General features: G+C 33.7%; 2 non-coding genes across 2 annotated transcripts; one reads left to right on the forward strand and one right to left on the reverse strand.

Moving 5' to 3' along the window:
- Window positions 1-13,617: 13,617 nt before the first annotated feature.
- LOC128295003 (small nucleolar RNA R71) lies at window positions 13,618-13,724 on the reverse strand. The gene has a single exon (XR_008285310.1). It is a non-coding gene; the product is annotated as a small nucleolar RNA R71 (small nucleolar RNA).
- A 15,661-nt stretch (window positions 13,725-29,385) lies between these two features.
- LOC128294318 (small nucleolar RNA R71) lies at window positions 29,386-29,492 on the forward strand. The gene has a single exon (XR_008284631.1). It is a non-coding gene; the product is annotated as a small nucleolar RNA R71 (small nucleolar RNA).
- The last annotated feature ends 42,597 nt before the right edge of the window (window positions 29,493-72,089 follow it).

Raw genomic sequence — 72,089 nt, forward strand, 5'->3', positions numbered from 1 at the left:
CCCTACAAAACATTGAAAGAAAAACAATAAGGAACACCAGAATTATAACAAGGTTCAGCAAATTACGTCTACATACACGGACACTACCAAATATATTTCACTGAAAAAGATACAAGTGAAAACTTACAAAAGGAAAAAATTGCCTTAGGAAGAAAATCACAAATTTTGGAGTGATCTAAAGGTGGAGATACTACCATTTTTTGGTGAAAAAAGACAATCAAACTATATTAAATAGTCATAATCGGAAAATTTGAAACTCTAGCAATCTTAACAAATGCTGCAATCTCTTTTGGAATTTTTGCAAATATTTGTAAAGCTGAATTTCTCTCTGAAGCCATTTTGGTTAGTCTATCTGCAACTTGATTTCTCTCTCTAGGAATATGCTTGATCTCCCATTGTTCCACAGTTTGTAAGATTGTATGAATCCTTCTAACCAAGGTCGAAGTTAATTCAATCATGGGAATGTCTTGAAGAGCTTTAACCACCTCCAAATTTTCTGTATGATTGAAAACTTTCTTGCATCCCTCTCTTTGAACTAAGATTAGGCCATCTAGAATTCCCCACAATTCAGCATCGAAAATTGAACAAAATCACAAACACCGATTGTATCCAACAATCCATTGCCCATCTTGCTTATACATTACCCTTCCGGCAACAGCCCACCCTACATTCAATTTAACAGTACCATCAATAAATAATGAATCCAATTACTTGTCAGACCAGGATTGCACTCCACAACCTTATAGTTTTAAATGTGGGATTGTGCTATTTCAATAAAATATAACCTATAAAAATTATTAAAATATTATTTAAATTATAATATATTGATATTAATATTCATAACATGATGATTATTTATTATTTAATATTAAATATTTTTAAATATATTTTGTAATTACATTTCCTTTTCAAGTTATGTTTTTTAAATAATCATTCAAAAAGTGTAAACAAAACTAACATCGTAAAAGAATATTACAAAAATAATATACACAATTGATTTTTCCTTCACACGGAATACAAACTAATATATAGTACAAATTAACTCCTTCAAAATACAAACTAATATATAGTACAAATACTCTTTCAAAACAATAAAAATTTAAACCAAGATTAATTGAGGTGTCTAAATTTAATGACCTGATTTTCTTAACTAGATATGTGTTTTTTTAACTAGATTTGTGAGAGTTAGATCAAATTAAAATTTGATGTATAAAATTGCACAAAATTAAAGTTTATGTATATAATTACATACTAAAACCAAAGTTAATATATAGTTTTGAGATTTATCCCAAAAAATTATAAGAAGAAATTTATTTTCCCCTAAATAAAAGTCTTAGCAAATTTTATGAATATTTATTCGATTTTGATTTATAGGATCAGATTGAAAATTGGCATTCACTAAGGAATATTTAATTAATTTTTTATTTATTTTACATTAATTTTTATTTTTATTCAATTAAAAATATTATTTTATGAAGACTTAATATATCATTTGGTATCCGGGTTTGACATTTGTTTTCTAATGTGGCACCTATGTTATTTTTGGTCCAATTTAGTACTTATATTTGACAAAAGTGTTATATATATATTGGTACTAAAAGTAACAATGTTAGCTTTTAGAATATTATTTTGATTTTAAAATTGATTTGATGAAAGTTAATTGCTAATATTATTAAGTGTGAATTTTTTATCATTTGTTTAATTGTGAATTTGTTTAATTTTGTGTTTAATTAATTTGTTAAATACATTTTGATGGATGTTGTTTAATTTAGGTTTTAGGATTAATTTGCTGAAAGTCAACTGCACATATTATTAACTAAATTATTATATTTCATCAAATCAACTCTAAAACTGAATTAAACACTAAAACTTAACATTGTTACCTTTAGGTACCAAAATGTTTAACTTTGGACAAATATAAGTACCATATTGGAAAAAAAAACATAGATATCAAATTTAAAAAAAAGTGTCAAGCTTAGGTACTAAATTATGCATTAGACCTTTAATGAATTTTACACGTAATCCTACGAACTACAATAATAATTAATTTATATTTGAACACTATAAATTATATAAATTTTGCAATTGGTTTGCACGAACACGTGTAATTTTAAGAACTACGAATGCATGATGTCAATAATTTCTATTTGAATCCTATAAATTAAATAAACTATAAGATTGATATTCACAAAAAAATGTAATATTAAGAACTGTAGAAGAATAAATGAAGATGATGGTTTGTATTTGAACTCTAAAAATCAAATCAATTATACGATCGATCTTCACAAACACGTGTAATATTGAGAACTACATATGAATAAATGATGACAATAATTTATATTTGAATTTTGTAGATTAAATAAATTATAATATTCATCTTTGCAAAGCACGTGTAATATTAATAACTGTACAAGAACAAATGAAGACTATGGCATGTATTCTAACACTAGAAATCAAATAAATTATAGGAACAATCTTAACAAATATGTGTAACATTAAAACACGTATGTGAATGAATGAATACGATAATTTATATATGAATCCCAAAATTAAATAAATTATAAAATTGTTCTTTCCAAAACATGTGCAATATTAAGAACAACATAAGATTTAATGAAGATTGGTTTTGATTTGGAAATCTAGGGTGATATTTATCATCTAATTCATATAAAAACATGTAATATTAAAACCGTAGACAAATAAATGAAGACTAGGGTTTGTAGTTTAACACTAAAACTCAAATCAATTGTCCGATCAATCTTCACTACTACGTGTAACGCAAAGAATTTCATATGATTGAATGAATATAATAATTTATATTTGAATCCCATAAATTAAATAAATTATAAGATTGTTCTTTTTAAACACATGCAATATCAAGAACAGCATAATAAATGTTTAATGAAGATCGAATTTTTATTTGAAAATCTAAGGTGACGTGTATCACTTAAGCCATTCGCACTATATATAATTAATATAACCAGTACTTATATAACCAATAAATATTACATGCAATAATAAAACACATTGTACTCCCAAGAAGATAACTCAAATTTCAAACAATGGAAACAATACTATTAAAAGAGGCATTAGACATAGGTTTATACTATAATCTTATCAGTTATCCAAATACTTAAAAAGAATGAAAAATTGAGTGGACCCAAGCAAAATTTGAACATGGGTAGATAAAATGTGAAACTTGCCATACATAGCAAACACTTAACAAGGCCTCATGTTCTATTTCTTCTATAAAAGCAAGGGATTTGCTCCTAATATTCTTCACTCCACTACTCACATGTGCCTAAGCCTCTCACTCTTCTCTTGTTTTTCATCCATGGATGCATTACCAGCTGTTAGAATTAAATGACCCGAATCCTTATTTAAATAAAATACAGTGGTAAAATAAAATAGAAGTAAAATCCATATAGAACTACACTTCTTTTATTTTATTTTAGAATAAGGTTTTTTAAACCTTATTAAACTCCATCTATTTTATATTGATTAGAATAAGGTGTTTCAATCTTACTAGAATATGACTTTACAAGCCTATAAATAGACATAGTCTATTCCTCTTGTAATTAAATTCGAATTCGACATAATGAATTTTCTTCTCCTCTGTTTGTGGTTTTTTCCCGAAAGGGTTTCCACGTAAAATCTGTTTTCTTTGTTTTATTTTATTTTTTACAAATTAGTATCAGAGCTTTCGGGTTATTCATCTCGATCACGGTAATGACGTCTTTGAAGTATGAAATTTCGCTGTTGGATTGCAACACCATATTTGCGTTGTGGCAGATTAAGATGCAAGCAGTTCTTGCGCAGATGGATTTGGAGGATGCCCTGCTAGGGATAGATAAGATGTCTTCAGCATTAACAGATGAAGAGAAGAAGTAGAAGGATCAAAAGGCATTAACACAATTACATCTGCATTTGTCCAACGAAATTTTACAGGATGTGATGAAGGAGAAGACCGCCGCTGCATTATGGAAGAGGCTGGAACAAATATGTATGTCGAAAACTCTAGCAAGCAAGTTGCATATGAAGCAGCGTCTTTATGCTCATTATTTGGAGGAAGGTGCGTCTATACACGAACACTTAACAGTTTTTAAAGATTCTCTCAAACTTAGAGGCCATGGAGGTTCAGTATGATAAGGAAGATCTAGGGTTGATTCTACTTTGTTCATTGCCCCTGTCTTATTTAACCTTTAGAGACACGATTTTATATAGCCGCGAGTCTTTCACAATTGATGAGGTTTATGATTCTTTGACTTCGTATGATAAGATGAAGCATCTTGTGATTAAACCCAACTATCAGGGAAAGGGTCTCATTGTTCGTGGGAGACAAGATCAGAATATTGATGATGATCATGAGAGGACACAGGAACAGAATCCTCGCGGTAAATATAAGGGTAGATCGAAGTCTTCAAACATAGGTAAAATTTATAACTTCTGCAAGAAGAAAGGGTACATTAAAGCTGAGTGCTATAAGCGTGAACTTCTAGTCGTTTCTGTCAACAATTCTAAAGTGAGCGAGGAGTGGATACTTGATTCAGGCTACACCTTCCACATGAGTCCTAATCAGGATTGGTTTACAACTTAGGAGACAGTGTCTGAAGGTGTTGTTTTGATGAATAATAATGCTTCATGTAAAATTGCAGGTGTTGGAACAATTAAAGTTAAGATGTTTGATGGAGTTGTCAGAACACTTAGTGACATACGACATGTTCCAAAATTGAAGAGAAATTTAATTTCGTTAAGTACTCTTGATTCAAAAGGGTACAGATACATAGCTGAAAGTGGAGTTTTAAAGATTTCCAAAGGTTCCCTTGTTATGATGAAAGGGCAAAGAAAGACTACCAAGTTATATGTTTTGCAGGGTTCTACTATTACTGGTGATGCAGCTGTCGCTTCCTCTTCCTTGTCAGATGATAGTATTACTAAACTTTGGCATATGCGTCTAGGACATATGAGTGAGAGTGGCATGGCAGAATTGAGCAAAAGAAGACTTTTTGATGGGCAAGGAATTTGCAAACTGAAGTCCAGTGAGCACTGTATTTTTGGGAAGCAAAAGAGAGTTCGATTCACCAGAGGAATCCATAACACAAAGGGAACGTTGGAGTATATTCATTCTGATCTGTGGGGGCCATCTAGAGTGCCTTCAAGAGGTGGAGCTAATTATATGCTAACTTTTATTGATGATTTTCCAAAAAAGTTTGGGCGTTCTTTTTGAAGAAGAAAAGATATGTGTTTTCGGCATTTAAGTCTTGGAAAATTATGATTGAAAAATAGACGAGAAAACAAATAAAATACCTCCGCACAGACAATGGCTTAGAGTTTTATTCTGATGAGTTTAATAGATTGTGCAAGTCAGAAGGGATCGAGAGACACTTGATAGTTTGTCATACTGTACAGCAAAACAGTGTTGCAGAACGAATGAATAGAACGATCATGGAGAAGGTTCGATGTATGTTGTCAAATGCCAACTTACCGAAGTCATTTTAGGCTGAAGTAGCCTCTACTGTATTTTTTTGATCAACCGGTCTCCATCCGTTGCCATTGAGAAAAAGACTCCACAAGAGGTATGGTCTGGTAATCCTGCTAATTATTCTGACTTAAAGATCTTTGAGTGTCCTGTGTATACTCATGTTGATAATGGAAAATTGGAACCGAGATCCATTAAATGTGTTTTTCTTGGTTATAAAGCTGGTGTAAAAGGGTAAAAGTTATGGTGTCTTGAAAATAGAAAAGTTGTGATTAGCAGAGATGTTGTTTTTGATGAAACTACTATGCTACCTAACTTATCTCTTAAAGACTCTTCCAATAAAGAAAATCAAAAGTAGGTGGAGCATCAAATTAATACAGAGTCGACTCCTCAAGGCAGTACAAAAATTGAGAATAGAGTTGCTTCTTCACCGCAATACTCTATCGCCAAAAACAGAACTAAAAGAGAAATTAAACCTCCAAAGAAGTATGCTGAAGCTGATCTAGTTGCTTATGTTTTAAATGTAGCTGAAGATATAGATGCGAATCAAGAGCCATCTAATTATTCTGAGGTGGTTAGCTGTGAAGACTCAGAAAAAGTGGATGTTTGCTATGCAAGAGGAGATGAAATCACTCCATAAAAACAGAACATGGAATCTTGTGAAACTTCCTAAAGGTAAAAGGTCTGTTCATTGTGAAACTTCCTATGGTTTGTTCACATCCAGATTTATCATATACAGTCAGTGCAGTTAGTAGATACATGGCAAATCCTGGTAAAGAACACTGGAAAGCAGTTCAGTGGATTTTAAGATACTTACGAGGTACTACTGATGTCTGCTTACAGTTTGGAAGAACTAGAGATGGAGTCATTGGATATATTGATGCTGATTTTGCTGAAGACCTTGATAGAAGAAGATCTCTTACAGGTTATGTCTTTACAATCGGAGGTTGTGCAATCAGTTGGAAAGCAACTTTGCAAACTACAGTCACTTTGCCTACCACTAAAGCTGAGTACATGGCGATTACTGAGGCTTGTAAAGAAGCTATTTGGTTGAAGGGACTCTTTAATGAACTCAATGAAAACCTTCAAATCAGTACAGTATTTTGTGACAGTCAGAGTGCAATCTTCCTTGCAAAAGATCAAATGTTTCATGAAAGAACAAAACACATTGATATTTGATATCATTTTGTTCGTGATATTATTGCTTGTGGTGATATTGTTGTGAGCAAAATTAGTACTCATGAAAATCCTGCAAATATGATGACTAAGTCACTTCCTATATATAAGTTTGAGTATTGCTTAGACTTGGTTGGTGTTCATTGTTGAAGTTAAACCCTTAAGAGGTTTTATGAAAGAGGTGGAGAACTTGTTCGTTGAGAGTTCGCGATGAAGAACTTGTTCATTGAGAATTCGTGTCAAGATGGAGATTGTTAGAATTAAATGACCTGAATCCTTATTTAAATAAAATACAATGGTAAAATAAAATAGAAGTAATTATATATAGAACTACACTTCTTTTATTTTATTTTAGAATAAGGTTTTTTAAACCTTATTAAACTCCATCTATTTTATATTGATTAGAATAATGTGTTTCAATCTTACTAGAATATAGCTTAACAAGTCTATAAATAGATATAGTCTATTCTTCTTACAATTAAATTTGAATTCGACATAGTGAATTTTTTTCTCCTCTGCCCTTGATTTTTTTCCTGAAAGGGTTTTCACGTAAAATCTGTGTTCTTTATTTTATTTTATTTTCACACCAGCCAATAGAAGGGAGGAGAATTCTCCTCATGAGCAGTAACAACGCTCAAACGCAAACCACATGCCTAGGCCTAACCTTAATGTGCTCTTTCCACAACCCCGACTCCCCATCAATAGGTATATCATAGACATATACATCCTGTTTTCTTCATATAACATTGTATTTGTAAATTCAAAAACATTAATATAATGTCGTGTAACCTAATAGTTGTAGGCCTGATGAAATTATTCTGGTCCCTAATAATTTTTTAGATCCATACTTAAACAGGTAGTACTGAATTCATACATATATATATGCTTTTATTTTTAAAGAAGCCCATTTTAGTTCTACTTTAATTTTTTTCTTTTACTGTGGTGGTTCAATGATGACAACATCAGTGATGATAGTGATAGTGAATATGAGAGTGATGAATATTTTGGGGATGAAGATTCTGAAGACAATGAACAAGAAGAGGTGGTGGATTATTAGTTTAATAATAACTCTATCAATTCAATAATCATCTTTTTCCTATTTTTTTTCAAATAGATATTATTTTAACTATGGTTTTACATGGTGCCATTTAGGTGAAATAGGAGATCAAGCTACTACAACTTCTGCTCTTTTTAAATTAGGAATTAACCAATATAATGATGCGGTTTATCTTGCAAATAGAGGTGATCATGGGTTAGGTTACCTGGCCCAGCCTGAAGGCCCGTCCGAAAAATGGGAGGGTTCGGGTAAAAATATAGGCCCGAAATATGGGTTTGGGCAAAAAAAGAGCCTGTTTAGAAAACGGGTTAGGCCTCGGGTAAAACTTTTTTGGACCGGGACCTAGCCCGACCTGGCCCAAATTATATACAAAATAAATTTTTTTAATCATATTTATTTTTTTATTTTCAATTTTAATATAATCACTTTTTATTATATTTTCAATTTGTGTATTGTTTTAAGAATTATTTTAGTCTCATTATTTATTTGTTTCTTGTTTTAATATTTGTTTTTATGTTTTTAAATGTATGTGATTTATTATATTTTTAATTTTTTTATTATTTAATGAAATAAGCTTAAAAAAATTAATATGGGCCTGGCCGAGCCAGGCTTGAGCTTAGCAATTTTAATTTGGGCCGAGCTTAGACAAATTTTTAGGCCCATATTTCGGGCAGGGCCAGGGCCGGGTCTAGAAAATAGGCCTAAAATTTTGTCTGGGCCCCTGTCTATGATCACCTTTACTTGCAACCCAACCAAATCTACTATTTATCCTTTATATAAATATTAATATTTGATAATCGATGACGTAGAATTGTTACACCTCTCAATAGTAGGGTGCAGGTAATATATTTGTACCCAAATATTTTGTTGGCAAAAGAAAAAAAAAACAATGTTTTAACTGAAGATTCTTTTTGTTTATCTCATAAGCTACAACTTGAAATCTCTCAAATTGGTCAAGAGATCAAAAATTTGTAGAGGAGAATGGGTCAATCAGTCCTTTAATCCTAGCCCTCTCTATATTACTTGTACTCTCTATACCAGTGAGATCCAACCACTACCTTTTGTTTTTCATCTATCTTTTCTTTCATTTGATACTGTAATTGACTGATATTAACTAGTGATGCATGTTTGCCAATTATTGAAATAGGTTAAACCCTTAAGAAAAAATAACTTGTGGAGCATGATGGGCGATTTGGAAGATGATCTTGAAGAGCACATTCATGTTCTGCTATAGTTGTTTTAGTAATGGAATAAGGCAAAACAAGTTCCTTTTCAATCCTTTTGTTTGGTTGGGTGTTTCTAATTATTTTGTCTTTGTCTTGCTTTATTCTTGGGTCTAAAGTCTTTTGTACGTCGGCTTTGATCGATTTTCATCATTTTGTCTTTGTTTTGATTTGTTTCTGGGTCTTAAAGTCTTTTGTAAGAGACTAATATTAATGAATAAAAGGTCGTTCATCAAGACAATATTTTAGATGTTTTTTTAAGCTACAGTTCAAAAACATGGTATGAATCTAAGAAGAAAATAAAATCTTTTTCTTTTTTTTGCTCAATCGAGGTAAAATAATGTAAACCGAGAAAGACGTTGGAGCCACCAACCTCTTTCAAGGAGAACTGGATTACTATATACCAAAGACAAACATCTCAAACTCTTATAAGATATTAAGCAATACTAATTCATCTATCTTAAATGGTATCATAATTACTAAGCAATAAAGGAAACCCATAATTTTAGAATCTCAAACTCCTATAAGATATCACATTACTAAACAAAAATTTGAAAATAATCCTTAAAATGAAGAACTAGAAGTTTGAAATAATATAATCCTCACTTTTCTAATAGAGTAAAAAATGTTTGGTAGAAAACAAGAAGGATGCCTTCAATAATATAATTATTCGTAAAGTTATGTGTTGTAACGTGTGCTGTAACTTTTCACCCATGTTTGGGTTTTAGGTTCTTTCTATTGATTGCTTCTTTTTCAGTTTTAGAATTGCTATTAGGAAGATTAATGGGTTGATGATTACAAAATAGAAGACTGAGGGTGAGTTTTGCAAGGTTTGGAGAAAGAAAACTAGGAATCAAGGATATGTTTGGGGTCAAGCAAGGACTAAAGCAGGCATGAACTAGATGACTCATAAAACATATGGAGATGTCCGGATTCAGGGTGCCAAAATGGAAGTCGTTAGTGTGATACTTTGGTTACCAATGGTTCAAAAGAGTTAAACATAAAGACATGTGTTTTGGAGTTGGGTAAAAATAGATACATTTGGTTCCATAATTGCTATGTTTGCAAGATGGAAGGCTCATTCATGAGGATTAGCTTATGCCTTGCGAAGGTTGGTATGGAACTTCTAAATTGTTGTTGAGGTAAGTTTTGGACAGATAAATGGAACACTGAATATTTGCTTATTTATAACCTTTCATTTGTAGCTATACATTGAGATTTAATATACCATTTAGTATCTAAGTTTGACACTTTTTTAGTGTGATACTAATGTTAGTTTTTTTTTTGTCCAATTTGGAACTTATATTTGACAAAGTTATATATTTTTTGGTATTGAAAAGTAACGACGTTAACTTTTTAGTGTTTATTCGAATTTTAGGGTTAATTTGATGAAAGTTAATTGCTAATATTATAAGGTTTGATTTTTTATTTGTTTAATTTTATGCTTAATTTGTCAAATACAATCTAATGGATGTTGTTTAACTTAGGTTTCACAATTTATTTAATTAAAGTCAATTGATACTATTATTAACTAAATTATTATTTTTATCAAATCAATTCTAAAACCCAAATAAAACACTAAAAGTTAACACAACTTTTAGGTACCAAAACGTATAACTTTGGTCAAATATATGTATCACATTGAATAAAAAAATAACATAGGTTCCAAATTTTAAATAATAGTTGTCAATGTAACGCCTCAAAGTTTTAGTTTTTCATTTAGTGTATGTGTGACTCATAAGTGTGTATTTGCTTTAGTGGTTAAGTGTTCTGAGTGTATGTGATGATCGTCAAATCGTGATAAGTTTTAAATTTACAATTGACTGTACCTGAAAACTAACTATTATCACGATGAAGGCAAGTGCACCTATCAAACAGTAGTATAGTTTATAGCAAAACCGAGATGTCGAACCCACAGGAACTAAAAGTACTAGTATTAACTTTCTTTTTATTATCTAGCCTAAAATTAAGGGGATTTGTTTTAACTAAACTAATTAACTAAACTAAGAATGCACAGAAAGTAAATTGGGGAAATACTCTTAGGAAAAACTGATTGATTTGGACAATATCCAAGGGAAAATCCACCTAGACTTCACTTGTTATTTGACTCTGAATTAGACGATTTATTCACTTGACTTGATCCGTAGAAATCCCTAAGTTATATTATTATCTCTCTCGAGACTAACAACGTCTAACCCTAAGTTGATTAATTGAAATCTCTTTCTAATTACAACCCCTAGTGTTGCATTAACTCGATCTATGGATTCCCTTATTAGGTTTCACCCTAATCCGGCAAAATTATGTCGCCCTATGTCTCGGGGTGCAATCAACTCCACTTAATTATGCTAGATCTACTCTTAGATAGGGACTTTTGCTCATCTGAATAAGCACATCAATACTGGAATCAATATCTTGGAATATTAAAGCAAGAATTAAGAATTCATAATTAATAACAAGTCAAATATTTATCATATAATTCAGAAATAATAACAAGATCCGTCTTAGGTTTCTGCTAAACTGTAATTTATACATATTTTTATCCCATGCTTAGCACATTTATGGATGATTTCTCCTTAGATTTGGTGAATTCGATGCTCCTAATCCTTTAATTTCATGTTTTATACTTAGGTGAGAATAGGAGAGTAAAAAGAGCAAGAAACGGGCTGAAAATGGAGAAAATAGACCAACATGTGAAATCAACACGGCCTTGACTTCCGTACACGGGCAAACCACATGCCCGTGTAGTTCTAGCAGGCTCTAACACGGCTTGGACTTCCTTACACGGGTAGAACACACGCCCGTGTCCTTTTAGTAGAATCGAGCACGACTTACACGGGTAGATCACACTCCTGTGTCTATTTAACAGCCTTGAACACATATTGAACAAATCGAACACGGGTGTGTCACACGGGTGTGTCCCTATCGAGCCCAAGTTTAGTCCTATTCAGAAAAGGCCACTCTTGAGGGCTTTTAGGCATTCTAAAGCCTATTTAAACACACTAAAGGAGGATTAGAGGGGAAACATAGTGTGGGAGGCAAGGAATTACTCGAAGAAAGTTGATTGATCCATCTCAGAAGCCGGATTCACCTTCAAGACTGAAGATCTCCCTTCAATTCCTTTCAAGAGTTCTTGGGTTTTCTTTATGTTTTTTTTATCATTATTCTTTTGAGATGTTTTCTTTCATAAATATGAACTAAATCCCCTAAATACCTAAGGGGAATGAAACCTAAGACGGATCTTGTTATTATGTTCTGAATTGTATGATTAATATTTAACTTGTTCTTAATTATGTATTCTTAATTCTTACTTTAATATTCCAGGATATTGATTCAAGTATTGATGTGCTTATTCAGAGGAGAAAAAGTCCCTGTCTAAAAGTAGATCTAGCATAATTGAGCGGAGTTGATTGCACGCCTAGAGATAGGGTGACAAGATTTTGTCAGATTAGGGTGAAACCTAATAAGGGAATCCGTAGATCGAGTTAATGCAACATTAGGAAGTTAATTAGAAAGAGATTTCAATTAATCAACCTAGGGTTAGAAGTTGTTAGTCTCGAGAGAGATAATAATATAAATTAGGGATTTCTACGGATCAAGTCAAATGAATAAATCGTTTGATTTAGAGTCAAATAATAAATGAAGTCTAGGTGGATTTTTCCTTGGGTATTGTCTTAGTCAATCAGTTTTCTCAAAAGCTTTTTCAAATTTTCTTTCTGTGCGTTCTTAGTTTAGTTAATTAGTTTAGATAAACAAAACCCTTAATTTTCAGGTTAGATAATAAAAAGAAAGTTAATACTAGTACTTTTAGTTCCTTTGGGTTCGACAATTCGGTCTTGCTAAAGCTATACTACTGTTCGACAGGTGCACTTACCTTCGTCGTGATTGTTAGTTGGTTTTCAAGGAGCGATCCATTATAAAAATTATAGAACTTATCACGTATCACATTACACGATCAAGTTTTTGGCATCGTTGCTGGGGAACTAAGATATTAGGAACACTCGATTTTTATTACTTTAGCCATTTTACTTTTATTGCAATTTAAATTTTTATTTTCTTTTCTAATTTTTCGTTTATTCACTTCTGGCAGGTTTTTATAGTGTAAGACTAGAAGAAACCAGTCGGGACCATTACTTTTTGATAGTGAGATCGATCGCACAGCTCGCAGAAACTGAAGAGAAATAAGGTGAAGCCTAAGATACACAGAGGAAGAGCAAGATGACGACATTCACACCACAACCGAGGAGATGGCTGAAAATCAGGAAAATTCGTTACCTCCTGCGATTGCTGCTGATCCAATAAATCAGAATCCTGCTCCACGCACCATGTATGATTATGCTAAACCTAATTTAACAGGAACTGAGTTAAGTATAGTTAGACCTACTATTGCTGTAAATAATTTGGAACTGAAACCTAACACAATTCAAATGATACAACAGTTTGTTCAGTTTGATGGTTTGCAGGATGAGGATCCAAACAATCACTTGGCAAATTTTCTGGAGTTTTGCGACACTTTTAAAATCAATGGCGTTTCTGATGATGCCATTTGCCTTCAATTGTTTCCCTTTTCATTGAGGAACAAAGCTAAACAGTGGTTGAACTCGTTACTACGAGGGTCGATCACTACTTAGGAACAACTGACCGAAAACTTTTTACTTAAATATTTTCCGCCAGCTAAAATAGCCAAATTAAGGAATGATATCTCTTCTTTTGTACAGATGGATCTAGAAACACTCTATGATGCATGGGAGAGATACAAGGACCTCTTGAGAAGGTGCCCTCACCATGAGCTGCCCTTATGGTTGTAGGTTCAAACATTTAACAATGGCCTAAATCATTCGACTAGATAGATGATTGACGCAGCTGCTGGTGGGACTATCAATAATAAGACACCTGAGGAGGCTTATGAATTTATAGAAGAGATGTCACTGAATAATTATTAGTGGCAAGTCATGAGGACAAATCCAACGAAAGCAGCTGGTGTTTTTAACGCCGATTCGGTCACCATGCTCTCTAATCAGGTAAAACTTGTGAATAAAAAAATTGATGGTTTACTTAGCTCTTCAAAGGTTCACCCAATAATGCAATGCAATAATGGAGGTGGAACGAGCAATTCAGAATACCTACCTTATGGCCATAACATGGAACACAAGCAACTAAATTTTATGGGTAATAATCTTTGACCTCAAAATAATCTTTATAATAACACTTACAATGCAGGTTGGAGGAACCAACCAAATTTCTCATGGGGAGGCCAAGGAAATTAGAGACCACAACATCCTCCAGGCTTCCAACAACAACTTTACCAACAAGAGAAAAAGCTGAACCTTGAGGAGATGATGTCAAAATTTATTTCAGTGGGGAAACTAGTTTTCAGAACACTGAAACTACACTTAAAAATCAGCAAGCGTCGATCCAAGGACTCGAGAATCAAATTGGACAGTTGGCTAAGATGATTTCAGAAAGACCACCAAGAAGTTTACCTAGTAACACCAAACCCAATCCAAAACAGCATGTGAAAGCAGTTACACTAAGAAGTGGGAAGGTGTTAGCTGAATCCGAAAAGAAGCCACCACAAGAAGCTGAAAGAGATAATAGAGAGGAGGAAAAACTCGAAAACAATGACAATCCAATGCCAAAGGAATATAAACCACCAATCCCATATCCAGAAAAGTTGATGAAAGACCGCATGGATGCACAATTCAGTAAATTTCTTGAACTTTTTAAACAACTGCATATTAACTTACCTTTTGTTGAAGCTATATCGCAGATGCCTACATATGCAAAATTTTTAAAGGAGCTTCTAACAAACAAAAGGAAGTTTGAAGACTTATCTACAGTGGAACTTAATGAGGAGTGCTCGGCTATACTCCAAAATAAACTGCCAACCAAATTGAAAGACCTAGGAAGGTTTACTATTCCCTGCTTTAATTGGTAGTCTGAATGTTGATAAGGCACTAGCTGATTTAGGCGCTAGCATTAATTTGATGCAATAAAAAATGTTTAAATAACTTGGTCTTGGGGAACCTAAACCTACTAGGATGAGTATTTAATTAGCTGATAGATCTGTTAAATATCCTAGGGGAATTATAGAGGATGTAATTGTAAAAGTAGATAAATTTATATTCCCTGTTGATCTCGTTGTGCTTGACATGGATGAGGATATTGAAGTGCCTTTAATCTTAAGTCGTCCATTTTTAGCCACTGCTAGAGCTTTTATTGATGTAGGTGATGGTAAATTGGTACTTAAAGTAGGTGACGAAGAGATTATCTTTAAAATTTATGATGCCATGAGATTTTCTAGGGAACAAGATGGCTCATGTTATTTTATTGACTATATTGATCATGCTACTCGAGATTCTTTTCAGGAAATCATACATAAGGACACATTGGAACTGTGTCTTGCCTAAGGAGAGGAGGGGGATGATAATTCTGAAATAGGAACTGAACCGAATTCTAATGAAACCTCCCCAAGGCCAGCAGAATATGAGGGTATTAAGGTAAACGATGAACTTAAGCAAAAACCCTCTATTAAAGAACCTCCCAAACTGGAACTTAAACAATTGCCGAATCACTTGGAATATGCATTCCTTGGAAATAAATCTACATTACCGGTAATTATTGCGTTTAACTTGCAACCCAAAGAGAAAGATGAATTACTCCAAGTCTTAAGAGAGCATAAAAAGGCCATAGCTTGGAAAATTTTTCACATTAAAGGATCAGCCCTTCTTTTTGCACCCACAAAATTTTAATGGAAGATGAATATAAGACATGCGTGTAAGCCCAAAGACGACTGAACCCCAACATGAAGAAAGTTATTAAAGCTGAGGTAATTAAACTACTAGATGCTGGAATTATTTATCCTATTTCTTACAGTTCTTGGGCAAGTCCAGTGCAGGTTGTTCCTAAGAAATGAGCCATGACTGTTGTAGCCAATAAGAAGAATAAATTAATCCCAACAAGGACAGTCACAGGTTGGAGAGTTTGCATTGATTATAGGAAGCTAAATGATGCCACGAGAAAAGATCACTTCCCCCTTCTATTCATTGACCAAATGTTGGAAAGATTATCAAGGCACATGTACTACTGCTTTTTAGACGAACTCTCTGGCTATTTTCAAATTCCAATAGCTCCTGAAAATCAAGAAAAGTCGACATTTACATGTCCATACGGTACGTTTTCTTATCGTAGAATGCCTTTTGGATTATGTAATGCTCTTGCTACTTTTCAGCGCTGCACGATGACCATTTTTGACGAACTTGTAGAAGACGTCATAGAGGTATTTATGGATGATTTCTCAATTTTTGGTAACTCTTTCCATCTTTGCCTTAAAAATTTAAAACAAATGTTAATAAGATGTGAGGAAACAAGCATTATGCTTAACAGGGAAAAATGTCACTTCATGGTTCAAGAAGGTATTGTGTTAGGACATAAAATTTCTAGTAAAGGGATTGAGGTTGATAAATCTAAAATTGAAACCATTGAAAAACTACCTTCCCCTAATTCGGTTAAGGCTATTAGAAGCTTTTTAGGACATGCAGGGTTTTATAGAAAATTTATTAAAGACTTTTCTAAAATAGCTAAGCCTTTGACTAAATTACTAGAAAATAGATGTGCCTTTTAATTTCTATCAGGAATGTTTAGAAGCATTTAATATTTTAAATGATAAACTGACTAAAGCTCCAATTATAATGGCACCTGATTGGAATTCACCTTTTGAACTAATGTGCGATGCGAGTGATTTTGCAGTAGGTGCAATTTTGGGACAGTGAAGAGATAAACATTTTCAACCTATCTATTATGCTAGCAAAACTTTGACAGACACATAAGAAAACTACACCACCACGGAGAAAGAGCTGCTAGCTGTGGTTTTTGCATTCGATAAATTTAGGTTATATCTAATATTGTCTAAAGTTGTCATTTATACTGACTATTCTGCTCTTCTCTACCTTTTGACTAAAACTGTTGCAAAACCTCGACTCATTCGATGGATTTTATTATTGCAAGAATTTGACTTGGAGATTAAAGATAAGAAATGAGCTGAAAATATTGCGGCTGACCATCTCTCCAGGCTTGAAAATTCAAGTACCAAAGAGCTGGATGACGTTGAAATAAATGATTCATTCCCTGAAGAACAATTTTTTGCTATATCTGATTTTGAGGTACCTTGGTTTGTAGACATTGCAAATTTTTTAGCAGCTAACATTATCCCAAAAGGGTTGACACATCAGCAAAAGAAGTGATTCTTTAGTGATGTGAAAAACTACTTTTGGGAAGACCCTTTTCTTTTCTGTATATGTGCAGATCAAGTCATTAGGAGATGTGTTACAAGGACAGAAGCATTGAAGATCTTGGAACAGTGCCACTCAGGACTGACTAGGAGACATTACAGTGGAAATAAGACCGTACATAAAATCCTCGAATCAGGTTTTTATTGGTCCACTTTATTCAAAGACGCCAACAGGTATGTTACTTCTTGTGACAAATGCCAACGGACAGGTAATATCTCCAAACGTGATAAAATGCCTTAGACATATATGCTCTCATGTGAAATATTTGACGTTTGGGGCATCGACTTCATGGGTCCATTCCCTAGTTCATTTGGGAATAAGTACATCTTAGTAGCTGTTGATTACATGTCGAAATGGGTTGAAGCCCAAGCTTTACCTACTAATGATGCTAGAGTAGTAGTACGATTCCTTAAGAAACTTTTCTCTTGATTTGGAACACCTAGAGCAATTATCAGTGATAGGGGTAGTCATTTTTGTAACGCCCAATTTGACAAGTCCCTTAAGAAATACGGTGTTCACCACAGAACAGCCACCCCTTACCACCCTCAAACTAGTGGCCAAGACGAAATAGCAAACCGAGAGCTTAAACATATCCTAGAAAAGATAGCAGAGTTAAACAGGAAGGATTGGGCGATGAAAGTAGATAATGCTTTATGGGCTTATAGAACTGCTTTTAAGACCCCCATAGGAACATCACCTACAGACTTGTTTATGGAAAATTTTGTCATCTACCATTTGAGTTAGAACACAAGGCATTCTAGGTTATAAAATTTCTAAACTTCGATCCCAAACTTACAGGTAAAAACAGGTTGATGCAGTTGAACGAGTTACATGAGTGGCGAACCAATACATATGAGAATTCACGCCTATACAAGGAAGCAATGAAGCGCCACCACGACGCTCGTTTAAAACAACGCAAGCAATTTGAAGTGGGAGATCTTGTCCTGTTGTATAACTCGAGGCTCAAACTATTCCTGGGGAAGCTTAAATCACGATGGCCAGGCCCTTTCATAGTCCAAAATGTCTTTCCATATGGCATAATAGAGGTAAGTCACCCATCACAAGGCACTTTCAAGGTAAATGGATATCGCCTAAAATTTTAAAACTGTGAGAATTTCAAAGACGATAGAGAGGAGCTACAGCTCCATGAAGTCCCCTAAATATACCCACAAGGTAGAGTCGAGCTTAGACTCTAAATAAGCGCTTCTTGGGAGGCAACCCAAGCACTAACCTCACTAAATAGGGTATAATTTTTTTTTAACTATTCATAGTCTAACTGCAGGAAATGTTGACATTTGATAAGGGCAAACACGGCCTAACCCACGAGTGTACCTTAGGCCGTGCTCATACCATGGGCAGAGACACGGCCGTGCGATACGACTGTGTGAAAGAAGAGCAAAATTTTTTTCAAAACACGAGATTCTATACATTGCCATGACCGTGCGACATGGCCGTGGGCAATCCTGCCAAATCAACATGGGCGTACAACACGCCCGTGTCTATCAATCGTGGTTGAAACTGAGAAATTAGCATGGGCGTGGGCACATAAACACGGGCGTGGGAGAAGCGAACGAATTAACACAGGCATTTAGCACGCCCATACCCACCTCCCGTGGATAAAACTGAAAAATTAACACGGGCGTGCAACACGCCTGTGCCCATCACCCATGGTTGAAACTGCCAAAATACACAGCCATGTGCACTAACACGCCCTAGGAACATGGACGTGCGTGTTTTACTATTATTTTTATTTTTATCTTTGTTCCTATTTTTATTTCATTGTCGCTTATTTACTTTTGAAGACCTTCGTCTTATATTCTACCTACCTTTATGGTTATCATCGAATTATTCCCTTAATTCTCCTTCACAGTGGTGTCTTCTCATTTATCCCTCAGAATCATGCATTCCTTTCAGCTTTTTCTTCAATTCTCGCTCTCGCTAATCCAAGGATATCGTCCATAATTTCAGGGCAGTTTCACTTCTCTCCCTCTCTTTTGATATTATCTTTATATTACTATTATACATCTTTGTACATCGAGGACAATGTACATCTTAAGTGTAGGGGGTCATTTATATCATTATCAGAAAAATCCCTAAATTTTATCTTGTTCTCATGTGATCTTCTCATATCATTATTAGAATGAATTTTGATTAATTTATGATTTTTATTGATATGTCTTGAATTAAAACATAGGCATTCATGCATTGATTGTTTAAACTTTAAAGAATTAGAGAATCAAGCATGATAAGTTGATTTTTGAGATTTAAAAATTTTTAGGTTGTTTCCCCAAGTTTAGGTATTATCTTGGGTTGAAATTCACAGCTTAAACATCAAAAAGCCATAATTTTTGTGAGATCTTGAGCCTTTAGAGCATATATTATTTCTTTCATGCTCACTTTTATTGTTGCTTTGAGTGCGTCAATATTGATCTATTATTTTAGAACTTGCTTGATTATGCATGTCAAGACCACACCATTTGATTTGATATGTCAAGATGATAAAGGCACTTAGGTTTAACCCACTCACTCCATGAAAGCCTACCTTCATAATTAACCCTTAGTGAACCCCCTTGAGCCTAACAACCCATTCATTGATTTACCCTCAATATTAACCCATAACTCATTATTGTTGAAATCCTCTAAATTAATTTGATCCCTATTTTTGTCGAGATTTGATTTGAATAAATTGCTTAGCTATATTTTATCTTTGATATTTAGCCTATGTTATTTGATTTATTCTTAAAAAGAAAATAAAAAAAATTACAATACATACATTTATATTAGTAGTATTCTTTGTTTTTGAGCTTGAATGTTTAAATCCATATTTTGAGAAGAAGCTCACTTGTGTTCAATTGATGATTAGTTATTTTTTTAGTTAGTTAATTTTTCAATTCAATATCTATTCTAACCTTTTCTTTCAGCTTGTGACCACACCCCCTAACCAAAGCCACGTTACAACCCTTTAAAGACCTTTTGATTGATGTTTCATCTTAATATATAGTGGTGGAGATTTGATTTTCATGCAAGCCTATGGTAATAACTTTTCATATTGACTATTGAGTGGCTAACTTATTGTCCTTAAACACCTCAAGTGATTTGAGTGAATCCTTAGTGAGGATGTTAAAACTGTGATATTTTGGATCAAAAGTAATCACTTAGATGAGGGGAGACACCTATGTTTTCGTGATAAAATGCTCAACTTAGAATGTTTAAAACTTTGATGTTCTTCTAGTTGAACTCTCAATGTATGATTACTTATGGATTATTTTGAGATATTATTGATAGGAATTATAAGTTGAGAAAAATGAATTCTTAATTGTGAGTTGAGGATTTTTCTTGAGGACAAGCAAACGCTTAAGTGTGGGGGTATTTGATAAACCGTAATTTATACATATTTTTATCCCATGCTTCACACATTTATGGATGATTTCTCCTTAGATTTGGTGAATTTGATGCTCCTAAACCTTTAATTTCATGTTTTATACTTAGGTGAGCATAGGAAAGTAAAAAGAGTGAGAAACGGGCTGAAAATAAAGAAAATGGACCAGCATGTGAAATCAACACGGCCTGGACTTCCGTACACGGGCAAACCACACGCCCGTGTAGTTCTAGCAGGCTTTAACATGGCTTGGACTTCCTTACACGGGTAGACCACACACCCGTGTCCTTTTAGCAGAATCGAGCACAACTTACACAGGTAGACCACACGCTCGTGTCTATTTAACAACCTTGAACACAGATTGAAAAAATCGAACACGGGCGTGTCCCTGTCGAGCCCAAGTTTAGTCCTATTCAGAAAAGGCCACTCTTGAGGGCTTTTAGTCATTCTAAAGCCTATTGAAACACACTAGAGGAGGATTAGAGGGGACACACAGTGTAGGAGGCAAGGAATTACTCGAAGAAAGCTGATTGATCCATCTCAGAAGCCGGATTCACCTTCAAGACTAAAGATCTCCCTTCAATTCCCTTCAAGAGTTCTTAGGTTTTCTTTATGTTTTGTTATCATTATTCTTTTGAGATGTTTTCTTTCATAAATATGAACTAAATCCCCTAAATACCTAAGGGGAATGAAACCTAAGCTGGATCTTGTTATTATGTTCTGAATTGTATGATAAATATTTGACTTGTTCTTAATTATGTGTTCTTAATTCTTGCTTTAATATTCCAGGATATTGATTCAAGTATTGATTTTCTTATTCAGAGGAGCAAAAGTCCCTGTCTAAGAGTAGATCTAGCATAATTGAGCGGAGTTGATTGCACGCCTAGAGGTAGGGTGACAAGATTTTGTCGAATTAAGGTGAAACCTAATAAGGGAATCCATAGATCGAGTTAATGCAACACTAGGGAGTTAATTAGAAAGAGATTTCAATTAATCAACCTAGGGTTAGAAGTTGTTAGTCTCGAGAGAGATAATAATATAAATTAGGGATTTCTACAGATCAAGTCAAATGAATAAATCGTCTAATTCAGAATCAAATAACAAGTGAAGTCTAGGTAGATTTTTCCTTGGGTATTGTCTTAATCAATCAGTTTTCTCATAAGTTTTTTCAAATTTTCTTTCTGTGCGTTCTTAGTTTAGTTAATTAGTTTAAATAAACAAAACCCTTAAATTTTAGGCTAGATAATAAAAAGAAAGTTAATACTAGTACTTTTAGTTCCTTTGGGTGTGACAGTCCGGTCTTGCTAAAGCTATACTACTGTTCGACAGGTGCGCTTGCCTTCGTCGTGATAGTTAGTTGGTTTTCAAGGAGCGAACCATTATAAAAATTATAAAAATTATCACGTATCACATCACATGATCAGTTTCATTCCCCTTAGGTATTTGGGGAATTTAGTTCATAAGTGTAAAAGAAAATATCTCAGAAGAATAATAATAACAAAACATAAATAAACCCAAAAATCCCGAAGGAAATTAAAGGGAGATCTTCAGTCTTGAAGGAGAATCTGGCTTCTGATATAGATCAATCGGCTTTCTTCGAGAAATTCCTTGCCTCCCACTCCGTGTGTCTCATTTTTTCCTCCTCTAGTGTGTTTAAATAGTCTTTAGAATGCCTCAAAGCCCTCCAAAGTGCCCTTTTCCAATTAGAACTAGACATAAGCCCAACAGGGACATGCCCGTGTGACAAACCCGGGTGAGAGTGCTTCAAACCGTGGTAGTGTCTGTTGAATAGACACGGTCGTGTGGTCTACCCGTGTAAGGAAGTCCAGGCCGTGTTAGAGTCTGCTAACACTACACGGGCGTGTGGTGTACCCGTGTAGGGAAGTCCAGGCCGTGTTGATTTCCTACATTAGCTTATTTTCTCTGTTTTCGGCCCGTTTCTTGATCTTTTTACTCTCCTATGCTCACCTAAGTATAAAACATGAAATTAAAGGTTTAGGAGCATCAAATTCACCAAATCTAAGGAGAAATTATCCATAAATGGGCTAAGCATGGGATAAAAATATGTATAAATTACAGTTTATCAAATACCCCCACACTTAAGCGTTTGCTTGTCCTCAAGCAAAATCCTCAACTCACAATTAAGATTTCATTTTTCTCAACTTATAATTCCTATCAATAATATCTCAAAATAATCCATAAGTAATCATACATTGAGAGTTCAACTAGAAGAACATCAAAGTTTCAAACATTCCAAGTTGAGCATTTTATCATGAAAACATATGTGTCTCCCCTCATCTAAGTAAGCACCTTTGATTCAAAATATCACAGAGTTTAACATCCTCACTAAGGCTTCACTCAAATCACTCGAGGTGTTTAAGGACAACAAGTTAAGCACTCAACAGTCAATATGAAAGGTTCTTACCATAGGCTTGCGTGAAAATCAAATCTCTACCACTATAAATTAAGATGAAACATCAATCAAAAGGTCTTTAGAAGGTTGTAACGTGGCTTTGGTTAGGGAGTATGGTCACGATCTGAAAGAAAAGGTTAGAATCGAGATTGAACTGAAAAATTACCTAACTAGAAAAATACTAAAACTGGCAAATTACATTCCTAGAATTGAACTTTTCTTCATGGGATATGGAATTAAATACTTAAGCTCAGAAAAAAAAGAATTACTACTAATATGTAAGTATGTATATATATATATTTTGTAAGAACAAATCAAGTAACATAGGCTAGCTATCAAAAATAAAACATAGCTAAGCAATTTATTCAAATCAAATCTCGATAAAAATAGGGATCAAATTAATTTAGGGGATTTCAACAATAATGGGTTATGGGTTAATATTGAGGGTAGATCAATGAATGGTTTGTTAGGCTCAAGGGGGTTCACTAAGGGTTAATTATGAAGGTAGGCTTTTATGGAATGATTGGGTTAAACCTAAGTGCCTTTATCATCTCAACATATCAAATCAATGGTGTGGTCTTCACATGCATAATCGAAGCAAGTTCTAGAATAACAAGTCAATATTGATGCACTCATAGTAATAATAAAAATGAGCATGAAAGAAATAATAGATGCTCTAAAGGCTCAAGATCTCACAAAAAATATGGTTTTTCTTTATGTTAAACATGTGAATTTCAACTCAAGATAATACCTAAACTTGGGGAAACAACCTAAAAATTTTTAATTCTCAATTTTTAATTCTCAAAAATCAACTTATCATGCTTGATTCTCTAATTCCTTAAAGTTTAAACAATCAATGTATGAATGCCTTTGTTTTAATCCAAGGCATATCAATAAAAATCATAAGTTAATCAAAATTCATTCTAATAGTGATATGAGTTAGTCACGTGAGAATAAGACAAAATTCAGAGATTTTTCTGATAAAGATATACATAACCCCCCTCCCAGACTTAAGATGTACATTTTCCTCAATGTACAAAGATATATAATAGCGACATAAATATAATATCGAAAGAGAGGAAGAGAAGTGAAACTGCCTTGAGATTGTGGATGAAATCCGTGGATTAGCTAGAGCGTGAATTGAAGATAAAGCTGAAGGAAAGGCATGATTCTGAGGGATAAATGAGAAGATACTACTGTGAAGGAGAATTAAGGGAAGAATTCGATGATTACCATAAAGATAGGTAGAGTTTAAAAACATAAAACATGAGTCTTCAAAAAATAAATAGAAATAAAAATAAAAAAATAAAACGAGTTTAAAAAGAGGCACGGCTGTGTTGCCCAACACTAGTCTTACACGACCGTGTCACATATCCGTGTGGCTCGTGTCCAGCCCGTGTTTATCGCGAAATAAGAAATCACCACACGGTCTGAGGACACGCCCGTGTGTCTAGGCCGTGTGCGATATAGTTCGCGTCTCCAACGCCCGTGTTCTTTTGACAGTCTTGACCACGGGTGGTGACACGGGCATGTCGCACGCCCGTGTTAATTTCTCAGTTTCTTCCACGGGTGTGGCACACGCCCATGTTATTTTGACAGGATTGCCCACGGCCATGGCGCACTACCGTGGCAATATATCAAATCTCGCGTTTTGGAAAAAAATTTACTCTATTTTCACATGGCCATATTGCACGATCGTATCGCCGCCCATGGTATGAGCACAGCCTAAAGCACGCTCGTGGACTAAGCTGTGTTTGCCCTTGTCAAATGGCAAAATTTCCTGCAGTTAAACTATGAACAGTTAAAGAAAAATTAAAACCTATTTAGTGAGGTTAATGCTTGGGTTGCCTCCCAAGAAGCTCTTATTTAGAATCTGAGCTTGACTCTACCTTGTGGGTATATTAGGGGAAGTTCGTGGAGCGATTGCTCCTCTCTATCATCTTTGAAATTCTCACCATTGTAGAGTTTGAGGCGATGTCCATTTACCTTGAAAATGTCTTGTGATGGGTGACTTACCTCTATTGTGCCTTATAGAAAGACAGTTTGGACTATGAAAGGACTTGACCATCGTGATTTAAGCTTCTCAGGGAACAATTTGAGCATCAAGTTATACAACAGGACAAGATCTCCAACTTTAAATTGCTTGTGTTGTCTTAAACGAGCGTCGTAGTGGTGCTTCATTGCTTCCTTGTATAGGTGTGAATTTTCATATGTATTTGTTTAGCACTCATCTAACTCATTCAACTGCACCAACCTGTTTTCACCTGCAAGTTTCAGATCAAGGTTTAGAAATTTTATAGCCTAGAATGCCTTGTGTTCTAACTCAAATGGTAGATGACAACTTTTTCCATAAACAAGTCTGTAAGGTGATGTTCCTATGGGGGTCTTAAAAGCAGTTCTATAAGCCCATAAAGCGTCATCTACTTTCATTGCCCAATCCTTCCTGTTCGATTCTATTGTCTTTTAAAGGATACGTTTAAGTTCTCTGTTTGCCACTTCAACTTGGCCACTAGTTTGAGGGTGGTAAGGGGTAGTTGTTCTGTGGTGAATTCCATATTTCTTACGGATGTTTTCAGATTGGGCGTTACAAAAATGAATACCCTTATCACTAATGATTTCTCTAGGTGTTCCAAATTGATAGAAAAGTTTCTTAAGGAAACATACTACTACTCTAGCATCATTAGTAGGTGAAGTTGGGCTTCAACCCATTTGGACATATAATCGACAGCTACTAAGATGCATTTATTCCTAAATGAACTAGGGAATGGACCCATGAAGTCGATACCCTAAACATTAAATATTTCACATGAAAGCATATATGTCTGAGGCATTTCATCACGTTTGGAGATATTACTTGTCCTTTGGCATTTGTCACAAGAAGTAACATACCTGTTGGCATATTTGAATAGAGTGGGCCAATAAAATCCTGATTCGAGTATTTTATGTATGGTCTTATTCCCACTGTAATGTCCTTTAGTCGGTCCTGAGTGGCAATGTTCCAAGATCTTCAATGCTTCTGTTCTTGTAACGCATCTTCTAATGACTTGGTCTTCACATATACTGAAAAGGAAAGGGTCTTTCCAAAAGTAGTTTTTCACATCAGTAAAGAATCGCTTCTTTTGCTGATGTGTCAACCCTTTTAGGATAATGTTAGCGGCTAAAAAATTTGCAATGTCTGCAAACCAAGGTACCTCAGAATCAGATATAGCAAAAAATTGTTCTTCAAGGAATGAATCATTTATTTCAACTTCATCTAGCTCTTTGGTACTTGAATTTTCAAGCCTAGAAAGATGATCAGCCGCGAGATTTTTAGTTCCTGTCTTATCCTTAATCTTCAAGTCAAATTCCTTCAATAACAAAATCCATCGAATAAGCCGAGGTTTTGCATTAGTCTTAGTTAAAAGGTAGCGAAGAGAAGAATGATCATTTAAACGATAACTCTAGACAATATTAGATATGGCCTAAATTTATCAAATGTAAAAACCACAGCTAGTAGCTCTTTCTCTGTGGTGGTGTAGTTTTCTTGTGCAGCTGTCAAAGTTTTGCTAGCATAATAGACAGGTTGAAAAGGCTTATCTCTTCGCTGTCCCAAAATTGCACCTACTGCAAAATCACTCGCATCGCACATTAGTTCGAAAGGTGAATTCCAATCAGGTGCAATTATAATTGGAGCTTTAGTCAATTTATCCTCTAAAGTATTAAATGCTTCTAAACATTCCTGATAGAAATTGAAAGGCACATCTTTTTCTAGTAATTTAGTCAAAGGCTTACCTATTTTAGAAAAATCTTTAATAAATCTTCTATAAAACCCAGCATGTCCTAAAAAGCTTCTAATAGCCTTAACCGATTTAGGGGGAGGTAGTTTCTCAACGGCTTTAATTTTAGATTTATCAACATCAATCCCTTTACTAGAAATTTTATGTCCTAACACAATACCTTCTTAAACCATAAAGTGACATTTTTCCCAGTTAAGCACAAGATTTGTTTCCTCGCATCTTATTAAGACTCGTTTTAAATTTTTAAGGTAAAGATGGAATGAGTTACCGAAAACAGAGAAATCATCCATAAAAACCTCCATGATGTCTTCTACGAGTTTGTCAAAAATGGCCATCATGAAACGATAAAAAATAGCAAGAGCATTACATTATCCAAGAGGTATTCTACGATAAGCAAACATACCGTATGGACATGTAAACATTGTCTTTTCTTGATCTTCAAGAGCTATTGGAATTTGAAAATAGCCAGAGAGTCCATCTAAGAAGTAGTAGTACATGTGCCCTAATAATCTTTCCAACATTTGGTCAATGAATAGAAGGGAGAAGTGATTTTTCTCGTGGCATCATTCAGCTTTCTATAGTCAATGTAAACTCTCCAACCTGTGACTGTCCTTGTTGGGATTAATTCATTCTTTTCATTGGCTACAACAGTCATGCCTCCTTTCTTAGGAACAACTTGTATTTGACGTACCCAAGAACTGTCAGAAATAGGATAAACAATTCCAGCATCTAGGAGTTTAATTACCTTAGCTTTAACAACTTCCTTCATGTTGGGGTTCAGTCGTCTTTGGGCTTGCACACATGGCTTATATTCATCTTCTATTAAAATTTTGTGGGTGCAAAAAGAAGAGCTGATTCCTTTAATGTTAGAAATTTTCCAAGTTATGGCCCTTTTATACTCTCTTAATACTTGGAGTAATTCCTCTTTCTCTTTAGGTTGCAAGTTAGATGCAATAATTACCTGTAATATAGAATTATTTCTAAGGAATGCATATTCCAAGTGATTCGGCAATTGTTTAAGTTCCAGTTTGGAAGGTTCTTCAATAGAGGGTTTTTGCTTAAGTTCATCGTTTACCTTAATACCCTCATATTCTACTGGTCTTGGGGAGGGTTCATTGGAATTTAGTCACCTACTTTAAGTACCAATTTATCATCACCCACATTAATAACAGCCCTAGCAGTGGCTAAAAATGGACGACCTAAGATTAAAGGCACTTCAACATCCTCATCCATGTCAAGCACAACGAAATCAACAGGGAATATAAATTTATCTACTTTTACAAGTACGTTCTCTATAATTCCCCTAGGATATTTAACAGATCTATCAGCTAATTGAATACTCATCCTAGTGGGTTTAAGTTCCCCAAGACCAAGTTGTTTAAACATTTTATATGGCATCAAATTAATGCTAGCGCCTAAATCAGCTAGTGCCTTATCAACATTTAGACTACCAATTAAAGTAGGGAATAGTAAAAATTTCTGGATCTTTCAGTTTGGTTGGTAGTTTATTTTGGAGTATGGCTGAGCACTCCTCATTATGTGCCACTGTAGATAGGTCTTCAAACTTCTTTTTGTTTGTTAGAAAGCTCCTTTAAAAATTTTGCATATGTAAGCATCTACAATATAGCTTCAACAAAAGGTAAGTTAATATGCAGTTGTTTAAAGAGTTCAAGAAATTTACCGAATTATGCATCCATGCGGTCTTTCTTCAACTTTGCTGGGTATGAGATTTGTGGTTTATATTTCTTTGGCATTGGATTGTCATTGTTTTCGGGTTTTACCTCTTCTTCTTTGTTTCTGTCAGCTTCTTGTTGTGGCTTCTTTTCAGATTCAGCTAACACTTTTACACTCCTTAATGTAACTACTTTTACATGATCTTTTGGATTAGGTTCGGCGTTACTAGGTAGACTTCCTGGTGGTCTTTCTGAAATCATCTTAGCCAGCTGCCTAATTTGATTCTCGAGTCCTTGGATCGATGCTTGCTGATTTTTAAGTGTAGTTTCAGTGTTCTGAAAATGGGTTTCCGCTACTAAAATAAATTTTGACATCATCTCTTCAAGGTTCGGCTTCTCTTACTGGTAAGGTTGTTGTTGGAAGCCTGGAGGAGGTGGTGGTCTTTGATTCCCTTGGCCTCCCCATGAGAAATTTGGGTGGTTCCTCCATCCTATATTGTAAGTGTTACTATAAGGATTATTTTGAGGTTGAGGATTATTACCCATATAATTTAATTGCTCGTTTTTCATGTTGTGGCCATAAGGTGGGTATTCTGAATTGCTCATTCCTCCTCCACTTGCATTGCATTGCATTACTGGGTGAACCTGTGAATAACCAAGTAAACCATCAATTTTTCTATTCAAAAGTTCTACTGATTAGAGAGCATGGTGACCGAATCGATGTTAAAAGCGCCGGCTGCTTTCGTTGGCTTTGTCCTCATTAGTTGCCACTGATAATTATTCAGTGACATCTCTTCTATAAATTCATAAACCTCCTCAGGTGCCTTATTATTGATAGTCCCACCAGTAGCTGTGTCAATCATCTGTCTAGTCGAAGGATTCAGGCCATTGTGAAAAGTTTGAACCTGTAGCCAAAGTGGTAACCTATGGTGAGGGCACTTTTTCAATAGATCCTTGTATCTCTCCCATGCATCATAAAGTGTTTCTAGATCCATCTGCACAAAAGAAGAGATATCATTCCTCAACTTAGCCATTTTAGTAGACGAAAAATATTTAAGTAAGAATTTCTCGGTCATTTGTTCCCAAGTAGTAATTGACCCTCATGGTAACGAGTTCAACCACTTTTTAGCTTTGTTTCTCAAAGAAACGGGAAACAACCGAAGGCGAATGGCATCGTCAGAAACTCCATTGATCTTAAATGTGTCAGAAAACTCCAGAAAATTCACCAAATGAGTATTTGGATCCTCATCCTGCAAACCATCAAACTAAACAAACTGTTGTATCATTTGAATCGTGTTAGTTTTCAGTTCAAAATTATTTGCAGCAATAGCAGGTCTAACTATACTCGATTCGGCTCCTGTTAAAGTAGGTTTAGCATAATTATACATAGTATGGGGAACAGGATTCTGATTTGTTATATCTGCAGCAACCATAGGAGGAAGTTGATTATTCTGATTTTCAGCCATCTCCTGGGTTGTGGTTTAAATATCGTCCTCTTATCCTTCCTCTATGTCACGTATTCTTGGCCTAGTTTCTCTTCGGTTTCTGCGAGCTGTGTGTTCTATCTCACTATGAAAATTTAATGGTCCTGACGAGTTTCTTCTAGTCATAAACTATAAAAACCTGTCAGAAGGAAATAAAAGAAATTTTAGTAATATAAACAAAATTTAAATTGCAATAAAATAAATGGCTAAAGTAATAAAAATTAAGTGTTCGTAATATCTTAGTTACCCGGCAACGGTGCCAAAAACTTGATGATCGTCAAATCGTGATAAGTTTTAAATTTATAATTGATCGTACTGGAAAACTAACTATTATCACGATGAAGGCAAGCGCACCTACCGAACAGTAGTATAGTTTATAGCAAGACCGGGATGTCAAACCCACAGGAACTAAAAGTACTAGTATTAAATTTCTTTTTATTATCTAGCCTAAAATTATAGGGATTTGTTTTAACTAAACTAATTAACTAAACTAAGAATGCACAGAAAGTAAATTAGGGAAATACTCTTAGGAAAAACTAATTGATTTGGACAATACCCAAGGGAAAATCCACCTAGACTTCACTTGTTATTTGACTTTGAATCAGACGATTTATTTACTTGACTTGATCTGTAGAAATCCCTAAGTTATATTATTATCTCTCTCGAGACTAACAACGTCTAACCCTAGGTTGATTAATTGAAATCTCTTTCTAATTAAAACCCCTAGTGTTGTATTAACTCGATCTATGGATTCCCTTATTAGGTTTCACCCTAATCCGGCAAAATTATGTCACCCTATGCCTAGGGGTGCAATCAACTCCACTTAATTATGCTAAATCTACTTTTAGACAGGGACTTTTACTCCTCTGAATAAGCACATCAATACTTGAATCAATATCCTAGAATATTAAAGTAAGAATTAAGAACTCATAATTAAGAACAAGTCAAATATTTATCATATAATTCAGAAAATAATAACAAGATCGGTTTTAGGTTTCACTCCCCTTAGGTATTTGGGGAATTTAGTTCATAAGTGTAAAAGAAAACATCACAGAAGAATAATAATAACAAAACATAAAGAAACCCAAAAATCCCGAAGGAAATTGAAGGGGGATCTTCAGTCTTAAAGGAGAATCTGGCTTCTGAGATGGATCAATCGGCTTTCTTCGAGAAATTTCTTGCCTCCTACTCCGCGTGTCTCCTTTTGTTCTCCTCTAGTGTGTTTAAATAGGCTTTAGAATGCCTCAAAGCCCTCTAAAGTGCCCTTTTCCGATTAGAACTAGACTTGGGCCCGACAGGGACACGCCCGTGTGCGAGTGCTTCAAACCGTGTTAGAGTCTGTTGAATAGACACGGCCATGTGGTCTACCCGTGTAAGGAAGTCTAGGCCGTGTTAGAGTCTGCTAACACTACACGAGTGTGTGGTGTACCCGTGTAGGAAAGTCTAGGCCGTGTTGATTTCCCACGTTTGCCCATTTTCTCCGTTTACGGCCCGTTCCTCACTCTTTTTACTCTCCTATGCTCACTTAAGTATAAAACATGAAATTAAAGGTTTAGGAGCATCGAATTCACCAAATCTAAGGAGAAATCATCCATAAATGTGCTAAGCATGAGATAAAAATATGTATAAATTACGGTTTATCAGTATGTGAGAGGTCCCATGTTTAAGCCTTACTTGGGCAAATTTTGGTATTTTTATAAATAAAACCTTAAACTTGTGCAAATGGCTTAAGTTTAATTATTGGTAAGTTTATATTAGATTGGGCCTGGTGGTTAAGTGGAGTGTTGGACTGTTCGAGGTCTTGTGTTCAATTCTTTGTGATGGCGTGGAGATAGTATTTTTGCTCAAATTTCAGTTGTGTTGGGGAAAATTCTGAGTAGTTGTGTTTTAGTGGGTTAACAGGGAGTAATTTTAGGAGATAATTAGGGAGAGGTTATCAGAAAATAATCTGATTATCTTTTTATTGTAAAAAATAATAATAATAGAGTTTCAATTTTCTCTCCAATTCCCCAAACTTTTTCTGACGTTTTCTTCTTCTTTTGTTTTTCTCTTCTCTGCCGATTCTTTCCCTTAGTTGCTGCCAAAATTTCTATTATTTTTCCCCTTCCATTTCTTTCTTTTTTTTTCAATTGATTCGGTTGTTCATCATTGGTTGCGCATGTTCGGTAAGTAAGGGTTTTGTCTATTGTTAATCGTTCTTGGTTAATCTCTAAAAGGGAGATTCCTTTTTGGTGTTTAGGAGTTAATCAAGGGGCTGATGGTTTTGAATCGAGGCTGTGATTGTGCAAAGTCGTGGTTACTCAAGCAAGGTAAGGGTTTTGTTATGTTTTTAGTCGAGTTCCTTCTGAAATTGGTTGATTAAAAATGAATTAAGTGATTAATCTGGAGATATGTTGGTTGATTTTTAGGTTCTGAAGGCTTAGGAGTGCTTACGTATCATAAATGATACTAGGGGTGTGCCCAAAATTCAGAAAATGAGATTCGACGAAATAAGAGAAATAAGAGAAAATGATGCAAAAAAAATTGTAGAAAAAGGAAATAAGGGTGTTACAAACTTGGAAATCAACATTTTACATTAAAATAGTTTTGGACAGCAGTAGTAGTCTAAATTTGAAAAATCATCAAAAATAGTGGAAATTGATTTAAAGGTTGAATAAAATATGAAATTAAATTTTATTGAGTCTAGTTTTTCATAGAAGAAACATTGTAAGCAATGGAATTGTAAATTATGAGATATAATAAATTTTGTGAGACAAGGTTAGAATGATTTTGAATTCTCCTATTCGACTTTGAAAATTCATCAAAATTATAAAAAATAATTATAGGCTTAAAATTTATATGTTTAAATCCTTAATGAGTCTATTTTCAAGAGAAACAAACAGAAAAATCATCCAAATTCCGTACTAAGAGATAAATAATTTTTAGTAAGGAAAGGTTGAAGCTGTCAAATAGTAGAATAGGGATAAAATTGAAGATTTTACTGTACTTATTTGATAAACTATAAATTCTAAAAATTTTATGGTAGAAAGGTATTTGAGTCTAGTTTTAAAAACATCAAGCGGATCTTAATTTGAAATTTTTTAGCTCAAGATATAAATAATTTAGTGATAATGGCTCAAGTAGACAGCTTTGAATGAACATATAAGTAAATAGAGAAAACATATATGAATATTTAGCTAGCATGGGTTACATTAAAAATGGATCACACGGCCAAGGCCAATTTGGGCCGAGTGGGCCATACGGGTGTGTGGGCCTACACGGGCAGATCACATGGGCGTGTAAGCCCATTTTTATTGAAATGCTTCTAAGGTTCACGGGTCGCCCAAGTCAACTATGAACCTACTGTAAGGTTGGTAAGCGCTATTTAGACACCTAAATGTGTGAAATTGACTAAATGGTATCTGTACTAAGCATATTAATACCTGAACTGAATATATGTACTGAAATTGCATAATAGCATATCATTTATTGTATGTTGCATTGTATTGGGTTGGGGGTTGTTATTCAGAGGAAGTGTACTGAAAGGCTTTAAGCCTAACTTACTGGTAGCCCAACTGCAAACTACTGTTTTGTACCGCATTTGGTACTACTTGGAGTGTAGGGATCGGTGGGTTGATTATATCCCCACATGGAGTGTAGGGTTGGACGGAGATGGTGTGTAGAGGCTGGTTGGGTAGGATTTTGATATCGCATAATCATATCGCTATTGATCTTGTGATGGGCTAAGGCCCTCATCGCATTTTTGACATCAGATTGAGATGGGCTAAGGCCCAAAGCATCATCGATCTTGAAAAGGGCTTAGGCCCAAGACTGTTCAACTGTGCACTGTAAATACTGATTGTTTGTTTGTTTCTGCGGGATTACACATTGAGTTTACGTAACCTCACCTTTTTTTGTCTAATGTGCACTGGTAATCCCCAGACTTAGACAGATTGGTGCGACGGAGGACTCAGTGATGACCATAGTAATTTTTGGACTTAATGGTTTTCAATTTACGATTTATAATTTAATTATTATTGATTATTTGGGTTGTAATTTAAGGATCCTCTAGGACTTTGGTTTTAAATTTGGGTATTTATTTATTTATTTTACTTTATGGATTTATACTTGCTGGTCGTAGGAAATTTAGTTTTCAAAAAGTTAAAGTATTTTCTAAACGCATGATCACTTAGACTGTTTTATTAAAGCTTCTGCAATGAGGGATGTTTCAAAATAAATGTTTTAAATGAATAAAGACGACTTCCTAAGTTCTAACAAAGGTTTACTAAAGATAATAACATGGAATGTTTCGTCGTAACAACGAGGTTTCAAAAACACTATCGTATGACATTGCCAGATACAGCCATAATGTCTAGGCTGAGTTTGGGGTGTTACATTCAAACTTAGGTACAAAATTATATATTAAACTTTTTTATGAATTTTACACGTAATTCTGCAAACCACAATAATAATTAATTTGTATATGAACCCAATAAATTATATAAATTTTGAAATTTGTTTGCACGAACATGTGGAATTTAAAGAATTACATATGAATGAGTGACGGCATTAATTTCTATTTCAATCCTATAAATTAAATAAACTGTATGATTTGTAACACCCCAAACCCGGCCTAGACGTTATGGCTGAATCCGGAGATGTCACAAGGAATGGGTTTTGAAAATAGAATTGTTACTTTAAATCATCCCATCTATTATCTTAAAATCTTTTATAATCATAGTTGAAAATATTAATTAAATGCTAAAACTTATTTTGCAGCAGAATTCTAACAAAACTGACACATTTTTTAAATCCAATTCGTGTTTTTAGGAAAGCATCTTTTTGCGTAAAAATCATCAGTTCATAAGATAATTTAATCAAACATGCAAAATAGCAACAAACCAAAAATCAACAATTTAAAACCATAACGTCCAGATAGTCCCAGAAACTACAACTCTTAAATAAAAACTAAAAATCATAAATAGCTAAGTTTAAACAGTTTACAGACGAGTGGTCACCGTTGAGTCTCTGCTACACCGACCCACCTAAGTCTATAGATTACCTAACAAAATAGACAACAGGTGTGAGTTTACGAAAACTCTGTGTGTAATCCAATAGAATTAAGTATGAAAACATACAGAATTATATGCATAGTCGACATGAATCTGAATCTTGTCTGATTCAGGTTTGAGATTCAGATTCAGGTAACAGTTTCAATTTCAGATATGTAGAGTCCTACCCCCTCCTCTACACACTAACACCAACCATCCTATCACACCATGTGGGGTTAAAAACACCTACCTATCTTTACACACCACATTGTGCCCTTAGGACACATATTAGATAATATGCAGCCAAGCTGCCAAAATAAAGACGATGAATGATGAACAAAAATACTTCCTCCTCATATACAAACCCCACCCCAATAATAGATACAGAGATTCAGATATAGATATAAAAAATTAAACATGCTCAACATGCTTTATACAAATAAAAAATTCACATACATCAGTATAGCCAGGCATACATTTAGTATCATATTCAGATTAGTCTATGAGAATATCATGTCATACAAATCAGGGTTTAATTAGTCCTTACTAACCCTACATTAGGCCCACGGTTGATTGGAACGCCTCGTACGACTCTAGGGAAATTTTTAGAATTATGGGCCCACATGCCTGTATGGGCCCACAAACCCAATTGGCCTTAGCCGTGTGGCCTACATGGCCTGGCCCAAAATTTACATGCCCGTATGGGTCTACACACCCAACTTGGCCTAGCCCATGTGGCCCACATGCCCACACTCAAGCCACCATATTGCCATGTGCTGTGCACAACCATACCTGTAACGCCCTAAATTTCTGTAATTTTGACTTTTGTGATAGTTGAGTATGGAAATATCGAAACTCTTGTTTTGTTTCTTCTTGGCATAAAATAAATGTTGGTTTAAGTGTTTATGTACTCTGGGGTGTGTTTGGGAAGTCCCAAGTTCAAGCTTTAACTTGGGCTAAATTTTGGTTTTATTTGAATTAAGCCTGACTTTAGGTCAGTGGGCCTTTAAGGAATTGTTGGTAAAAACTTGACAGAATGGGCCTGCTGGTTTAATGGTTAAGAGGAGTGTCAGGTTGCTCAAGGTCCTAAGTTCGAATCCTTACAGTGGCTTTGGAATTATTTTGTTACAAGTTTTGGCTAAGAGTCGGGTTTTATCAGAATTCTGAGTTGGGGATTTTTAGGGGAAATTAGGGCTTATTTCTTTTTTTTCCCTAAATCCCCCTTGCTACCAAAACTTCTCTTCACATTTTTCCATTCTCCTTCGTTTTTCTTTTTTTTCGATAAGCTTAGGTGTATTGCTAGCGGTTCTATCGATTCGGTAAGTATCACTTTATTAAGTTGCGTAATTTTCTTTAGAGATCATTTAAGAGGGTTTTTGTTTGATGTTTAGGGGATATTCAAGGTTCTTTGGGTCATTAATCAGGGTTCTAAACAGCGAGGAATCACCGTATTCATTGAAGGTCTCTCTTTCGTGATTTGGAAATTCTTAAGGAAGTCGATTTAAGTGATCGATATTGGGCTCGGTATTGTCAATTTTAGGCTTTGCAGTGCTCGTGGTTGGATTAGCAGTCAAAATGAACCAGGTGTGTACTCCGATTACCCAAAAAATGAGTTTTTTCGAAAGCCAAAAAGTGGCCTGTCGATGCTAGACGAGTGCATGGTCTGCCCGTGTGGTACCCTGCATCGCGAGACATGAGCATGTCACTGACAAGCCAGGCCGTGCGCTCGCCACACAAGCAAGACAGACACGGGCGTGTGGTTCACAATGGTAAACTACACAGGTGTATGGAAGTTTGGGCCAGACCGTCAGATCCACATGGGCAAGGCCAACTTGGTCAGTGTAAGCCACACAGGCGTGTGGGCCCACACGAGTAGGGCACACTGGTGTGTGAGCCAAATTTGTTTGAAATGTTCTATAAGGTTGCACAGGCCGTCTAAGTCGACTGTGACCTGACTGTAGAGGCGGTAAGAGTTACTTAGACCCTATACTTTATTTGATTACTACATTGTATGCGGAAGTATGATAATACCAGTATGTATATCTGCCTAATTTTGTATATCTATTCTGACATGACGTATGACCTGATATCTGCATATAAGCATGCCATGATAATTGTGTTGCACTGCGTTGAGTTAGGATTGTTGTGAAGAGAAAGAAGTCTGAGAGGAGATTAGCCTATTATCTGGCAGCCATACTGCGTATATTTGTTATGTACTATTTTTACGGTACCAGTTGGTGTGTAGGGTTGAATGGGTCGATTATATCCCCATACTTGGTGTGTAGGTCTTGGTGGATCGATTTTATCCCCACATGGTGTGATGGGTTGGACGGAGATCCTGTGCAGGGTTGGTGGGCATGATATTTCTGATACCTGATCTGTTATACATGCGATATCTGTATGGCTAAGGCCGAATAACTGTATTCTGTTATCTGTTTGTATGCATGATGTTTGTGGGGATGTACACACTGAGTTTGCGAAAACTCACCCCTTTGTTTATTTTGTTGTCAGGAAATCCTCAGCAGTAGATGGATCGGTGTGACGGAGGGCTCGATGGTGACCATTGGTAGACATTTACGGATTTTTGAGTAACACTTTATTTTGTCTGCTTGATTTAAATATTTATTTTGGGATTAATATGTATTTAGAGTCGAACTATTCTTGGGTCTATTTTGGGTGTTAAATTATTAATTTATGAATTAATGATGTTTTAGCTTCCGCGTTAATGTTTTCACTTAACATTTGGAATAGAGATTTCACGACTTAAGTAAAGATAACAAGTTGGACGACTTTTAATTTGCTAAGGTTTTTCTAAAAAGCACTCACATGTGACGCCGCCAGATTCAGCCATAGCGTCCAGGTCGAGGTTTAGGGTATTACATTTAGTGGTATTAGAGCCAGGTTTAAAACTCGGCTGTGAATTTCGGGTTCCAAAATTGGTTCTAGAGAAACACTTTTGAATGTTTTCAAATACTCTTATTAAGTATGTGGTTCATCGAGTCTCCGGTTCTGATCCTGTAAGTTTGTGGAACTCTGTTTAGAATTGTCTGAAAGCATGCTTAGAATTTTGTTTGAATCCATTTGGGAATATTGTTGTATGCTGTTAAACAATTATAGTTAGTAAACTCTACTGAAACACTCTATAGTGTAAACTAAAAACTGTAGTAAACTGCGACTCGCGATAACTGACTCTGAATACTCTGATAAACTTTACTGCATAAAATATCTATTAACATAATATCGAAACTGTAAATTGATTTGCATAAAATTTTTAATAATACAGATTAATTCAAAATTACGATGAGCACACGTGATACTCGTGGACGGGGTACAAGAGGTCGAGGTAGAGGCCGTGGAAGGATCTGAGCTGAGTCCTTCGCAGCTGATACGATCCCTAATCTGGAACTAGCGAGACGCCGATGTCACCTGTTACTGAGTCTGGAGCGGAGTCTCAGGACCGTGCAGATGGGGACAACGCACTGTCCCAGGCCATGCTGCAAATTTTAAAGAGGGTCACTGGGGCTAATACTGGATTTGGAGGTGGTGGGTCGATTACGAAATGACTTTGGTCGAGTGGGGCTGAGATATTCAGAGGCATCGTTGGAGTTGCTCCTAATGTGGTTAAGTACTGGATGGAGGCAACAGAGCATATTATGGACGATCTGGATTTTACTACCGAGTAGAAGCTCAAGGGAGCTGTTTTTTTGCTTCGTGATAAAGCATATCAGTGGTGGCTAATGGTTACGGATGGCATTCAGCCTGATAGTTAGACATGGGATTTGTTTAAGACGGATTTCCATTGCAAATATGTGGGGTCCAATTACATCAATGCTAGGAGGCGTGAGTTCTTGAATCTTACTCAAGGAGATCATACAGTGGCTGAGTATGAGGCCGACTTTCTAAGGATAAGTTGCTATGAGCGAGGTATAGTGGCGATAGAGTATGAGTGTTGTGTCCGTTTTACAGAAGCCTAAGGAATAACTTGAGGGTCCTGATAGCTCCACAGAAGGAGCGTGAGTTTGCTATGTTGGTCGAGAGAGCTAAGATTATGAAGGAGTTTAAGCGTGCTGAGCGTCAAAATCGTGATAGAGGGAAGGCTAAGAGGGATACAGAGCCTTTGAACACTGGGATGAGGCATAAGAAAAAGGCCAGATCTGATGGGCTCGTGAGATTGGGGCTTACTGTTGCACCTACTGGGGTGGCGATTTGTCAACTCTGTAATAAGTGCCACCGGGCGAGTGTTGGAGGTCTACTAGAGCTTGTCTTAGATGTGGGTCTACTAAGCATCATGTTAAGGACTGTCCATTGAGGACTAATTAGATACCAACTCCAGTTATTAAGACTGCATAGCTGCCGAGGGTAGTTCAGCAGCCACCTAGGGGCCGAGGATAGGCTTAGGGTGGTAACAGCATGGTCCGAGGACAAAGAGCACCGGGCAGAGGTCCTGGACCGACTGAGGCGAAGCAACCCGTATTGGTTTATGCTGCTTGTTGCCATAAGGATGGAGATGCTCCGGACGTTATCACTGGTACATTCTTAATTTTTAATGTACCTTACTTTGCATTGATAGATATAAGCTCTACACATTCTTACGTAGCTAGTGCGGTGTCTAAGACCTTAGGATTACCGTTTGAGAGCACTTCTAGTGAGATAACAGTGGTGAGTCCGTTGGGGCAGTCTGTTGGGATTAACAAACTGTTTAGGGACGTAGTTAGAGGTCCAAGGAATGATATTTCTAGCTGATTTGATACAGCTTCCTTTTGAGGAGTTCGATTTGATTTTGGGCATGGATTGGCTAGTTAAACACCGAGTGAGTCTGGATTGTACTGAAAAGAGGATTGTTCTGAGAACCGAAAAGGGTATTGCAGTAGTCGTGATTGAGGAATGACGAGATTATCTGACTAATGTGATATCTACATTAGTGGCAGAAAAGTTGGTAAGGAAGGGTGCGAGGCGTACTTGGCGTATATCAGTGTTGCTGATTCTGAAGGCTCTTCGATTAAGGACATTCGTACTGTGAGGGACTTTCCAAATGTGTTTCTAGAGGAACTACCAGGATTGCCTTCGAATCGTGAGGTAGAATTTCGGATTGAGTTGATTCCTGGTACCGCTCCTATGTCTATCGCCCATTATCGAATGGCACTGAAGGAGTTGATAGAACTTAAGGCTCAAATTCAGGAGCTGTTGGATCGTGGGTTTATTCGTCCTAGTATGTCTCCATGGGAAGCACTGGTTCTATTCATAAAGAAGAAGGACAGTACGATGAGGATGTGTATCGATTACCGTCAGTTGAATAAGTTGACGATTAAGAATAAATACCTATTTCCGAGGATAGACGACTTATTAGATTAGTTCAGAGGGGCTTCTGTGTTCTCCAAAATTGATCTGTGGTCAGGTTATCATCAGCTAAGGGTAAAGGTAGCCGATGTGCATAAGATGACATTTAGGACTCGTTATGGGCATTACGAGTTCTTAGTTATGCCCTTTGGGTTGACTAATGCACCAGTGGCATTTATGGATCTGATGAACCGTGTGTTTCAACCCTACTTTGATCGGTTTGTTGTGGTGTTTATCGACGATATTCTGGTGTATTCTAAGACTGAGGATGAACACGATGAGCTTTAAGAGTGGTTCTACAGATTCTTCGTGAGAAACAGTTGTATGTGAAATTCACGAAGTGTGAATTCTAGCTACGTGAAGTGACATTTTTGGGGCACGTCGTTTCTGCAGAGGGGATTCGAATGGATCTTCGAAAGATTGAGGTTGTGTTGGGTTGGGAACAGTTGAAGAATGTGTCAAAAATCCGTAATTTTTTAGGGCTGGCAGGATATTACCGATGTTTTGTAGAAGGGTTCTCGTTGATCGCAGTGTCGTTGACTAAGTTACTGCTTAAGAGAGTTTCTTTTGCTTGGATTGACGCATAGCAGGAGAGCTTTGAGAAGCTCAAGGCAGTTTTGACTCATGCTCTAGTTGTAATACAGCTGAACCTAGTAGGGACTTCGTGGTTTACAGTGATGCATCATATGTGGATTTGGGTTGAGTCTTGATGCAAGATGGTAAAGTAGTTGCCTATGCATCTCGAAAACTTAAGACTCACGAGGCTAATTATCCGACATATGATTTGGAGTTGGTTGCAGCTGTCATTGCATTAAAGATCTGGAGGCATTATCTATACGGTGAGAAGTGTACCATCTACATTGATCACAAGAGCCTCAAGTATCTCCTCACTCAGAAGGAGTTAAATCTTAGGCAGCGTCGGTGGGTTGAGCTACTTAAGGATTACGACTGCAGTATTGAGAATTATCTAGGTAAGGCTAATATGGTGGTCGATGCGTTAAGCCGTAGGGCTATCACTAATCTGAGAGCGATGTTTGCTCGACTGAGCCTTTATGACAATGGGAGTCTCTTGGCTGAGTTGAAGGTTAGACCGACGTGGCTAGATCAGATTAAGGATAAGCAGTTAGGAGATAAGTCTCTTGACTTGCGGTTTCGTCAGGTTGAGACTTGGACTACTATAGATTTTGGGCTGAATAGTGATGGGGTATTGTGCTTCCGAGGTAGGATTTGTGTACCTAATGATTAGGATTTGAGGCTGTCGATTTTGAGGGAAGCACATAGTAGTCTGTACGCTATGCATCCTGGTGAAAATAAGATGTATAAAGATCTCCGAGAGTGGTACTGGTGGCTAGGGTTGAAACGTGAGGTGACCGGTTTCGTTGCTCGATGTCTGATTTGTCAGCAGGTTAAGGCTGAGCATCAGTTGCCTTCGGGGTTGTTACAACCGGTTAAGATACCTATGTAGAAGTAAGAGTGAGTGACGATGGATTTTGTTAGTAGGTTGCCTCTAACATCCACTAAGAAGGATTCTTTTTGGGTCATCGTGGATCAATTGACCAAGTCTGCACACTTCATTCCTATTAGGACAAACTTCTCTTTACAAAAGTTGGCTAAACTTTACCTCTCTGAGATAGTAAGACTGCATGGGGTTCCAGTGTCTATTATCTTCGATAGGGATCCTCGGTTTACTTTTCGATTTTGGCAAAAGCTTCATGAGGCTTTGGGTTCACGACTTGACTTCAATACTGCATTTCATCCTCAGACAGATGGTTAGTTTAAAGAGGGTGATTCAGATACTGGAGGAAATGTTGAGGGTCTGTGTTATGGATTTCTGAGGTAGTTGGGAGGAGTACTTGCCATTAGCAGAGTTCGCGTACAATAACAGCTATCAGTCTAGTATTCAGATGGCACCATATGAGGCACTTTATGGTCGTAAGTGTCGCACTCCTTTGTGCTGGACTGAGTTGGGTGAGCGACGTGTTCTGGGTCTAGAGTTGATCTCAGAGACTAAGGATAAGGTCTGGTTGATTCGAGAGCATCTGAAAGCGATTTCCGATAGACAGAAGTCCTATGATGATCTAAAGAGGAAGGACATTAAGTATTTTGTGGGGGACTTGGTCTTTCTTAAAGTTTCACCACGGAAGAAGATTCTAAGGTTTGGACACAAGGGTAAGCTGAGTCCTCGGTTTATTGGGCCTATCGAATTCTGAAGCGAGTAGGGCCAGTCGCATATCAATTAAAGCTATCTCCCAAGTTGGATCATGTACATGACGTGCTCCACGTCTCGATGTTGAGACGCTACCGCTCTAATCCTTCACACATTGTGCCAGTGGAGGAGATTGAGGTTAGGCCAAATCTAACATTTGAGGAGGAACCGATTCAGATCCTTGATCACGACGTTAAGGTTCTACGTAAAAAATCTATTCCTTTAGTGAAGGTGCTGTGGCGAAATCATAACACAGAAGAGGCCACTTGGAAGCCGGAGGATTCGATGCGTCAGTAGTATTCTCATATTTTCTGATCAGGTAAAATTTGAAGATGAATTTTTTTTAAAGGGGTAGAGTTGTAACACCTCAAATTTTTGTAATTTCGGCTTTGTGATAGTTGAGTATGAAAATATCGGAACTCCTGTTTTGTTTCTTTTTGGCATAAAATAAATGTTGGTTTAAGTGTTTATGTACTCTGGGGTGTATTTGGGAAGTCCCAAGTTCAAGCTTTAACTTGGCTAAATTTTGGTTTTATTTGAATAAAGCCTGACTTTAGGTTAGTGGGCTTTTAAGGAATTGTTGGTAAAAACTTAACAGAATGGGCCTGCTGGTCTAATGGTTAAGAGGAGTGTCAGGTTGCTCAAGGTCCTGAGTTCAAATCCTTACAGTGGCTTTGGAATTATTTTGTTGCAAGTTTTGGCTAAGAGTTGGGTTTTATCAAAATTCTGAGTTGGGGATTTTTAGGGGAAATTAGGGCTTATTTCCTTCTTTTAACAAAAGCTTTTCTCAGGCGTCTTCTCTTTTTTCCCTAAATCCCTCTTGCTGTTGAAACTTCTCTTCTCTTTTTTCCTCTCTCCTTCGTTTTTCTTTTTTTTTTGATAAGCTTAGGCGTATTGCTAGCAGTTCTGTTGATTCAGTAAGTATCGCTTTATTAAGTTACGTGATTTTCTTTGGAGTTCATTTAAGAGGTTTTTTTTTGCTGTTTAGGGAATATTCAAGGTTTTGTGAGTTATTAATCGGGGTTCTAAACAGCGAGGAATCACCGTATCATTGAAGTTAAGTAGATCTCTCTTTCGGGATTTGGCAGTTCTTAAGGAAGTCAATTTAAGTGATTGATATTGGGCTCGATATTGTCGATTTTAGGCTCTCGAGTGCTTGTGGTTGGATTAGCAGTGAAAACGAACCAAGTGTGTACTATGATTACGCAGAACACAAGTTTCGGCGAAAGCCGAAAAGTGGCTTGTCGACACTACACATGCTTGTGGTCTTCCAGTGTGGTAGCCTGCATCGCGAGACACGGACGTGTGGGTTACACGGGTGAACTACACAGGCGTGTGGAAGTTTGGGCCAGGCCGTGTGATCCACACGGGCAAAGCCAACCTAGGCCGTATGGGCCATATGGGCGTATGGGCCCATACGAGTAGGGCACACGGGCGTGTGATCACAATTTGTTTGAAATATTCTGTAAGGTTGCACAGGTCGCCTAAGTCAACTGTGACCTGATTGTAGGGGCGGAAAGTGTTACTTAGACCCTATACTCTATTTGATTACTACATTGTATGCGGAAGTATGATAATACCAGCATGTATATCTGCCTGATTTTGTATATCTATTCTGATATGACGTATGATCTGATATCTACATATAAGCATGCCATGATAATTGTGTTGCATTGCATTTGGTTGGGATTGTTGTGAAGAGAAGGAAGTCTGAGAGGCGATTAGCCTGTTATCTGGCAGCCATGCTGCGTATATTTGTTATGTACTATTTTTACGGTACCAGTTGGTGTGTAGGGTTGGATAAGTTGATTATATCCCCATACTTGATGTGTAGGGCTGGGTGGGTCGATTTTATCCCCACATGGTGTGATGGCTTGAATGGAGATCCTGTGCAGGGTTGATGGGCATGATATTTTTGATATTTGATCTGTTATGCATACGATATCTGTATGGCTAAGGCTGAATAACTGTATTCTGTTATCTGTTTCTATGCATGCTGTTTGTGGGGATGTACACACTGAGTTTGTGAAAACTCACCCCTTTGTTTATTTTATTGTCAGGTAATCCTCAGCAGTAGATGGATCGGTATGACGGAGGGCACAATGGTTGACCATTGGTAGACATTTACGGATTTTTGAGTAACACTTTATTTTGTCTGCTTTATTTAAATATTTATTTTGGGATTAATATGTATTTGGACTCGAACTATTCTTGGGTCTATTTTGGGAATTTTAAATTGTTAAATTATTGATTTATGAATTAATGATGTTTTAGCTTCCGCGTTAATGAAATGTTTTCGCTTAATATTTGGAATAGAGATTTCACGACTTAAGTAAAGATAACAAATTGGACAACTTTTAACTTGCTAAGGTTTTTCTAAAAAGCACTCACATGTGACGCCGCCAGATTCGGCCATAGCGTCTAGGCCGGGGTTGGAGGTATTACAATACCTTCGTCAACCACATGGCTGTGTCTCTCACGTGGGCGACCACACGCCCGTGTGGTGTCGACTGAATTATTTTTTGACTTTTGTTGAATCCTCGTTTTCTACGTTTTGGGTACACACTCGGTACGATTATGCTACGAAACCCCTCCTGAAGCCTTCAAAACCTATAACATTGCGTTCAAACATCCAATTAACAGTCGATTACGAATTGATACATAACCCGAAATAACACACAAGACTTACCGATGACACGAACAGACCCCAACGCAATTTAGGCTATCAGAATGAAACTTCACCGAACACCACCTTCTCCTATACCACAAATATGTAGAAATCAGTCCCTTAACTTACATATCAAAATGCCAATACCAGCGAGTTGTAAACCTATGCTACAGATACTAAAATCCCACTTACTAGAATAATGCGAAAACACTGAATTAATAAGAAGCAGGAACACGATCCGAAAAACAGAAACGAAAGGGAGGAAGAGGAAAAAGGAAATAATGGTAGAAAACAGAAACTAAAGTCAGATGTTCTTGGAGAGAAAGAAATTAAAATTTGAAATAAAAAGAGATAATACCAGATATGATAGCATATCCCCTATTTTCCTCCTAGTGCCCACTAACTACAATCACCTCAGAATTCCAACTCCACCAAAATACTTGCTCATAACCGAGCCAAAAATAACACCCACGCTCACACTGAGATTCAAACTCAATACCTCTAACATTCTGACTCCCTTACCACTTAAACCAGCAGGCTCACTCTGATATAAATTTACAGATAATTTAATAAAAGCCCACTGAACAAAGATAAGGCTTAGATCCAAAAATAACCAAAATTGAGACTTAAACCCAAGACCTCTCAGACACTCTTAAAACACTTAACCACTGAAGCAAATACAAATTTGTGTTAGATATTCACAGAAGAAAAATTAAATTATTTGGGCCGTTACATGATTGATGTTGACAAAACACGTGTAATATTGAGAATTGCATAAGAATAAATGAAGACGATAATTTGTATTTGAATTCTAAAAATCAAATCAATTATACGATTGATCTTCACAAACACGAGTAATATTGATTACTTCATATGTATACATGATGATAATAATTTATATTTGAATATCATGAATTAAATAACTTATAATATCCATTTTCGCAAAATACGTGTAATATTAAGAACTGTATGCGTAAGAATAAATGAATACTATCGTTTGTATTTTAACACTAAAAATCAAATCAATTATAATACTCTTCGAAATCAGTTAACCTTTTAGTTTCTAACCTTTTAGTGCACTATAATACTCAGGTGGCAGTATCAACCATATATCATTCAAGGGGCAGAGCATACAATATATAAAAGCTAACCCAAGTGCACCAAGTGTTTAAAAACTTAAGGCTTAACTGAGACTTACAATTACAAGAGAAGAAAACACTTTTATTAATACACAATACAATTATAATATGACACAATATTAATATAAACGTCGTGTAACCTCTTGGCTATAGACCTGATGAAGCTATATACACATATATTTGCTTTTATTTTTAAAGAAGCCCTTTTTTCTTTTGTTGTGGTTGTTCTATGATGAGAACATCAATGATGATGGTGATAGTGAATATGAGAGTGATGAATACTTTGGAGACGAAGATTTTGAACACCAAAAACAAAAAAAAGGGGGTGGATGATTTGTTTAATAATAAGTTTATCGATTCAATAACCATCTCTTTCCTATAATTTTTTGAAATAGATATTATTTTAACTATGATTTTACATGGTGCCACTTACTTGAAACAGAGGATCAAGCAACTGGAATTTGGGTCTTTTTATCTGGGGAACTGGGCAATATGTTGAGCAGGTTTATCTTGCAACCCAACCAAATCTACTATTTACCCTTTATATAAAAATTAATGTTTGATACGATGATTTGTCTATTACTGAATCAAATGATTATATATATATTTTTTAAAATGAAGTTAAAATTTTCAATAACATATTATCATCGATTCACTAAGTGGTACCTATATTATTTTTGTGTTATTTTATTATTAAATATTTTAAAATTAAAATAGCATTAGTATACCTTATTCTAAATTAACTAAATATTTTAAATATATTTTTAATTACATTTATTTTTCAATTAATTTCAAAAAATCATTAAAAGTTGTAAACAAAAACTAATATTATAAAAAAAAGTTACAAAAGCAATATATACAACCGATTCACATCACACAAGAATACAAAATAACATATAGTATATAGTAATATACCAACTAATTTTGACCCATTAATTAAAATTAATATTAATATTTCACAAAATAATAAAAATTTGAACCAATATTAATTGAGGTGTCTAAAATTAATGACTTAAATTTTTTAACTATATATGTCTTTTTTTTTGACATATTCATAATCAAATATGAGATTTTAGACAATTCAGTTAATAATATTTCCATACATAGCCAATTAAATATTATAATTTAAAAGAAAATGTTACCAAATAACTATTAAAATAAACGTTACCAAATAATGTTGGGAAAAACGACAAAAATTCAATTTTAATTTCCATACACAACAATTTAAAAAATTATAGTATTATTTAATTTTAATTAGTGTAAAAAATTATAAAAGAAATTTCTTTTAAAAAAATAAAGCATTAGCCAATTTTATGAATATATTTTGAATTTTGATTTATAGGGTCGATTGAAACTGATATTTATTAAGGAATATTTAATTAACTGATTTATTTTTTGCATTAACTTGTTATTTTTATTCAATTAAAATTATTATTTTATGAAGGCTTAATATATCATTTAGTATCTAAGTCGACACTTTTTTAATGTGGTACCTATGTTATTTTTTTGTCCAATTCGGCACCTATATTGGACAAAAGTTATATATATTTTTGTACTGAAAAGTAAGAATGTTGACTTTTTAGTGTTTATTCGAATTTTAAGGTTTATTTTATTAACGTTAATTGCTACGTTAATTGCTAATATTATTAGGTTTTATGTTTTGTATTTGTTTGATTTTGCATTTAATTTGTCAAATACAGTCTGATGGATGTTGTTTAATTTAGGTTTCACGATTTATTTGATGAAAGTCAATTGATAATATTATGAACTAAATTATTAATTTACATCAAGTCAACTCTAAAACCTGAATTAAACACTAAAAGTTAACACTGTTACCTTCCGGTACCAAAATGTATAACTTTGGTCAAATATAGGTATCACATTGGATCAAAAAATAACACAGGTATCACAATTAAAAAAAGTGTCTAGCTTAGTGACCAAATTATATATTAAACTTTTATGAATTTTACACATAATTCTACAAACCACAATAATAATTAATTTGTATTTGAATCCTATAAATTATATAAATTTTGAAATTTGTTTGCATGAACACATGTAATTTAAAGAACTACAATGAATGAATAACGACAATAATTTCTATTTGAATCGTATAAATTAAATAAACTATATGATTGATATTGACAAAACATGTGTAATATTAAGAACGCATAAGAAAAATGAAGACGATGGTTTGTATTTGAACTCTAAAAATCAAATCAATTATACAGTCTATCTTCACAAACACGAGTAATATTGATAACTACATATGAATACATGACGATAATAATTTATATTTGAATCTCATAAATTAAATTAATTATAATATACATCTTGAACAACATGTGTAATATTAAGAATTGCATAAGAATAAATGAAGGCTATGGTTTGTATTTTAACACTAAAACTCAAATCAATTGTCTAATCAATCTTCACAACTACGTGTAACGTAAAGAATTGAGTATGAATGAAAGAACATAATAATTTATATTTGAATCCCGTAAATTAAATAAATTATAAGATTGTTCTTTATAAACACATGCAATATTCAGAACAACATAATTAAAGATTTTATGAAGATCGATTTTTTATTTGAAAATCTAAGGTGACGTCTATCACTTAAGCCACTCGCACTATATATAATTGATATAACCATTACTTATATAACCAATAAAATGCAATAATAAAATATGTTGTACTCCCAAGAAGATAACTCAAATTTCAAACAATGGAAACGATATTATTAAAAGAGGCAATAGACATATGTTTATACTATAATCTTATCAGTTATCCAAATACTTAAAAAGAATAAAAAATTGAGTGGACCCAAGAAAATTTTGAACAAGGGTAGGTAAAATGTGAAACTTGCCATACATAGCAAACACCTAACAAGGCCCCATGTTCCATTTCTTCTATAAAAGCAAGGGATTTGTTCCCAATATGCTTCACTCCACTACTCACATAAGCCTAAGCCTCTCACTCTTCTCTTGTTTTTCGTCCATGGGAACGTTATCAGCCAATAGTAGGGAGGAGAATTCTCTTCAGAAGCAGCAACAACGCTCAAACACAAACCACACGCATAGGCCAAACCTTAATATGCTCTTCCCACAACCCCGACTCCCCATCAATAGGTATATCATATACATATATATCCTTTTTTCTTCATATAACATTATATTTATACTTTCAAAAATATTAATATAACGTTGTGTAACCTGATGGTTGTAGGCCTAATGAAATTATTTTGGTCCCTAATGATTTTCAAGATCCATACTTAAGCAGGTAGTACTGAATACATACATATATATATATATGCTTTTATTTTTATAGAAACCCATTTTAGTTCTACTTTAATTTTTTTTTCTTTTGCTGTGGTGGTTCAATGATGACAACATCAGTGATGATAGTGAATATGAAAGTGATGAATATTTTGGGGATGAAGATTCTAAAGACAATGAACTAGAAGAAGTGGTGGATTATTAGTTTAATAATAAGTCTATCAATTCAATAATCATCTCATTCCTATAATTATTTTAATAGATATTATTTTAACTATGGTTTGCATTGTGCCATTTAGGTGAAACAAGAGATCAAGCTGCTGCAACTTCGGCTCTTTTTAAATCAGGAACTAGCCAATATGATGATGCGGTTTATCTTGCAACCTAACCAAATCTACTATTTATCTTTTATATAAATATTAATATTTGATAATAGATGATGTAGAATTTTTTCAACAATGTACCAAATGATGATATATCATTAAAAACATTAAAAATTTTATAACATATTATCATTTGATTCACAAAGGAATTAAATATTAATCCTAATTATAAATCATAATTCATTTCTTAGTTCTTATTATATATTTGTTTCCTTTTCCTTTTGGGTCTTTATTTCTACCTACTTGTTACACCTCTCAACAGTAGGGTGCAGGTAATATATTTGTATCCAAATATTTTGTTGTCAAAAGAAAAAAAAAGTCAACAGTTTAACTAAAAATTCTTTTCGATTATCTCAGAAGCTTCAACTTGAAATCTCTCAAATTGGACAAGAGATCGAAAACCTACAGAGAAGAATGGGTCAGTCAGTCCTTTAAACCTAACCCTCTCTATATTACTTGTACTCTCTATACTAGTGAGATCCAACCACTACCTTTCCTTTTTTCATATATATATTTTATATCGTTTCATACTGTAATTGATTGATATTAACTGGTGATACATGTTTGCCAACGATTGAAACAGGTTAAACCCTTAATAAATAACAACTTGCAGAGCATGATGGGCTACTTGGAAGATGATCTCAAAGAGCACATTGATGTTCTGCTATACTAGTTCTAGCAATGGAATAAGGCAAAACAAGTTCCTTTTCAATCATTTTGTTTGGTTGGGTGTTTCTAATCATTTTGTCTTTGTTTTACTTTCTTCTTAGGTCTAAAGTCTTTTGTATGTCAGCTTTGATCGGTTTTCATCATTTTGTCTTTATTTTGATTTGTTTCTGAGTCTTAAAGTCTTTTGTAAAAGACTAATATTTATGAATAAAAGTTTGTTCATCGAGAAAATATTTTCAATTTTTTTTAAGCCACAGTTCAGAAACATGGTATGAATCTAAAAAGAAAATAAACACTTTTTTTTTTGCTCAATCGAGGTAAAATAATGTATACCGAGAAAGACGTTGGAGCCATCAACCTCTTCAAGGACAACTGGATTACAATTGACCAAAGACAAACATCTCAAACTCCTATAAGATATTAAGCAATACTAATTCATCCATCTTAAATGGTATCATTGTTATTAAGCAATAAAGGAAACCCATAATTTTAGAATCTCAAACTCATATAAGATATCGCATTATCAAAAATAAAAAATAAAAAATAATCATTAAAATCAAAAATTCAAAAATAATCATTAAAATGAAGAATTAGAAGTTCGAAATAATATAATCCACACTTTTCTAATAAAGTAAAAAATGTTTGGTAGAAACCGAGAAGGAAGCCTGCAATAATATAATCATTCGTAAAGATATGTTGTAACGTGTACTATAGCTTTTAATCCATGTTTGGGTTTTAGGTTCTTTCTATTGAAGGCCTCTCTTTCAGTTTTAGAATTGCTATTAGGAAGATGAATGGGTTGATGATTACAAAATAGAAGACTGAGGGTGAGTTTTGCACGGTTTGGAGAAAGAAAACTAAGAATCAAGGATATGTTTGGGGTCAAGAAGGACTAAAGCAGGCATGAACTAGATGACTCGTAGAACGTATAGAGATGTCCGAATTTGGGGTGCCAAAATGGAAGCCACCAGTGCGATACTTTGGTCACCGGTGGTTTGCAAGTGTTAGACATGAAGACATGTGTTTTGGAGTTGGGTGAAGATAGATATATTTTGTTCCATAATTGCTATGTTTGCAAGATGGAAGGTTCATTCCATGAGGATTAACTTATTCCTTGGGAGCAAAGGTTGGTGTGGAACTTATGAATTGTTGATGAAGTAAGTTTTGGACAAATAAATGGAACACTGAATATTTGTTTATTTATAACCTTTCATTTGTACCTATATATTGTGGTTTAATATACCATTTAATATCTAAGTTTGACACTTTTTTTAATGTGGTACCTATATTATTTTTTGGTCCAATTTGGTACCTATATTTGACAAAAATTATATATTTTTTGGTACTGAAAAGTAACGATGTTAACTTTGTAGTGTTTATTCAAATTTTAGGGTTGATTTGATGAAAGTTAATTTCTAATATTATAAGGATTGATTTTTTATTTATTTAATTTTACGTTTAATTTGTCAAATACAGTCTAATGGATGTTGTTTAATTTAGGTCTCACGATTTATTTGATGAAAGTCAATTGACACTATTATTAACTAAATTATTAATTTTCATCAAATCAACTCTAAAACCCGAATTAAACACTGAAAGTTAACACTGTTACCTTCAGGTACCAAAACATATGACTTTGGTCAAATATAGGTACCATATTGAATTAAAAAATAACACAAGTTCCAAATTTTTTTTAAAAAAAAGTAGTGTCAAACTTAGGTACCAAATTATATACTAAACTTTTATAAATTTTACACGTAATTCTGCAAACTACAATAATAATTAATTTGTATATAAACCTTATAAATTATATAAATTTTGAAATTTCTTTGCACGAACACGTGGAATTTAAAGAACTACATATGAATGAGCGACGACCATAATTTCTATTTTAATCCTATAAATTAAATAAACTATATGATTGATATTGACAAAACACGTGTAATATTGAGAACTGCATAAGAATAAATGAAGACGATGGTTTGTATTTGAACTCTAAAAACCAAATCAATTATATAATCGATCTTCACAAACCTGAGTAATATTGATTACTACATATGAATACATGACGATAATAATTTATATTTGAATCTTGTGAATTAAATAAATTATAATATCCATTTTCGCAAAACACGTGTAATATTAAGAACTGTATGCATACGAATAAATGAAGACTATCATTTGTATTTTAACACTAAAAATCAAATCAATTATAATACTGTAGCACCCCAAACCCGGCCCAAAAGTTATGGCCGGATCCGGCATGCCACATCAAAAACGTAAAAAATGCCACATCGAAGCATTCAAAACATTTCCAATCCAGAAAGAAAACTTACTGAGTGTTTTAAAATATTAATTCAATAAAGGTTAAAGTGAATGGAAGCTGTGCACCAGGTAGGAAACCAGAAAAGAGGAGGTGAGTCCATCGGACTGCTTAAGTACCAAACTCCCTTCGGATCCAATCCTAGACATGCAAACCACCATTGCCATACCTTAACGTCATGTATATTTCTAGGAAACCGATTTGATTAAGTCCTTTTTAGGAAAAGTGATTAATTTTGGAAAATATCTTCATTGCGGAAGCTTTGCTTGTTTTCGTGTTATTTTGAAAACAATTACTGTTTTTGAAAACGCGCCCTAAAGCTATCCAATTTCAACAGTTAAATATAAATATTACCTATCTTAATAAAACATATAAAAACCATCAAAAATAAATAAGCGGCCTTATTACATTTAAAAGCCCAAAACCTCAAACGTAATTAAAAGGATGTCCAGTTCACGGAAGAAAATCAAACTTTCGAGCGGTGGCCACTCCGAATTCCCTCACACTCTAAGCCCACTATGGTTGGGGATTTCTGCGTGGATGAAAATAAAAGGGTGAGTTTGGGGAAACTCAGTGTGTAAGGAAAACCCATTCAAAGCCCAAGTCACTCAAGCCTATTGGGCCTAAGCCCATTCAGAATATGATGGTCTTGGGCGAGCCCTTTTCAAATTACAATAAACTGGCTTAGCCCTTATTCAGATAACAGTATGGCCCATAGGCCTATTTCAAAATACATGCAACATCGGTAAACATATGCAAGCCCATTTGGGTAATAGTGGTACTGGCTAGAGCCCTTTTCAGATTACAATAAAGCGGGCCTTAGCCCTTATTCAAATAACAAGATGGCCCATAGGCCCATTTCAAAATACATGCAACATTAATAACATATGCAAGCCCATTTGGGAGACTACTCAACCCACCAACCACTACACTCCACCCGTACCAGCCATACACTCCATGTGGGGAATAGCTCAACCCACCCATTAACACTCCACGATTCTTGACCTAACCTTTGCTCGATTATCGAGAATTGAGGCAAAGCCTCCAAGACGTGGACAAGCCACTTTCAAGACTTCCTCCGTCAATATCCCAGTCCATGCATCAGATAATAACAACATGGCATGCGATAAATAACAACGATCAAACATGCATTTAGGTCAATTTAACCTAGGGGTATTTGGTAATTTATCTACTAGGGTAAAGCGTAAATTTTCCACTTTTAAAGGTATTTCAGTAATTTATCTATTTTAGGGTTTTTCATGCATATTCCTACTTTTCACGTACTAACAGAATCACGTACCGAGGGTTCTTACCGAATTGGGCTCGTTGGCCCATCATTCCAATTTTGGCCCATTAAGCCCAAAAATATCGAGGGCATAGAAATCATGCACTTTGCAGTCCAAACATTGCAGCTTACCAAAAACATTAATCGATTTACCTCACGAGCATTCGCACACTCGCAAATCTACAAAATACCGATTTTTGGCATTTTGGCTTTTCGACTTCTGCCGATCTAGACTAAGAAAGAGGGTGTTAGTTACACATCTGTTTGCGACGATATGTTGACGAGATCCACACACGAACCGCCTACAATTGGATTACTAACACGTTAATCTAACTATTCAAATACAAACTACATATTAACCCCTTACAATATTCGGCCAACCACACCTACAGATCATAGTAAGCTTATAAGAAATCAATAAGCAACCCATTAACAAATTTTTGTCAATGTTTACCACATAATCATAATTTCACTGCAAGCTGTCTTCCTGAGCAACAGTCACTAAATCATTTATAACTGGAGCTATGAAACTCCAAATCAAGTTCCGTTAATTTTCCCTGAAAATAGACTCATATATCTTCTATCCATAAAATTTTCAGAATTTTTGGTATGGCCAATCAATACCAGATTTTTCTTAAAGTTTCCCATGTTTCACTGTTTGACTAATCTGACCACTCTTCATTACGAATCAAATTTCTCATTGTACAGAATTCAAAATATGTTCTTGTTTATTTCATTAGAAACTAGACTCAATAAGATTTAATTACATAATTTATTCAGCTTCTAATTCATCTCCCATAATTTATGGTGATTTTCCAAAGTCACGTTACTGCTGCTGTCCCAAGCAGATTTATTACCAAATCACTCTTTCACACCTAACTTGCATGCATGTTATTTAAACATGTATATCACCAATCAATCATCACATATCTATGATTTTACTTAAGTATAATCTCCATTTCATCATTTTAAAGCACAAAATGTTAGCCGATTTTTCCCTTTAGCATCTAAGGCACATGCATGTTCATTTGTTTGGCTCAACTTCACCTATCTTCCATTTTTCATCAAAAGAACATGAAACAACAACCATTTCCTTCATTTTAATTCATGACTAAATGCTCACAACACAACTAAAAATCAAAATATACTTCAAGAGTTAAGGTAGAATCAAGAAGAACTCATGAACCTCAAAATAGAAGCAAGGTACCAAGAACTTACCTTCAATTTTCCTCCTCCTAATGACCGAATACTCAAGAGCTTCCTCCTCTCCTTTCTCTTCTCTAACTTTCAGCTATGATGAACAAAGATGGACAAAACTTTGTTCTTTTCACCCCTTTTTCTTTTAATAAAACTTCATATTTCATCCATTTAATTCTTTAATACAAAAGACATGAAATTCTTATCATGAAACATTTACCTAACCCATTATCATGGAACATTTACCTAACCTATTATCAATTTGTATCAATTTGTACCATAAATTATGGATATCAAGTGTACATTTTGTCTACAATAACATGATGGTTGGCCACTTCATGTAAAATGGGAGGTTTATCATGCAAATCCTCCTATTTTGCACTCCTATTTATTTGGCCACTTCAATTTAGCCTATAGCATTTTCAAACATTTTCACATAGGTCCTATTTCATAATTTCACTCACAAATGACAAAATCAAAGTATGAAATTTTGTCAACATTCATAGAATTCCCGAAAATTGGGGCGTTACAAATACTCTTTGAAATCAATTAACCTTTTACTTTCTAACCTCTTAGTGCACTATAATACTCAAGTGGCAGGGCCGACCATATATCATTCAAGCAGCAGAGCCAACCATATATCAAAGTTAACCTAAGTGCACCAAGTGCTTAAAAACTTAAGGCTTAACCGAGACTTACAATTACAAGAGAAGAAAACACTTTTATTAATACACAATACAATTACAGTATGACACAACATTAATATGAACGTCATGTAACCTTTTGGCTATAGACTTGATGAAGTTATATGCATATATATTTGCTTTTATTTTTAAAGAAGTCCTTTTTAATTCTCCTTTGGTTTTTTCTTTTTCTTTTTCTATGGTTGTTCTATGATGAGAACATCAATGATGATGGTGATAGTGAATATGAGAGTGATGAATATTTTGGAGACGAAGATTCTAAAGACAAAAAATAAGAAGAGGTGGTGGATGATTTGTTTAATAATAAGTTTATCAGTTCAATAACCATCTCTTTCCTATAATTTTTTTAAATAGATATTATTTTAACTATGATTTTATGTGGTGCCACTTACGGGAAACAAAGGATTAGGCAGCTAGAATTTTGGGTCTTTTTATTTGGGGAACTAGGCAATATGTTGAGCACCCAGCTAAATCTACTATTTACCCTTTATATAAAAAATAATATTTGATACAATAATTTGATTATTACTGAATCTAATGATTATATATTTTAAAAAATGAAGTTAAAATTTTTAATAACATATTATCATTTGATTCATTAAGTGGATACTTAAAATTTGAACCAGTATTAATGGAGATGTCTAAAATTAATGACCCGATTTTCTTAACTATATATGTTTTTTTTTGATATATTTTTAACCATATATGTGATTTTGGACAACATAGCTAACTAAAGGTTAGAAATTTTTTAAAAAATGTTACTAAATAACTACTAAAAAACATGAGAGAATGATTGGAAAAACGAAAAAAAACGATTTTAACTCCGATACACAACAACAGAAAAAAGTTTTTTAGTATTATGTAATTTTAATTAGTGTAATAAAATTATAAAAAGAAATTTTTTTCCAAAAAGAATAAAGCATTAGCCAATTTTATGAATATATTTTCTATTTTGATTCATAGGGCCAAATTGAAAATGACATTTGTAGAAGCCCAAATTGCCCGGGCCCAATTATATGAAAACCCAACCAGACCTCTAAACCCACTAAAACCCTTAACCCATGACCCATTTACATCTACCCAAACCCAATTCAAAAGCCCATTAAACCCCCCAAAAAAACCTAACCCAAAAAAAACAAAGAAAAAAAAGAAAAGAAAAACTAACCCCAAAAAAACCTAACCCCCAAAAAAAAAAAGAAGAAAAAGAAAAACCTAACAAAAAAGATAAAAAACCTAGCCACCTAACCACTTTCCCACTTGCCCCATTTTTCCTCCCATTGTCTACCACCACCACCTACAAAATAGAAAAAAAAAATAGAAAATCATGTAAAAGATGGCTATAAAAAGCCATTCAAAAATCATGTAAAAGGGAAGAGGGGGGATTTTACAAAGATTGAAAAAAAAAACATAAAAATCCCTTCAAATTTTGAACACAAAAGAAACATCAATAAAAAGGTTGCATCTTTTTCTTTTTTCCTCTTCTTTCGAATTTTTTTTCTTTTTTTTTGTATTGTTTTTTTTCTTTCTTTATATATACATATATTGTTAAAAAAAATTTAACTTTTCCGGCCACCGTGGGCGGTGGTGGTAATTGGATTTGACTTGACAGTGACCGACGATCATCCAGTGACCGCCCCTTGGCGGATTTCCTTTTCCCCTCCTTCTCTCTTCTTTCCCCTTCTTTTTTAGGTATTTTATATATATTATGTATATATTTTTAATGCCATTAGTTATATATTTCTTATGTATATATTCTTAAATACTATTATATACATATATATATATATTTTAAATACCATATTGTGTATATATTATTATTACAAATTATTACTATTGCTAGTATTATTATAACTATTATTATATTAGTGTATATTTTATGTACATATGTATATATATATATATTTTGCACATATCATTATTTTATATTATTGTTGTAAATTTTTATGTATATATTTTTTAGGTACGTTTCCTAATATTTTCTTTTATTGTAGATATTATTATTATTATTATTACATACTTTTATTATATGCATATATATATATATATGTATTTTTATGTACATATTATTATTTTATATTATTATTACCAAATATATCATTTTTCCTATTTTATTATTAGTACATGATTTGTTTTTATTTTGTAAATATCATTATTATTGTTATTCTAATATTCTAGTATTCCATGTTAATATTTTTCATTAATGATATCATTTTTTTCGTCCTTTATCTATTTTAATTTCTCACTTTAGGAATATATTTTCTCATGTTTTAATTAATTTCAAAAATAAGGCAATGTACCGATTTAATATTAAGCCATCGATTTCATCGCTATGTTGGGTGAAATTCATCGGCTTGTGTTAAAAAACGGGACACCCTTTCTAAAAAGAAATCGAAAACTAAAATTCTCATTTTCAATCGGATCACGATTAAATATTATATTGAACTCGTATTTTTGAAAATCAAGTCAACAAATGTTTATGAGATACCAATTTTGGGCGTCGCGAGGTGCTAATACCTTCCTCGCGAAGAATCGCCCGAACCCCAATTTTCTCTGGACTTTCACGTAGACCTAAATTTGGCCTTCTTTTTATTTTAAAATAATTTTATTAGGTGTCCGATCACACCTATAAAAAAGGATCGGTGGCGAATCCCTTTGTTAATAAAATCGAAAGTTGGTTTTCAAATGTTTAATAAATCGCCACAATTAGCGACCAAGCGAAACTAATTTTTTTTTAACGTCGCTACAACATTCATTAAGGAATATTTAATTAATATTTTCTAATTTATTTTTGCATTAACTTTTATTTTATTCAATTAAAATTTATTATTTTGTGAAGGTTTAATATATCATTTAGTATTCAAGTTTGACACTTTTTTAATGTGGTACTTATATTATTTTTGTTATTTTATTATTAAATATTTTAAAATTAAAATAGCATTAATATACCTTATTCTAAATTAGTTAAATATTTTTAAATATATTTTGTAATTACATTTCTGTTTCAATTTATTTCAAAAATCATTAAAAGTTGTAAACAAAAACTAATATTATAAAAAGTTACAAAAGCAATATACACAATTGATTCAAGATCGCACAGAATACAAAATAATATATAGTATATAGTAATATACCAACTAATTTTACCCATTAATTAAAATTAAAATTAATATTTCACAAAACAATAAAAATTTAAACTAGTATTAACTAAGGTGTCTAAAATTAATGATCCAGATTTTTTAACCATATATGTCTTTTTTTGGGGGGACATATTCATAAACAAATATGTGATTTTGGATTCATAACCATATATGTGATTTTGGACAACTCAGCTAATAATATTTCCATACATAGCTAATTAAACGTTACAAATTAAAAGAAAATGTTACCAAATAACTATTAAAATAAATGTTACCAAATAACGTTACAAATGATTGGAAAAACAAAAAAATTAATTTTAACTTCCATACACAACAATTAAAATTTTTTAATATTATATAATTTTAATTAGTGTAATAAAATTATAAAAAGAAATTTCTTTTACAAAAAAAAAGCATTAGCCAATTTTATGAATATATTTTCGATTTTGATTTATAGGGTCGATTAAAATGACATTCATTAAGGAATATTTAATTAATATTTTCTAATTTATTTTTGCATTAACTTGTTATTTTTATTCAATTAAAATTATTATTTTATGAAGGTTTAATATATCATTTAGTATCTAAGTTTGACACTTTTTTTAATGTGATACCGATGTTATTTTTGTCCAATTTGATACCTATATTGGACAAAAGTTATATATATTTTTGTATTGAAAAGTAACAATGTTAACTTTTTAGTGTTTATTTCAATTTTAGGGTTGATTTGATGAATATTGATTGCTAATATTATTAGGTTTGATTTTATGTATTTGTTTAATTTTGCGTTTAATTTGTCAGATACAGTCTGATGGATGTTGTTTAATTTAGGTTTCACGATTTATTTGATGAAAGTCAATTGATAATATTATTAACTAAATTATTAATTTTCATCAAGTCAACTCTAAAACCCAAATTAAACACTAAAAGTTAACATTGTTGCCTTTAGGTACCAAAATGTATAACTTTGGTCAAATATAGGTACCACATTGGATCAAAAAATAACACAGGTATCACAATTAAAAAAGTGTCAAACTTAGTTACCAAATTATATATTAAACTTTTTATGAATATTACACGTAATTATGCAAACCACGATAATAATTAATTTGTATTTGAATCCTATAAATTATATAAATTTTGAAATTTGTTTGCACGAACACGTGTAATTTAAAGAACTACATATGAATGAATGACGATAATAATTTCTATTTGAATCGTATAAATTAAATAAACTATATGATTGATATTGACAAAACACATGTAATATTAAGAACTGCATAAGAATAAATGCAGACGATAGTTTGTATTTGAGCTCTAAAAATCAAATCAATTATACAATCGATCTTCACAAACAAGAGTAATATTGAGAACTGCATATGAATACATGACAATAATAATTTATATTTGAATCTCATCAATTAAATAAATTATAGTACCCATCTTCGCAAAACACGTGTAATATTAAGAATTGCATAAGAATAAATGAATACTATAGTCGGTATTTTAACACTAAAACACAAATCAATTGTCCGATCAATCTTCACTACTACGTGTAACGTAAAGAATTGCGTACGAATGAATGAACACAATAATTTATATTTGAATCCCATAAATTAAATAAATTAAAAGATTGTTCTTTTTAAACACATGCAATATTAAGAACAACATAATTAAAGATTTTATGAAGATCGATTTCTTATTTGAAAATCTAAGGTGACGTCCATCACTTAAGCCACTCGCACTATATATAATTAATATAACTAGTACTTATATAGCCAATAAATATAAGATGCAATAATAAAACACATCGTACTCCCAAGAACATAACTCAAATTTCAAACAATGGAAACGATATTACTAAAAGAGGCAATAGACATATGTTTATACTATAATCTTATCACTTATCCAAATACTTAAAAAGAATAAAAAATTGAGTGGACCCAAGCAAAATTTGAACAAGGGTAGGTAAAATGTGAAACTTGCCATACATAGCAAACACCTAACAAGGCCCCATGTTCCATTTCTTCTATAAAAGCAAGGGATTTGTTCCCAATATGCTTCACTCCACTACTCACATAAGCCTAAGCCTCTCACTCTTCTCTTGTTTTCATCCATGGGTGCGTTACCAGCCAATAGCAGGGAGGAGAATTCTTCTCAGGAGCAACAACAACGCTCAAACGCAAACCAAACGCATAGGCCTAACCTTAATGTGCTCTTTCCACAACCTCGACTCCCCATCCATAGGTATATCATATATATATATATATATATATATATATATATATATATATATCCTTTTTTCTTCATATAACATTGTATTTATACTTTCAAAAACATTAATATAATGTTGTGTAACCTGACGGTTGTAGGCCTGATGAAATTATTCTGGTCCCTAATAATTTTCGAGATCCATACTTAAGCAGATAGTACTGAATACACACACACATATATATATATATATATATATATATATATATATATGCTTTTATTTTTAAAGAAGCCCATTTTAGTTCTGCTTTAATGTTTTTTTTCTTTTGCTATGTTGGTTCAACGAGGACAACTTCAGTGATGATAGTGAATATTTTGGGGACGAATATTCTAAAGACAATGAACAAGAAGAAGTGGTGGATTATTAGTTTAATAATAAGTCTATCAATTCAATAATCATCTCTTTCCTATAAATTTTTTTTAAAATAGATATTATTTTAACTATGGTTTTGCATGGTGCCATTTAGGTGAAACAGGAGATCAAACTGCTGCAACTTCGGCTCTTTTTAAATCGGGAACTAACCAATATGATGATGCGGTTTATCTTGCAACCCAACTAAATCTACTATTTATCATTTATATGAATATTAATATTTGATAATCGATGATGTAGAATTTTTTCAACAATGTACCAAATGATGATACATCATTAAAAAACATAAAAAAAAATTATAACATATTATCATTTGATTTACAGAGTAATTAAATATTAATCCTGATTATAAATAATAATTTGTTTCTTAGTTCTAATTATATATTTGTTTCCTTTTCCTTTTGGGTCCTTATTTCTGGCTACTTGCTACACCTCTCAACAGTAGGGTGCAGGTAATATATTTGCATCCAAATATTTTGTTGGCAAAAGAAAAAAAAACAACGTTTTAACTGAAAATTCTTTTTGTTTATCTCAGAAGCTTCAACTTGAAATCTCTCAAATTGGTCAAGAGATCGAAAACCTGCAGAGGAGAATGGGTCAGTCAGTCCTTTAACCCTAACCTTCTCTATATTACTTGTACTCTCTATTCCACTGAGATCCAACGACTACCTTTTGTTTTTTCATAAATATATATTTTCTATCATTTCATACTGTAATTGATTGATATTAACTGGTGATGCATGTTTGCCGACGATTGAAATAGGTTAAACCCTTAACAAATTACAACTTGTGGAGCATGATGGGCGATTTGGAAGATGATCTCGAAGAGCACATTGATGTTTTGCTATAGTAGTTCTAGCAATGGAATAAGGCAAAACAAGTTGTTTCTTTTCAATCCTTTTGTTTGGTTGGGTGTTTCTGATCATTTTGTCTTTGTTTTGCTTTCTTCCTGGGTTTAAAGTCTTTTGTATGTCGGCTTTGATCGGATTTCATCATTTTGTCTTTGTTTTGCTTTGTTTCTGGGTCTTAAAGTCTTTTGTAAGAGACTAATATTTATGAATAAAAGGTCGTTCATCAAGGCAATATTTTCTATGTTTTTTAAGCCATAGTTCAAAAACATGGTATGAATCTAAGAAGAAAATAAACACTTTCTTTTTTTTTTGCTCAATCGAGGTAAAATAATGTAAACCGAGAAAGACATTGGAGCCACCAACCTCTTTCAAGGACAACTCGATTACAATAGACCAAAGACAAACATCTCAAACTCCTATAAGATATTAAAAAATACTAATTCATCTATCTTAAATGGTATCATGGTTATTAAGCAATAAAGGAAACCCATAATTTTAGAAAATCAAAGTTCTATAAGATATTGCATTATCCAAAAAAAAATCGAAAATAATCCTTAAAATGAAGAATTAGAAGTTCGAAATAATATAATCCACACTTTTCTAATAAAGTAAAAAATGTTTGGTAGAAACCGAGAAGGAAGCCTTCAATAATATAATCATTCGTACAATTTATTAAACTCATCAGAACAGAACTCTAAGCCATTGTCTGTACGAAGGTATTTTATTTATTTTCCCATCTTTTTTTCAATCATAGTTTTCCAAGACTTAAATGCGGAAAACACATCACTTTTCTACTTCAAGAAGAACGCCCAAACTTTTTCTAGAAAAATTATTAATAAAAGTTAGCATATAATTAGTTTCACCTCTCGTAGGCACTCTTGATGGCCCCCACAAATAAGAATGAATATACTCCAATTTTCCCTTTGTGTTATGTATTCTTCTGGTGAATCGAAATCTCTTTTGCTTCCCAAAAAATGTTGTGCTCACAAGACTTCAGTTTTCAAATTCCTTGCCCATCAAGAAGTCCTCTTTTGCTCAATTTTGTCATGTCATTCTCACTCATATGCTCTAGGCGCATATGCCAAAGTATAGTAATATCATCATCTGACAAGGAAGATGAAGCGACAGTTGCATCACTAGTAACAGTAAAACCCTACAAAACATATAACTTTGCAGTCTTTCACTGCCCTTTCATCACAACTAGGGAACCTTTAGAAATCTTCAAAACTCCACTTTTAGCTGTGTATTTGTACCCTTTTTAATTAAGAGTACTTAACGAAATTAAATTTTTCTTCAATTCTGGAACATGTTGTATGTCACTATGTGTTCTGACAACTCCATCAAACATATTAACTTTAATTGTTCCAACACCTGCGATTATACATGAAGCATTATTTCCCATCAAAATAACACCTTCAGACCTTGTTTCGTAAGTTGTAAACCAATCCCAATTGGGACTCATGTGGAAGGTGCAGCCTGAATCAAGGATCCACTCACTGCTCACTTTAGAATTGTTGACAAAAGTAACTAGAAGTTCACCATCGCTATAGTCTTCTACAACATCAACTTCACCGGAATTTTTTGGTTGTTTTCCCTTTTGACTCATAGCCGCCCTTTGGATCTTGTTCTATTTCTTATAGCACTTAGATTTAATGTGCCCTTTTTTCTTGTAGAACTTATCAGTTTTACCTCTGTTTGAAGACTTCGATCTACCTTACAAGTTTTACCACTGTTTGAAGACTTCGATCTACCCTTAGATTTACTACGAGGATTCTGTTCCTGTGTCCTTCCACGATCATTATCAACATTCCAATCTTGTCTCCCACGAACAATAAGACCCTCTCCCTGAGAGTTAGTTTTAACTACAAGATGCTTCATCTTATCATACAAGGTTAAAGAATCATAGATCTCATCAACTGTGAAAGACTCACGGCTATATAAAATTGTGTCTCTAAAGGTTGAATAAGACAAGGGTAACGAACAAAGTAGAATCAACCCTAGATCTTCCTTATCATACTGAACCTCCATGGCCTCCAAGTTTGAGAGAATTTCTTTAAACACTGTTAAGTGTTCGTGCACAAACACACTTTTCTCCAAATGATGAGAATAAAGACGCTGATTCATATGTAACTTGCTAGTTAGAGTTTTCGACATAAATATTTGTTCCAGCCTTTTCCATAATGCAGCAGCAGTCTTCTCCTTCATCACATCCTGAAAAATTTTGTTAGACAAATGCGGATGTAATTGTGTTAACGCTTTTCGATCCTTACGCTTCTTCTCTTCATCTATTAATGTTGAAGGCATCTTATCTATCCCTAGCAGGGCATCTTCCAGATCCATCTGTGCAAGAACTGCTTGCATCTTAATCTGCCATAACACAAATCTGGTGTTGTGATCCAATAGCGAAATTTCATACTTCAAAGACGCCATTACCGTGATCGAGATGAACAACCCAGAAGCTTTTATACCAATTTTTAAAATAAATAAAATGTTAGTAATGAAAATATATCACAAAGAAAAAAGAAATAAAATAAAGAACATACAGATTTTTACGTGGAAACCCTTTCGAGAAAAAACCATGGGCAGAAGAGAAGAAAATTCACTATGTCGAATTCGAATTAATTACAAGAGGAATAGATTATGTCTATTTATAGGCTTGTAAAACCATATTCTAATAGGAGTTAGTAAGATTGAAACACCTTATTCTAATCAATTTCAAATAGATGGAGTTTAATAAGGTTTAAAAAACCTTATTCTAGAATAAAATAAAAGAAGTGTAGTTCTATACGGATTTTACTTTTATTTTATTTTACCATTGTACTTTATTTAAATAAGGATTCGGGTCACTCAATTCTAACATAGTGAATATGATAGTGATGAATATTTTGGAGATGCAGATTCTGAAGACAAAAAACAAGAAGAGGCGGTGGATAAATTGCTTAATAATAAGTTTATAAATTCAATAACCATCTCTTTCCTATAATTTTTTTAAATAGATATTATTTTAACTAAATTATGAACTAAATTACCTAGATACCTAGGGAGGATGAAACCTATGATGGATCTTATTTTTTGATTTTCTGAATTACATGATAAATAATTGATTTCTTGTTCTCAATTATGTATGTTTATTTCGTGTTTTGATATTTTCAGGATATTGATTCATGTTAAATGCGCTTATTCAGTGGAGCAAAAGTCCCTATTTAAGAGTAGATCTAGCATAATTGAGTGGAGATAGGACTAAATAAATCTACTGGATTAGAGTCAAATCTAATAGGGAAATCCATAAATCGAATTAATGCGACAATAGAAGTTTTAATTAGAAAGAGATTTCAATTAATCAACCTAGAGTCAGTTGTTTTTACTCTCAAAATAGATATTAACATAATTTAGGGATTTTTACGAATCAAGACACAAGTGAATAAATAGTTTAATTTAGATTCAGAATAATAGGTGGAGTCTAAGTGTGACACCCTGGATTTTGGGGCTAGAAGTTTTGAGTTTTGTGGATAGGGTCAGTGTGAAGGTTAAGATATTGTGTTTAGTTGTGCATTTAAGTGATAGAATGGGCCTCCTAGTCTGGTGGTTGGTTGTATGTTAGTTTGTCTCTGGGTCACTAGTTTGAGTCTTTGTATGTGCGTTTTGGGGGGAATACTTTTGTTGTGTTTTGTTTTGTTAATTTGTAAATTGTTTTAAGTTAAAATATATTTATTTTAACTATTAGTTGGTATTTATTTTGTTTTGTTTTTTTTATTCTTTTTGTCGGATGTTATTCTTCCTTTACCCTTTAGTTTTCTTTCCTTTTTGGGGTTCTCCATTATTTTCTCTTGAAAACGGTTTTGCTTGTAGAAGTTGGAGAGTCGCTTCCTTGTCACCGAGTTAGTGTTTGGGCATCTCCGATAGCTAAGGTGTGGATTTCGAACCTTTTCTATTTTATTTCTTAATTGTAAAATTATTTTTGATAGAATGTGGCAATCTTGGTGGCTTTCAAAAATTGGTTGTTGAAGCCCGATAGTACTGTTAAATAACATGGAAGTTTGCCCGGGTTAGTGTGTTTCAGAGTTTCATCAGTTGGGGGTTGTTTTGGTGACTAAAATATTTAATTTTCAAGCTATTTGTGGATGGTTCCGTGACCACAAGGGCGTGTGTCGATTCACACGGTTGTGTGCTTTTAAGGATTAGGGTTTTCAAGTTGATTTAGGTGCCACACGGGCATGTGGTCGATTTGGGGATTTTTTCATTTTTCACATGGCCCTATCCCCTAGGCACAGGCTAGTGTGATTGGGAATTAGGAATTTAGTAAATTGGTGCCACACCGACTGGCCACACAACTGTGTGGCTAATTTGGGGATTTAGGGATCTCATACGGGTGTGTGTTTTGGACATGCAGTCGTGTCTGGTGAGCAAATCGATGTGTGAGACCCTCACACAACTGTGTCTACCATGTACTCTAGTTAAGCACAGTTAGACAGTGAGTTTCACGGCCTGTTCCGATGACCATGTCCCTGGTCTAAACGGGCATGTGTCTCAATCACATGGTCATGTGCCTCTCTTCACACGGGTGTGTGCCTCAGCCACACGATCATGTGCCCTTTTCACACAGTTGTTTGACCTTCCACACAGCCTAGGCATTTCCACATGGCCAGAGCACACGACCTTGTGGTCCTAAGACACCAAATTTTAGCTTGTGTATGTTTTTTATCTGAAAATGTGTCTGTGTATTCCGACTCTTGGCTAAAATTTAGTGAGGGCATACATACACTTGCATAAAGTAAAGGTTTGTGTGGGATTGCAAAGAGAAGGGATACTGATTCTGATCTGATCTGACAGTTCTACCGTAACTCTTTCGTATAACGATTTATCGTACTGTACTGCATGTGCGTCAGCTTTGCTGCGTACTATTATCATATCTGGCAGTTTAAACTGCAACATGTCTATACAGCGGATTACCGCATTGCACTGTATAGCACATACGCCAGCTCTTCTGCGTATTAATATTTGAGTGGCTTAGTCCACATTTATGGTGTGTAGCGTTGGATGGGCCTACGAGGTCCTATATGGTGTGTTTGGTTGGATAAGCTTAAACAACTCTTATAGGGTGTGATTAGGGGATAGAGAGGTGTGTTGGCTAGATGGGTGGGTTTCATTACTCTACTACATTGTGTGTGCATCTGTGTGAGAGTTATGGGTGTAAGATTATCTGTTTATATTCTGTTTGTCTGAATAACACTTGTGTTGAGTGTTTTGTATGAGATTGGTGTGCTCTATCTTTTTCTACGTATACCTATAAATATAATATGCTATTAATTTATCATCTAGAGTCCTTTTCTATAAGTTTGTTGTTGTTCGTTTGAACTCACACTGAGCTAGAGTAGCTCACCCCTTAGTGTTTCCCCTTTTCAGGTACATTTCCGAATTCTGACGCTAGTTTCAGTATGCGGAGGTCTCGGACAGTCTTAGTGGAAAATAAATTATCAGTTTGTGTTTTCAATTTCTACTTTGTTATTTGATTTTTGAACTGTAAAGTTTTATAAAACTATGGTGCAAGTTCTGTTTTAAATTTTTATTTGTTTTTTTTTAAATTCCGGTTATATATTAAACTTAACTGTAATTTTACTGACTAAATTTTAAATGATTAAATGTTAAGGTTCAACGTGAAAACTCGTTTGTAAAATTTTCTCATGATCACTACGGCGATCAATGTAACATTCGAGATTCGGTCTAAACTTCTGGGCTGGGTTTAGGATGTTAGACTAGGTGGATTCTTTCTTGGGTATTGTCTATCTCATTAGTTTTATTCGATAATTTTCCTAATTCATTCTCTTTTGTATTCTTAGTAAATTAGTTTAGTTAATTTTAGATTAAGAACAATTTCATCAATTTGACGGTTAAATAATAGAAAAACAGTAATTACTAGTACTTTTAGTCCTCATGGATACGATATTCCCTACTTACCATAGCTACACTATTAGTCGATAGGTGCACTTGTCTTTGTCGTAATTTTAGTTAGTTTAGTGACCATCAGCATCACACAAGAATACAATATAATATATAGTATATAGTAATATACCAACTAATTTTGACCCATTAATTAAAATTAAAATTAATATCACAAAACAATAAAAATTTAATTTAGGTGTCTAAAATTAATGACCCGATTTTTTAACCATATATGTCTTTTTTTGGACATATTCATAACTAAATATGTGATTTTGGACAGCTAATAATATTTCCATACATAGCCAATTAAACATTACAAATTAAAAGAAAAATGTTACCAAATAACTATTAAAAATAAATGTTACCAAATAACGTTACAAATGATTGGAAAAACGAAAAAAATCAATTTTAACTTCCATACACAACAATTAAATTTTTTAATATTATGTAATTTTAATTAGCGTAATAAAATTATAAAAAGAAATTTCTTTTACAAAAAAAAAGCATTAGCCAATTTTATGAATATATTTTCGATTTTAATTTATAGGGTCGATTGAAAATGACATTCATTAAGAAATATTTAATTAATATTTTCTAATTTTTTTGCCTTAACTTGTTATTTTATTCAATTAAAATTATTATTTTATGAAGGTTTAATATATCATTTAGTATCTAAGTTTGACACTTTTTTTAATGTGGTACCCATGTTATTTTTTGTCCAATTTGGTACCTATATTGGACAAAAGTTATATATTTTATGGTCTTTGGAAAGTAACAATGTTAACTTTTAGTGTTTATTCAAATTTTAGGGTTGATTTGATGAATGTTAATTGCTAATATTATTAGGTTTAATTTTGTGTATTTGTTTAATTTTACATTTAATTTGTCAAATACAGTTTGATGTATGTTGTTTAATTTAGGTTTCACGATTTATTTGATGAAAGTCAATTGATAATATTATTAACTAAATTATTAATTTTCATCAAGTCAACCCTAAAACCCAAATTAAACACTAAAAGTTAACACTGTTACCTTCAAGTACCAAAATGTATAACTTTGGTCAAATATAGGTACCACATTGAATAAAAAAATAACACGTGTATCACAATTAAAAAAGGTGTCAAACTTAGTTGCCAAATTATATATTACAGTTTTTATGAATTTTACACATAATTCTGCAAACCACAATAATTAATTTGTATTTGAATCATATAAATTATATAAATTTTGAAATTTGTTTGCACGAACACGTGTAATTTAAAGAACTACGTATGAATGAATGATGACAATAATTTCTATTTGAATTGTATAAATTAAATAAACTATATGATTGATATTGACAAAACACGTGTAATATTGAGAAGCGCATAAGAATAAATAAAGACGATGGTTTGTATTTGAACTCTAAAATCAAATCAATTATACAATCGATCTTCACAAACATGTGTAATATTGAGAACTACATATGAATAAATGATGACAATAATTTATATTTGAATTTCAGAGATTAAATAAATTATAATATCCATCTTTGCAAAACACGTGTAATATTAATAATTGTATAAGAACAAATGAAGACTACGGCATGTATTTTAACACTAGAAATCAAATCAATTATAGGAACAATCTTAACAAATATGTGTAACATTAAAACTTGCATAACGCATATGAATACATGATGATAATAATTTATATTTGAAACTCATAAATTAAATAAATTATAATATCCATCTTTGCAAAACACGTGTAATATTAAGAATTGCATAAGAATAAATGAAGACGATGGTTTGTATTTTAACACTAAAACTCAAATCAATTTTCTGATCAATCTTCACAACTACTTGTAACATAAAGAATTGTGTATGAACGAATGAACACAATAATTTATATTTGAATCCCATAAATCAAATAAATTATAATATTGTTCTTTTTAAACACATGTAATATTAAGAACAGCATAATTAAAGATTTAATGAAGATCAATTTCTTATTTGAAAATCTAAGGTGACGTGTATCACCTAAGTCACTCGCACTGTATAAAAATTAATACAATCCGTACTTATATAACCAACAAACCTTAGATAAAATAATAAAACACATTTGTAACGCCCCAATTTTCGGGAATTCTGTGAATGTTGGCATAGGTTTAATTATGTTAGTAGGCCTCTAGAAGGCCCAAGCTTAAGATAGAACCCGGTAATTTTAGTTAATTTTTGTTCCATAAGAAAAAGGGAGTGAAATTATGAAATAGGACCTATGTAAAAATGTTTGAAAATGCTATAGGCTAAATTGAAGTGGCCAAATAAATAGGAGTGCAAAATAGGAGGATTTGCATGACAAACCTCCCATTTTACATGAAGTGGCCAGCCATCATGTTGTTGTAGACAAAATGTGCACTTGATATCCATAATTTATGGTACAAATTGATACAAACTGATAATAGGTTAGGTAAATGTTCCATGATAATGGGTTAAGTAAATGTTTCATGATAATGGGTTAGGTAAATGTTTCATGATAAGAATTTCATGTCTTTTGTATTAAAGAATTAAATGGATGAAATATGAAGTTTTATTAAAAGAAAAAGGGGTGAAAAGAACAAAGTTTTGTCCATCTTTGTTCATCATAGCTGAAAGTTAGAGAAGAGAAAGGAGAGGAGAAAGCTCTTGAGTGTTCGGTCACTTGGGGAAGAAAATTGAAGGTAAGTTCATGGTAGTTTGCTTCTATCTTGATGTTCATGAGTTCTTCTTGATTCTACCTTAACTCTTGAAGCATATTTTGGTTTTTGGTTGTGTTGTGAGCATTTGGTCATGAATTAAAATGAAGGAAATGGTTGTTGTTTCATGTTCTTTTGATGAAAAATGGAAGATATGTGAAGTTGAGCCAAACAAATGAGCATGCATGTGCTTAGATGCTAAGGGGAAAAATTTGTTGTGCTTTAAAATGATGAAATGGAGATTATACTTAAGTAAAATCATAGATATGTGATGATTGATTGGTGATATACATGTTTAAAAAAAATATGCATGCAAGTTATGTGTGAAAGAGTGATTTGGTAATAAATATGCTTGGGACAGCAGCAGTAAAGTGACTTTGGAAAATCACCATAAATTGTGGGAGATGAGTTAGAAGCTGCATAAATTATGTAATTAAAGCTTAATGAGTCTAGTTTCAAATGGAATAAACTAGAACATATTTTGAATTCTATACAATGAGAAATTTGATTCGTAATGACGAGTGGTCAGATTAGTCAAACAGTGAAACATGCGAAACTTTAAGAAAAATCTGGTATTGATTGGCCAAACCAAAAATTCTGAAAATTTTATGGATAGAAGATATATGAGTCTATTTTC

The sequence above is a fragment of the Gossypium arboreum genome, chromosome 6 (genome assembly GCF_025698485.1).
Source record: "Gossypium arboreum isolate Shixiya-1 chromosome 6, ASM2569848v2, whole genome shotgun sequence".
NCBI classification, from domain to species: domain Eukaryota; kingdom Viridiplantae; phylum Streptophyta; class Magnoliopsida; order Malvales; family Malvaceae; genus Gossypium; species Gossypium arboreum.